The following is a 62,873-nucleotide window of genomic DNA, read 5'->3' on the forward strand; positions in this document are numbered from 1 at the left end:
TCATTTTATGCTACTTTACAGGCTACTTGTACTCCACAACATGTCTGAGGTCAATATTTTTTGCCAGACATTGTTTTCCAAGTTAAGGGTTGGGAATAAGTTGTGGTTTGGGTTCAAATATGAACCCCTCTTTGCAAACCTCTCCATGTGTATGGGAGCGGTGCACCTGTGCATTTCCTACAATGGCAAAATGTCTGCTGTTATAAAGGCCCTTTATTTTTTATTTATTTATAATTTATCTACAATCCTCTTGATTACTAAATATCAATAACCTTATTGACAATAAAACAAGGCTTCATTTGTTTTCACAGTTTATTATAAAACATAAAGTGCTCCAAAAAGCTGTTCTGCCAGGTACAATACACATTACAGCCAGAAACAGAGAGGATCATGGGTAAATGCTGGTACAGAGTAAGTGATGTAACTGCTGTGTGGGCTGGTGAAATAAGGAGCAGCACTGGCTCTTGTGCAGACAGGGAATGAAGACTGAGAGCACACATGCATCCTCTTGATGGGCTGAGCAGCTCCATTAGCAGTGAGTCCACGGTGTGTGCTGCCCCCTGCTGAGCAGATGGGGGAACTTCCAGCTGAAGCTTGAAGGAGGAGAGGCTCCTCAGAGTCCCAGCTGAAGCTCCTCTTTGTCCCATGTGGTCTGTGTGTGGAGCGAGGCTGCTGCTCCGCTCTGACCGGCACTCTGCACAGAGGAGAAGCTCTGGAGGCCCGAGCAGAGGGACTGTCTCTCTTCAGGAGGGATTCAATGGAGAAAGGACTGCTGAACTTCACCTCACATTTGACCTGAACAGCTCTGCAGGCTGCAGGTTCAGGAGAGTGGAGAGCTGAGCAGCGCTCTGATGGTCTGCTGGTGTTCTCCGTCTCCACTTTGGAGGCCAGCTCAGGGAAGAGATGCAGGATGCCTTTGAAGTGATGACGCACCATCTTTGCCGTGATCTGACTGTGGTCCAGTTTCCAGTAGTTTCTCTTACTGTCCAGAGAATCTGGGACCACTGGAATCTGAAAAACACAACACAGGGCTTTTAGAGACAGAGGTTAAGTTGTTCATTAAAATAATGTGTTGTGTTCATTTGAAATGTTAAAGATTGAGAATGTAAACTCACCTTGACAAAACATTTGTTGCTTGATAAACAGACTCTGATGTTGTTCTCAACAGATTTTCTGTCTTCAGAGATTAATGGTGCCAGTCTGTCCATCAACTGGAAAACATCAAATTGAGATTAGAGGTTTTAAAATGACAATTAGTTTGCCATATGACATACTTCTTAAACATGGTCATTAAAAACAACTTGACTCTTTCTTACCTGAGTGAAAGTGAGCATCTTGGCTGGAGCGTCTTGGAGGACGACAGCGATCTTAGCCAGGTAGGTGGCGCTCTTCCTGAGCAGACCTCGCTGAGAGCTGCTGGCTGGAGCAAAGAGAGGCAGCTGAGCTCCAAACTTCTCAGTCCTGTTCTGCATCTTGTTTGTTGGAGAATCACAGGAGTCAGGTCCCACACACACACAGAGTAGTGAGAGCAGATGTGGGCCTGAAGTGTTCAGCTCTGGGTATAAGTCCTGCTGGGACAATAGGACATTAGAGGGTGTGCACTGCAGGTTAATGAGGACCTATTGATGAGTGGATGAGCCATTACTGCTGGAGGAGGAGCCAGTGATCACAGTAATAGTCTGTTTCCAAAAGTTCATCAACATGTCTATGAGGATGTTCTGAGACTTTGTTCACACTGGGGGAGATACTTTTCCAACTACTCCCTAAAAATTAAATAAAGTTAAATAAATACAAAATCAAAAAGTTGTTGGAAATCACATTTCCTCTTCAGAAATGAATTGTCTTGCTGATTCTTACAGAGATGGAATGTAACCAAGTACATTTACTTTAATACTGTACTTAAATACATCTATAGGTACTTTCACTTGAGTATTATAATGTCACACCACTTCTTTCTACTCCGCTATACTTCAGAGTGATATATTGTACTTTTTACTCCACTACAATCATTCAATAACTTCAGTTACTAGTTACTTTACAAAGTAAGATTTTTGCGCTCAAATGATAAAAAATATACAAGTCTAAGTCATTTTTTAATGTAAAAACATTTATAAGGTTTTACATAGAATGTTTACATTAACAAGAGGGTTGTGACAAAGCAGACATATTGGCCACTGGACTAACAAAATGTTAGAGTGACAAAATGGGTTACCTTTCAGCCTAATCTATGAGGCTCGGGTAACCCATTCACAAAGGCTAATGCCAAATGGGGATCCTCACACCTGTGAGGCTGTCTGCTGGGGAGTGAGATGTGCAGCACAGCGGGGTAGAATAGCCGGAACATTTGGATGTGACAGAAGCACTCTCTTCACCTTGATGAAACTGGCCTGTCTTTTTTCAAGATGGCAGTACGGTGTCCATTTTAAGACATCCTCTGTTGTCAGAGTTAGGTGATTTTGCATGAACTGGGCCCTTCAGTATATAAAAAGTCTGTTAGGACAGTCCATAAAAAATGTTTTAAAAAGAGAGCAACAGCACTCAAAACTAATACTTCCAAAATTAAAACACTACCAAGTTCAACAAAAGTCTACACACATCAGACCTGGGGAAACTGCTGCAAGAAACAAACGCATAAAAGGACAAGTATTAACACAGAGATCTAGAAGTCCAACTATCCACTTTCTAATCTGCTTATTTTACTCATAGTTGATTCAGTTAAACAAACACAAACCCACCTGATCCGCCATTTGACACTGCTCTACAGAGGTCCAATCCCATAGAAAGCACAAGCCGACAAGTCTTCTCACACAAAAAATCATGAGCACCAGACAAGACAAATGTGAGGAACCTGTCAAGCCCCTCAGCAACGGTTTATCTGCTCACCTGTGGAGTTCATATGCAGCAGGCATTATCTGGAGTACCAAGACAAGGTCTGCACGTATCATCTTGGCAGGAAAGCGGTATTCTTGTGGTCTGTCATGGACCGCAGACTCTTCTCTGTGAACACCACTGACCTGGTGCTCTCTCTTAAGGACAATAGGGACATGGTGGACTTGTTCTTTACATGTGATAGTCAGAACTACTTCAGGTAACTGCATTAAACAAAGCTGTGATATTATATAGCCTATAAGTAAGACTGTGAAACTTCAAAGCTTATTAAACATAAGCTGCACTTGACACTCAACAGCATTATTCACACTCCATCAGGCACCTGGTCTGATTTGAGGTCCTCATCATGGTGTCATAGACCTCATCAATTTTAATAACATAGCTACATTTGGCTATTGCAGGAAATAACTGCGAAACAGAATGGCAGATGTTATACTGCTGTGAGCCTAAAATGTGACATTTGCCTGTTTTTGTTTTTTTGGTTGTAGCATGTCAGTGACGTTTCCATTTGATTCCTGGTGTCCAAATTATATGAAAAAGTGGGTTCCTGTGTCTTTGTATGTTGTCTGGTCCAGGAGTTATGAAAATTGCTGTTTTTCACCATTAGCATATAGGCTGACCAAACGTCCTCTTTTGCCCGGACATGTCCACTTTTCACGTCCTGTCCGAACCCGACAGTTATTCTGTTTTGTTATGTCCGAAACCGAATCGAGCCCGACATTATTTAATTACTAAAGCACTGAGTTTGTGTCACACAGTTGTTACGGTTACAGGCTATTTAACAGCAGGCATGCGCCATGGGTGCTGTGCGGAGAGGGAGACCTCTGTGTTTGAGACGGGAGCGGGCAGCGGGAGGTCCGAGGCTTCCAGCGAGAGGAGAGGGAGAAATATTACAAAATAAGATAAAATAGGAAAAACCTGTCTCCCTCTTTTATTTTACTTTCAGCATTTAATCAAGGTGGAGGCGGGTGGCGGAAGGTCCGAGGCTTCCAGGGAGGGTAGAGGTAGAAACAAACAGCCAATGTGTGCCTGTGTTATGTTCAGGTGTTCTCACATAGGCTAAATAACAGTCCCCAAGCAATAAACAGGACAGACAAAAGGATTTTATTTATTTTTACACTACATGTTCACTGTAAGCTGACCGAATCCGACCCGAGCCCGAATACAATTTATACATTTTTGACCGAACCTGGCCCGACCCGTCGGGTAGGCCTGCCGTCGGGACCCGTCGGGCTCGGATCAGGTAGCCACACTCTAGTGTGTGTATGTGTCCCCTATCTATAGGGGCCTATCTGAATTTCTGTCTTTGAGAGATATTATTTTGTAATATAACTGAATTTTCTATCCATACATATAAACTTTAAATATATAAAAATTATAAGGCATCTTTGAGTAAACTGCGAGTATCATTTAAGTAGGCTATCTCGTGGCTGGGCCGAGTGTCCTCTTTTTTGGAAATCAAAATATGGTCACCCTACATGAACATCAATTCAAGATGGCAGCCAAACCAACCTCATGGGCCATGAATTGACCTTGGCAACAAGAAAAATTCCTAACTAGACACCATTAGGGTCCTAAAAAAACAAGTTACAAAAATCCCTATCTCTCCTGCTTGACTAATATCCCGCAGTTATGGTCTCAACCGATCCAGAGTTGTCCTTGTCAGAGACTGAGACAAGACCAAGTAAAAATGCGGTTGAGTCCAAGACAGGAAGATGTTAAAGACCATTATCAAGTACAACAACACCACCAAGAATTAATGCTTTTTGTCGAACAATTTGTCTAGAAAATGTAGAATTATTCTTGTTTTCTTGAGTCAAGCTGAGGGTCAGATGAGATGTAGAAGTCAAATCAACACGCCTTCTTGGGAAAAGGTGATCCTTGTGTGATTAGTTTCAGACAGATAATTAGGGGGATACTGGCAAGATCTGGCAACCTACTTAGTCTAATATTTGCCCTTTTAATGAACTAAAAACCACTTAGATCAGTAAAAGCTGTTTTTCATGGACTGAGCTTTTAATTTCTCCAGCAATATGTTGACTCTCTCTAATATTGTGCACAGAGATGATTGAAAGAGTACATGACAAATATTTAGGGATTAAACTACAACAGTGTGCCCTTTCACAAACAGGTAAACCCCTGTGACAGACAAAGGCTGTAGTAAACGCTGGAATGTAACAGTTTAAATGGCTGAATACATCAAACACAATGGTTTTGAGTGGGATGTAAGTCTTTGGTCACATTCCAGTGATTTACACCTCGTCTGAGCTTCATTCACATTCAGCTCAACTCTGTGAAAAGACAGCCAGAATATTTCAATAACACACAGTAAACATGTTTTGCAGTACACTGTGTGAGGTTTTGGTTTCCAGATAAAAGTGCAATCTGCTCATCATTTTAACCACGTGAAATGTATGTAGTGCTTGCTGAGCTCTTGTTAGACATACACTCTATATGCTAACACGAGATGATGGTCAAAATGCCTTGCCTGAATTCAGAACCAGTCAACTGGCTGCTTTGGAAAGAAAAGGTCACGGTCTAGACTAGAGTATAGTTGTCAAATCACTTTGTCATTCTTGTCCAAAACAGAGTCCCAAAAGTCCTGCAAAAGAAAACTTGAAAGACCGGCATAAACAATCACCCTGAAGATGACACAAGAAAAAACTATCATGATATTATTTCAGTAAGTGTTTATCTATAAGACTGCGTTTAAGTCCAGGCCCAAGGGGCAATTGTCTCATAATCCCCCTATGATAATATTGATGCACTTGTGAAGTCTAACAGGATTCAGGAGCAAGTTAAACAGTGAGAATACAGCTCCATGAAAACACAGTGAATATTACTGTGGTCATATTTAAAAATATTGTGCAGCAGCTTCAGCACAAAAGACAAAAGAGTCTGTATCTTTAAACAATAATGGTGGAACCCCACTGGCAAAGCAAGGCAGGGGGTAACTTCACCTGCTTGCTCAACAGCTTTCACTTTAGTTTGGTGTGTCAATGTCAGCATTACTACAGAGGAGTGGAAATGTATGGAGAAATGCACGAGTAATGAAAGTGAAAAAACTGAGACTTTTTTCTTAAATTGTGTTTATTTTTCTGAACGCATCTCAGGCTGTTTGTCTGTTATGTAACCATAGGAATGTTTCAGAGTGTACTTTACACTTAAAGGAAGGGAACAATTAGAAGTTGTTGTTATTTATAGGTTATTATATAATGGTTTTACTGCTTTGGCTCTTGAGATCAAATTAGGGTGTATGTGACCAACGAACTTAAATGAACTCTGGTTTGAAGAACATACAATTAAAATGTCAACACATTTAATTATCAGCTTCTCTTCAATTAACATAAGGCATACGGTGATTCCTGAGGGACACAGCTATTATAATGGGTGAACATGACCACACCTCAAACACTCCTCATTCCAGTCATACGTCTGTAAACAGTTCTCTGTCCTGCACGCCCGTTTGTTATAGTATTCTGTGCCTCACCCTCCGTCCGTTTTTTCTGTCACATCCTCTGTCATGTCTCAAAGGGTCCCCTGGGGGCCTCACTGCAGTCACAATCCCGCTCCACTATTCCCATCTGCCACTCGCTACTCACCTGTTTCATGTTCAGTGAATGGTTTCTCTGCATCTCAGTTGAGGGTGTGGTAACTGCCTGTCAACACCCCTGGGTGGTCTCAGTCAGTCAGTTTTTTTTTATTATGATTAATGCAAAAGCAACGTTTTAATTCTAACTACCTTCAGATATCTTATAACTTGAAATCCACACACTTTACCCAACCTGCTTCTTGGAACTGACCCCAGAGCAGCTGGAGCAGCACAGCTTCAATCAAACCCAAGTGAAATCAGCTGCTCTGCAGACTCACAGCTCTCCATTGGAGTCATCTTCCAAACTTGTTTCAAAGCATTCAGCACAGGTAATGTGTTAATGCATCTAAATGAGGATCACTGATGTAAATGACCTTCGTCACTGTCTGGGACAAAGGGCAGTAATAGGTTTGACTAAAGGAGTGATTAGGGATGTGCAAACTGCTGGAATGTGATTAGATTGCTCATTGGAATGTCAGTGTCACTCAGCCGTGTGTTGTGTATTGTCAGACCAGCCTTTGAGAGGTTGAAATGCAACGTCAAGAAAAACAGTTGGAGACAGTGTAAGATGGAACCTGATTGTGTCAAGTTTATGTAATAATTACTGGAGTTAAAATTTCCACGTGTCACAGATTAAAGGAGGAACAACACACACCTGCAGATAGTTTGTCTGCTGCTCCGCTGTGAAAACAACTTCAATGTGAGTATTGCACATTTCACTTAAACACTTTCATTTGAGTTCACATTTATGAGTAGTTAACTCTATAACTACTACTCTATAAATGTGAGTTATTCACCATTTTTAAAGCTGGGTTTTTAGAATTTGTTGGCTTTATATAAACACTGTCACTAAAGCTTCAAAAGTTGACAATACTTTACGTATTTTTTGGTAAGTTTTGAAAGTAGTTTGATGATTTACCGTGGCTTGGACTGTACTTTATTTTTACATTGCTTTTGATAAAACCTTCCAATTTAATAATAGTAAATGTATTTTTTTGTACATGGTGTGTTACCTTGAGGCCTCAACAGAAGGTCTTCCATTAAATAAAAGTTTCTAATATTAAAGGAATACTATAGCCCCCAAAGATCATTTGTATATTAATTATAGCACCCCATGTTATGCTGAATTTTGGGAGGAATAGTGTTTTTCTCACATGTCTCCACAGTGAACAAAGATTCCGAAAAACAGAAAAAATTCTTAATGAATTGGAGTAAAAGGGGGCCAGGTTTTACAACAACAAAACTATATCAAATGATTTGTTTACTAACTCTCCCACAACTCGTGCAATTTAATCCAAGTCTTATTTATCCAGTTATAGGCTCATCACTGCCCAAACACATGTTTTTTTTCTAAAATCTTACTAATTAAGACATTTAAACAGGACAGGTGGGTTAAATGAGGTTTAGATCATACTACATGACTTGTGGGAGAGTTTGTAAATGGATGTTTCAAAAGAGTTTAGCTGCTGTGAAACACGCCCCCCTTTTACTCCAATTCATGAATTTTTTTTTCCAGTTTTTGGATTCTTCGTTCACCGGGAGCATGCTGGAAGCGGATGCAGGATTGATATACAAATGATGTTTTGGGTGTTCTGTATTCCTTTAATGTGTAAGCAGTGACAGACTTTACTTTTAGACATTACCTTATTTAAAGTTTGGATATACTTTAACTGCTAATGTGGACAAAGAGGCAGATCAGACTCACAGAACATCCTCAGACATGTTGATGAACTTTTGGAAACAGACTATTACTGTGATCACTGGCTCCTCCTCCAGCAGTAATGGCTCATCCACTCATCAATAGGTCCTCATTAACCTGCAGTGCACACCCTCTAATGTCCTATTGTCCCAGCAGGACTTATACCCAGAGCTGAACACTTCAGGTCCACATCTGCTCTCACTACTCTGTGTGTGTGTGTGTGTGTGGGACCTGACTCCTGTGATTCTCCAACAAACAAGATGCAGAACAGGACTGAGAAGTTTGGAGCTCAGCTGCCTCTCTTTGCTCCAGCCAGCAGCTCTCAGCGAGGTCTGCTCAGGAAGAGCACCACCTACCTGGCTAAGATCGCTGTCGTCCTCCAAGACGCTCCAGCCAAGATGCTCACTTTCACTCAGGTAAGAAAGAGTCAAGTTGTTTTTAATGACCATGTTTAAGAAGTATGTCATATGGCAAACTAATTGTCATTTTAAAACCTCTAATCTCAATTTGATGTTTTCCAGTTGATGGACAGACTGGCACCATTAATCTCTGAAGACAGAAAATCTGTTGAGAACAACATCAGAGTCTGTTTATCAAGCAACAAATGTTTTGTCAAGGTGAGTTTACATTCTCAATCTTTAACATTTCAAATGAACACAACACATTATTTTAATGAACAACTTAACCTCTGTCTCTAAAAGCCCTGTGTTGTGTTTTTCAGATTCCAGTGGTCCCAGATTCTCTGGACAGTAAGAGAAACTACTGGAAACTGGACCACAGTCAGATCACGGCAAAGATGGTGCGTCGTCACTTCAAAGGCATCCTGCACCTCTTCCCTGAGCTGGCCTCCAAAGTGGAGACGGAGAACACCAGCAGACCATCAGAGCGCTGCTCAGCTCTCCACTCTCCTGAACCTGCAGCCTGCAGAGCTGTTCAGGTCAAATGTGAGGTGAAGTTCAGCAGTCCTTTCTCCATTGAATCCCTCCTGAAGAGAGACAGTCCCTCTGCTCGGGCCTCCAGAGCTTCTCCTCTGTGCAGAGTGCCGGTCAGAGCGGAGCAGCAGCCTCGCTCCACACACAGACCACATGGGACAAAGAGGAGCTTCAGCTGGGACTCTGAGGAGCCTCTCCTCCTTCAAGCTTCAGCTGGAAGTTCCCCCATCTGCTCAGCAGGGGGCAGCACACACCGTGGACTCACTGCTAATGGAGCTGCTCAGCCCATCAAGAGGATGCATGTGTGCTCTCAGTCCTCATTCCCTGTCTGCACAAGAGCCAGTGCTGCTCCTTATTTCACCAGCCCACACAGCGGTTACATCACTTACTCTGTACCAGCATTTACCCATGATGCTCTCAGGTTTCGTTTGTGAAAGTATTTTTCCTACTTCCAAATTGCACTTTTATATTCTATATGTTTTTGACTGTACACTTCAGAGAGTTCCTTCTTTAAAATCAGACACGCTTTCAAATCACACAAGGCCCATACTTGGTCTCATGTGTGTCATATTATATATATGTGTGTATAGGCAGATAACTCGTGGTTAAAATCTCCTGAAGCTGTACCTTTTTATATGCAGTGTGTAATACACTCAATGGGACATTTTATATATTTTTTTTAGTGTCTTTTGTGTTTGAGATCAGTATCTGACCACAAGAGGGCAGCATAGTGTTTTAAAGTTCAGCTTGAAATATAACAACCCACATGTCAAACTCAGCATGATTAAAAGTGTTTCTTCTGTATCTTGGTGCTTAAATGTGACTTTTTAAAAAAAAAAAAAAATCATAATCATTATATTTGTCTATGAACTTACTTACTCCTCCTTAACTCACATGAAAGTCATGCCATGTTCAGGGTGTGATGAGTCTCCACCATCCAGAGGTGCACGCCATGATTAACCACAACAAAAACTACAAATCATATGATCCATACATGTCGATTTTGTTGTCAAATTTGAACTTTAACCCCTTCCCTGAGGCTGCAGTCCCTTTTTTTAGTGGCTGACATAATACTGAGTTGACTGACCGTGACAAGGTTATCGTGTGTAAACATCTAATGACTGACATCTGTTTGCTTTTCTATTTGCAGTACATCTGCACTGCAGTGTACATTGTCTTGACCTACTTAGTCTGAACATCTTTGGTAAGATCCACATTGAGGTTAACCACACTAACCAACAGGAGGCCAGTATTGCGTAGTCATTCATTAGAAATGTTTCCGTCCCTTTAGCAAGAGCATCAAATACCTCGATACTGAAATGCAGTTTGACTACGTGGGATGGAATCACATTAGCTGACCATTCAGCCATACAGTATAGGATTTAGTCAGGATACAAAGGCCCAGAGTCAGGGATTATGACGGCAAAAAAACTTCTGCCTGCACAGTAGCTCTTCACATAATGTACTGACACACTTTCACAGAGTACAAACACTCCTGGACAAGAGTGGGAGGTCAAGCAGTGCAGAGTGTCTCTCACTCTCCATCAACATGTCTCGCTGCCAGGTCACTAGGAAGTCATGAACGCTGGCGAGACAAGCTTAGTGGCAAGAGCTAAGGAAGACAATTAGTAGTGTGTAAGTGCCAGGGATTACCTGAGATGTTTAAAGCCAGGGACACTGGAAGAAAAACTCAGACTGAATGGATGCACCTCGTTTGGTGAAATGTTGTCCAGCAAGTCAAACGACGGAATAACATCAAAGTTTGTCCAGTTGTTCTGATTCAAAGTCAAACATTAGATAGAGTTTAAATGGGCTGACGCTCCACTTGGAGGTAATAGATTTAAATCATTAGCCACTCCTTACATACAGTGCCAGACCTAGCACACGTCTCACATTGGACGCCCTAGCCAGGCTTCCCCTGGCACTCCCAACCCCCAACCTGATTTTTAATCAAATTTATTTGACTGCATTTATTACAAACAAGAATGTGAGCTTGTGTAAACAACAAAAATAGAGATAAAAAAAAGTTCTTATTTCTTTTGTTTGTTTGTTTCCTTGAATAATTTTTTCTCTTATACTCCAGTGAGTGATTTGAAATGTCCCCTCCAGGGAGATCCGCCACTGCCCACACACCATAACATAATGTTAACAAGATGATACAGTGCCAATTCTCCACCATGTTGAATCTTGTTAACACAGCTCATTGGCAGTAAATAGGCTGCAATCATATGGTGTTTCCACACTTAAAATGCTGTGTGTCTCTGTGTCATGAAGCAAATGACTCAATAGGTTTAGTGATCTGAGGTCAAGTTTTGATGTTCACTCCTATTCATGTCATCCCCCTCCTTGACAGCCTTATCAAGGTCGGGAATTTCCTACAGATAAACATCAAAACATGTGAGTCTTGTGGTCAAAAGCAAACTGATAGAGGTCTGTCATGAGACAGGACCTTGGCTGGATGGAGGGCAAGGAAAGAGGAGTTGGGTGAGCTCAGCAATTGGCATTGTATGCCCACGGCATAGTTCCACCCTGTGGGATTACTGGTGGACGACCTAGATTGCGACGCAGCCCTCCATCTTTTTTTTCCCTCCCTCCCTGTGCTGACTGGTCAACAGAGATTACACTCAGAGAGCAGAGCCTGGCAGTCAGACAGAAGGGCTCAGCATGTGACTGACTGAGTGACACACAGAGGGATGGAAGAAAGAAAACACTTCTCTTTTCTTTTCTTAACTCATTTTTTCTCATCTGTACTCCGGTCTTTATGTTTTTGTGTAATGTACACAACACTATTCATCCCTCAGAGCAGCTTCTTTAGGGACATTATATAAAGTCATATCCTGGGATGAATGAGGCCTTCGCTAGACACAGAACTACTTTGTTTTGAATGTTTAAAAGCTCCAGATTTTACATAGAAGTGTTGATGAAAATGACACCAGATGTTTGAGCTGACGAGATTTCCTTTCATTTCACAATCAGAGTAAACTGGAGCTCGTCTCTCTGTCTTGTCTGTCCACAGTTACGGATTAACCTCAGTTGCTGGTTTGTGTTTACTGATTGAGTAAACTGGTTCAAGCATTAATCCCCCTGAATGCTGTATTGTATGGAGGATCCTCACTGTATTTGCTGTACAGGCTCTGGATGTCACAGATTTCCTGACCTCACCCTGTGTGAGTCTCTGTATGTATGTTGCTCTGTTCGTAAATTGGTCACAGAAATCCTCAACTTAAGTTAAACCTTAGCCCAGCTGTGTAGTTCTGATGTTAGTCCTCACCTCTGAACCAAAATATTTCTCTCCTCTCCATTCAAATAAGATTTGACCAAATTGTGTTCTGGTTCTTGCCTCTTTGCATGACCTACTGTATGCACATGTAAATATGCGTGCAGGTGTCAGGCTAATCCCTGGACAGTTCTTCTCCAGCTTGTTTACACGTAGGCCCGGAGACACCATGGAAACCTGCTGCACTGAGGACAAATGCACTAATATTAGTACTCAGACTTCCATTTCCTCCCATTTGTCTGTGGAGTCTCTCGAGTAATGAGCAAACTGTCATTACTGCCATTGTAACTGAATGTTGTGCTTTGTACTATTACAAGAAATACTAAAAGAAACAGTACAGTTGAATGTTTGGATCATATACCTTTGGGAATATGGGCGGAAGATTACAGAAATGCGTTGTGCAAGTATTTGGATCCTTTACTCAGCAAAACCCCATCATAAGGACCCTCAATTACAAGTAAACGTTTCGTAGTTAAATATGACTGAGGTAAAAGTATGGAAGTTTTGTCAGCAAAATAAATGTTAAGCATCAAAAGTAAAAGTACTCAATACGCAGCATCATGACCTCTGTCAATGTTATACTATTATGTTACAGATAAGATAAGATAAGATAAGATACACCTTTATTGATCCCATAATTGAGAAATTCCAGTGTTACAGCAGTCAAGGAAAAAGAGTCGGATTAAAGATTTCAAAATTNGGGTGGGAGTCATTAGTCCTCAGGAATGACAGCTTGGCTGTCATCCTCCTTTCTCCCACCACCTGCACAGAGTCCAGAGAGCATCCCACGACAGAGCTGGCCTTCTTGATCAGCTTGTCCAGTTTCTTCCTATCTGCAGCCGAGACACTGCTGCCCCAGCAGACTACTCCGTAAAAGATGGCTGATGCCACCACAGTGTCAAAGAAGGTCTTCAGGAGCGCCCCCTGCACTCCTTACGTAGTTATTTCTATTATATTTACTTTATATATTGTTGAGTGGTTTAACCTAACACTGCATCATGTATTTTAAATTGACTATATGCTCTGTGTGTGTAAAAAAATATTGCATCATATATTTCAAATTGATCATGTTTTGTGTAAAAAACAACAAAAAAAACAGAAAATTGCATCATATATTCTAAGTTGTCCATGTTTCCTGTAAAAAAACAAACAAAAAAACTGAATATTGCATCATATATTTTAAGCTGACCACGTTTCGTGTAAAAATAAACAAAACAACAAAAAAACAGAATATTGCATCATATATTTTAAGCTGATCATGTTTTGTGTCAAAAACAACAACAAAAAAAACAAAATATTGCATCATGTATTTTAAGTTGACCATGTTTTGTGTAAAAATAAACAAAACAACAAAAAAACAGAATATTGCATCATATATTTTAAGCTGATCATGTTTTGTGTCAAAAACAACAACAACAAAAAAAACAAAATATTGCATCATGTATTTTAAGTTGACCATGTTTTGTGTAAAAATAAACAAAACAACAACAAAAACAGAATACTGCATCATATATTTTAAGCTGATCATGTTTTGTGTCAAAAACAACAACAACAAAAAAAACAAAATATTGCATCATGTATTTTAAGTTGACCATGTTTTGTGTAAAAATAAACAAAACAACAACAAAAACAGAATATGATATCATATTTTTCAACTTGACCATGTTTTGTGTCAAAAAAACAGCAAAACAACAACAACAAAAAAACCCCCAGAATACTGCATCATATTTTAAGTCGACCATGTTTCGTGTAAAAATAAACAACGAACCAACAAAAGAAAAAAAAAAGCAGAATATTGCATCAGGTATTTTAAGTTGACTGTGTTTCATGTAAAAAAAACAACAACAAAAACAACAAAAAACAGAATATTACATCATATTTTTTAAGTTGACCATGTTTCGTGTAAAAAAACAAAAACAAAACAGAATAATACATCATATTTTTTAAGCTGACCGTGTTTTGTGTAAAAAAATAAATAAAATTAAAACCCCAAAAAACAGAATATTGCATCATATATTTTAAGTTGACCATGTTTCGTGTAAAACAACAACAAACAAAAAAACAGAATATTGCGTCATATAGGCTATCTTAAACTGACCATGTGTTTTGTGTGTAAAAAGATAAAATAATTTCCCTCTGAATTATGGAGTAGAGTAGAAGAGTAAAAGTAATAGCCTAAATAAGTAACTTGTGTTGCTTTACAACACGGAGGAATACAGATACCTTAAATTAAGTTTAATGTAAAATCCATTAAATAAATAATGTAAAATATATGACACATGATAGGCTACGTTGTGTTGATTTTTCTTGGAGGTACAGTAGATTATATAGTTTTAGCTGACTGTACAACTCATGCCGTTTTGTCCTGAGTAAGGAGTTGTCCCCAAGGTATGACTCCTTGTACGTCAGCGGATTAAGACGAGCACCATGTTGACATGCGTTTACAACAAACAGTCACGTCGCCCTCGTCTTCCTCGTCTCGGTCCCGCCTCGTCCCGCCCACAGCAGCTGCTGCTGTCGTCCTGGAAGTACTGTATCATCATTACAGCCTGTTCATTCAGGCTGTGGGGCTGTGCTGCGTTCAAGAACCGTGCGCAACAACGAGATGTCACACAACCTTGTTTGTGTTGTGGCGGTATTTTTAATGTGAAAACTGCACGAAGTCACTCTGTGCATTCTATGTGTAAAAATTATTTATAGCATAATACTCCCATGGATCATTTGCTACATGGAGCACTTTCACTTTTGATATATTGAGTCAACTTTCCTAATTATAATAATGGACTTCTAATCACTTTAAATGCACGCCTTTGACTTATGATTGAGCATTTTACGAGTGTGGTTTTGTTTCTTTTTCTTACTCCAACCCTACCCCTTTCTTACGTCATTGAATTTCATGTCTAATCACAGCCGCTGTATTTACAACAGCCCTTGAAGGCAGCATTGCCCATGTAGTGAAAAAGCCCTTGTAGGGTGTTTTTGGTCTTTTGAAAGTTATATTTTTAATCCAAACGCGGTTATACTGTAGGATATTTAGTCTTTTATGTGTCTTTATGTAACACATGCTTTTATTTTATTTTGATCAAAGTACAGCAGGCTTATCATAAAGGCCATCTCAGTAGAATAACATTGATAGCACCTTTAAATATGCCAGTCATGATTTACAGTAGTATTCATTTTATAGTACTTCTTATAACTTTCAACAGAGGAGTGTTTTATCCTCAGGCGATGTAGGGGTGACCTTTGTTTTACAGCAGTGATATTGTAGGATTGTATGATCTGTTTTCCGAGAGTGTGCTGTTTGTTTATCCTCACTTTATGGTTAATAAGGAATAATTAACAGCTGGGCTATCTGGGTCAGTAATTCTTCACTAACTATTAACAACATGTCCCACAGAGAAGCAGGCGACACAATATCACAGTGCTCCATCTTTTTCCCAAAACAAACTATCAATCATTAAAAGTACACTGCAGGGTTCAGACGTTCGGGCAGGTTTAGCCTGAGTTGATAAACTGTACGTTTCTCTTGGCTGTGAATGAGTCTGTAACTTTGAGGACACGTGGTCCGTCATAACATCCTTCAGCCACACACAGTCTCCTGCCCTCTGTGTGACCTCCAGATGTCTTTTAAAGCAATAGTTAAACATTTGGGGAATTTATCTGCTTTAATGCGTACACTTAGATTTACGTGTCTCTGTGTTTTGTGGTGTTCTTTCCCACTGTGTGTGACTCCTTGACCTTCTCTCCCTTTTACTTCTACTGATGACCCCTCTCCCCTCATCCACAACATAACACCATCCCTGATATCTGTTTCATCAGACACCCCCTCACCCCTATATCAAACAGCTGTGTCTACTGTTTATGTATATTTATGTCTTTATGGGACACAGCAGGGGCTCTGTATGTCACAGATCACAGACCGCCCCTTTAATACATCCAAGAAGAGGCCCATGACCAGGATTAGGAATTCAATTTCACTTCAGTAATTCCAGTCAACTTGATAGGAACTGAATCAAGCTGTTGATTGGATTATATTACACCGAGTTCATAGGTTTGACTCTAGCATGATGCAGTCTCACCCACGAGCTAACGTCCTGTCATCCTGACCTCACATATTTTCCTCAGGAACCAAAACAGGGGCTGGTTAGGTGCAGCTTCCACTTTAGCACCCGGTCCAACTTTATGTGCACAGGCTGACCTACTGCTGCTAGAATGTGTTGCTGCTGCCAAGTGTAAATGCAGAAAAATAACTCAGACCGTGGGTGGGATTTTCCACGTGTGTGGAAAAAGTAAACAATGTGTGAGGGGAGCTGCTTGTTACAGTGTTACAGGCACAATGAGACAACACCATCAGTGTGTTGCTAAGTGATTCCTGGGCAGCACCAATGTCAAAGCTGCACACAGCAGAGGTGGGAGTAAGTCACACAAGTCACAAGTCCTAACCTTAAGTCTCAAGAATGTTACTGTGGTGAGAATAAAGCAAGTCGAGTCCCTGCTTTAAGTCAAACAAGTCAAGTCACTGTTGTAAGTCAAATTGATTTCCTGGTATAGGTCAAACAAGTTGAGTTCCTGCTTTAAATCAAACAAGTCGAGTCGAGTCCCTGCTATAAGTCCAACAAGTTGAGTGGAGTCACTGCTATTAGTCCAACAAGTTGAGTCCCTGCTATAAGTCAAGGAAGTCGAGTCCCTGGTACAGGTCAAACAAGTTGAGTCCCTCCTGTAAGTCAAGGAAGTCGAGTCCCTGGTACAGGTCAAACAAGTTGAGTCCTTGCTGTAAGTCAAACAAGTTGAGTGGAGTCTTTGCTACAAGTCAAAAAAGTTGAGTCCCAGCTAGAAGTCAAGCCAGTCAAGTCGAGTGCCTGCTATAAATCAAGGAAAACGAGTCAAGTCCCTGCTACAAGTCATTAGTTGAATCCCTGCTATAAATCAAGCAAGTCGTGTCTCTGTTATAAGTCAGGTAGAGTCCCTGCTGCAAGTCAAACAAGTTAAGTCTCTGGTATAAATCAAGGAAGTTGAGTCACTGGTATAAGCCAAATAAGTTGAGTCCTTACTATAAATCAAGTAAGTCGAGACCCTGTTATAAGTCAAGCAAGTCGAGTCAAGTCCCCGCAATAAGTCAAGCAAGTTGAGTCCCTGCTATAAGTCAAGCAGGTCAAGTTGAGTCTGTAGGAACAAAATGTGTAAGTTTTAATCTGACCTGAACTGAACTGTGTCCTTGAACACATTTCACCTGTGTATGAGAAACTTACTTCGTGACTGTTCCCATGACACTTATCACTAAACTGGAGGCCTCCCTTTTGCTCTTGCAAAAGTCGAGTAGAGTCCCTGCTATTTGTCAAGCAAGTCAGGTTGAGTCCCTGCTATATGTTAAGCTTTCCAGCCTACGCTAATAATTAGCTTATTGGCTAGATATAGTCATGTACCTTTCTTAATGGTTTGTGTAGTGATGGATAAAGTTGGATGTAGTAGGGCTCAGTCCACTGATGTTTAAGCTGCAGATCGTTCATACTGCAGTTCCCTTCTTGCTAAAATCATCATCATTTGCCTTGAATTGGGCTTGGACCCCTCCATGTTAGCAGCCTCATGAGTTGGCCTCTGCTGCCACGTCCTAATAGGCTGCAAGGTTTGCGCGCATCGCACAAGAAATCGCCCAATCATGTTTATAAAACAAAATGCAACTTCTCAATATCTAGAAAAATGCAAACATTTGATTAAAGAAAAGTATTTTTGAGTCAATTCTGAGTCAAGTCTCAAGTTATGAATACCAAGTCGAAGTCGAGTCTTTTAGCAATGTTAGTCAAGCAAGTCCTCAAACTTGCAACTTAAACCTGACTTGAGTCAAATCATGTGACTGGAGTCCCCCCACCTCTGGCACACAGCTACAGTAGAGTAGTATAGATTTACACTTGGCTTCCATTGAGAGTGCTACTTCAGCTTTGTTTGAGTGTGTCATCAGTACCCACTGCTGTGCCTTGGCATGTTTACTGTGTCTAAAAGCGGCGCTGGTGATAAAGATATTACTGCTATGAGCACTGACTGTAGCTCTGGGAGGATTAGGTTAGCTCACTGTTTGTTTATCTTCTTCTCTTATGCAACACAGAATGCACTCAGTGAGATGCATGCATGGTCATTCATACGACCTCTTGTACTGCATAGTTAGATGGAGATAATCATTTGTACCAACTCAGTTAGACAGCGTGAATACATGAGTGAGCACACTTTAATGTGTTACTAGTTTTGCGCCTTTGCTTTTTGTTTCAGAACAGGCACAGGGTTGTTTGTGCCTTTTGTAAGATGCGGTAATAATTACACAGAGTTGTTTGTGTCACTGCTTTGAGAATGTGTCAGCTGACTGGCCCCGTGGTTATGTGACTCTAGACTGCCTTATCAAACTAAGTCAGATTTATTTTCTTTATCATAGTTTATAGCTTTTCCAAGATGGGTGTGTTCGCATTTGTAGGTGTCAGGTTAGTCTAACCTTTGCTCCCAGGAGCTCACAGACCAAACAAACAATGTTATTGAGGCTTTACTGTTTAATAATGACCCATGTACATCAGTAACATTTACCCAGCCTGGTTAGTCACTCAGTAACAGCCTTATCAACATCAAGAGAAAACAGGACAGTCTTATCATAGCAGTAACCGCACCTTATACAGATAATCAATATTGAATATAGGCCAGCCAGGCCTGTGCAGTCTGAGCTGACACCACCACCAAACTCACTTTACAGCCAAATAAAAACCCACAAGGTTGTTTGTCTGTTAAGCCATAATAAGGTGCAGAAATCACATGCTACATAAATTCATAAAACACCTAGGTGCTGGCTGTTAGGGAGGTTTTTAACCACAATCTATGGTAACATGCCAACGTGGTTTACAATAATCTTTGTCTGTAAAAGGACTAAGATTTGTTAGGTTGTGATAGAGAATGTGATTTATATTGGACACATTTTCTTTAGCTTTTGAAGGCATAGTGTTGCATTTTGGGACATACGCTGTTTTTCTTTCTTACTGAAGGTTAGATGAGAAGATTAATACGACACTTGTGTTTGTACAGTAACTATAAAGCTCTCTGCAGTAGATAGTTAGCGTAGGTTAGCTTAGCATAAATTGTAAATTGGGAAACAGCTAGCCTGGCTATGTTTGACGCTAATAAAATCTGTCTGATTGATACTGTCTGTTAAATGTGAGGCTTGAGACTTTGGTTTTTATACATGTTAAACAATAGGCTATAACATGAGCTTTACAGGTGCTGGTTGGTGGATTTTGTTACGGTCAGACAGACCGAGAGCTAAGCTAGCGGTTTCCCCCTGTTTGTTGTATTTATGTTAAGCTAAGCTAATTGGCTGCTTGCTGTCAAATTAAACAGAAAGTAGGCTATAAAAGTGGTAACTAGGTCCCCTGACACATCAAGTCGTCAGTGAGTTTTTGCAGTGTGTCTTGCACGGCTAGCACAAGTCGGCCCTTGTCGGCTTTTTTCAGCCAATTCAGCATGTTGAATTGGCGTTGGAGATGGCGGAGCCTGTCATTGAATGGAACCATTCTGATTGTCAGTTTAGCTTAGCACACCAAAGGAGACACGGCTAAAGTCAAGAGCGCGTGAGGTCAAAACAAACTTGTTTTTATTTTAGCCATTGAGCTCTTTAGCAGAAACAGTTTCCTGGTGTTTGTGTTGGGGTCATCCCTATGTTTCCAGGGTTCTATGTTTCCCAGGTTCTATGTTCCCCACTTAACCCTGCAAAAAAGCTTCTATGTTCCCCGCTTACACAAAAAGGGTTCTATGTTTCCCGCTTGGCTGAGCGGGCAACATAGAACCCGGGAAACATAGAACCTTTTTGTGTAAGCGGGGAACATAGAACCTTTTTTGCAGGGTTAAGTGGGGAACACAGAACCCGGGAAACATAGAACCCTCGAAACATAGATATGCTCCCTTTGCGTTATTGTGCACTGTCACACAGTAAATACCCTTTGGTCTGTCAACATCCAGTTGTGCTCTTTAATATCTATCTGGCTACCAGAGTCATGAATCCGTCCCATCATTCTTCCAGTTCCCTTTTTAAGTGGACAGTTATTTCCTCTCGCGCAGGCACAGAGCGACATGCTAGTTGTCTGTAGTCTTTGTGTGTGCTCATGTGCAACTTTTTGGCTAAGACACAGGTGACGTTAGGCGACACAACAGTTGGCCTCTGTTGACACTTGTTCTTTGATGTCAGTTTGGTGTGTCTGGGCCTTCACAAACTGCAAGTAATGATTCATCTGGACCCCACAGATAACTTTGGAAAGTAACTTTTCAACTTCTGTGTTAATTAAAAAAACCCGTTTGTAAATATTTACCACTGAGGTCAGCAGACACTGTCGGTACACCATTAATGATGTCCTGCTTTTCACTCATGCATACCTTTCTGCATTGGTCACAAATTTACATCACTTTCAAGACCATTTACTACGTGACTGAAAGGCACATTTCATGTCATGTGTGTCTGAATCACACATTTCTGTTACAAGCCTATTGCATCACTGTGGCTGTCACGACTGGCTGAATCAAAAGGAGGGCCACACAAAGACTCTGGGATGGGCGTGTGTGTTGAAATATGTGAGGAACAAGCAGGAGTCAGGAAACAGCCTGTAATGATGTTAAATTTCATGTAAATACTTCTGCTGCCACAGAATTCAGCAGTAGTCAGTAGAATGAATGAGCTTTGGCCTTCAGCGCTGCATGTCTGTCTTTTATTATCTGCTCTGTTTGCAGGGAACATTGTGGTCATGAACTCAGAGATCAAACACACATTAACTGGGTGACCCATGACTGGCAGAGAGCAGAAACAGAGAGCATGAGACAGTTTCAGCTAATGCTATGTCTGGATGTACAGTTTAGACCTACTGTATTAGAGAAAGAGAGGAAGAAAAGAGGACCAAGGCATGTGACAGACACAACTATCAGGCTCTAATTTGCTCTAATGTTCTTGAAGGTTTTAGTTGTACAGTATATTTCTGTTTTAGTCTTTCTGTTTATAGAACGCAACTGTTTACTCCACCTCATCCAATGATTTATTTATCTTTACATACAATCTAGATAACACAGTATGACTAGATATGAAGTTACAGTAACACAGAGGTCGGATCAAGTTAAGTCACAAGTAAGCCTCAAGCTTTTGCATTGAAGTCCCAGGTCAAGACAGGCAAGTTCCAAAACAAGTCCAGACTGACAAGTTCCAAGTTCTGAACTTAAAGTTTAAATTCCTGAAGAAGTCATGATACGCCTCTTTGCTGAAATGCCATTTTTAATAAACAAAAATCAGGAGCTTTTTTAAGTTTGTATTTATTTGTTTAAATAAGTGTGACTGAACATCATAAAAAAGTAGTGCTGACATTGCACTATTAACTTGTACCACAATTAGCTCATAGCACTCACATTAGCTCGCTAACCATGCTAATATGAGCCTCAAGGTATCAAGTATCCAGAGGCCCCAAGTCCAAGTATAGTCATGAGTCACTGGTCATAAAGTCCAAGTCGAGTTGCTTTTTTTATTTTTTTATTTTGTGAAGTCGAGTCTTAAGTCATCATATTTGTGGCTCGAGTCTGACTCAGGTCCAAGTCATGTGACTCAAGTCCACACCTCTGATATAACGATAATGGCATACTATCAATACAGAAACAAAGCAGGATCGAAATGGCAAAGAAACGTAATAAGTAAGAATATGGTAACGTACATAAAAATGTACTGAATACACAAACTTTGTTTGAAAGGGCCCTGACACACCAAGCCAATGGTCAGCTATTGTTCAATGTCAGGCCGTCGGTGAGCATGTGTCCCACTCTGCTGGCCCTCATTGGCTTTGTTTAATCCAATGCAGCATGGTGAAAGGATGTCAGTGACGGCAAAGCCAGATGATGAATGAAATCACTCGCAGCAAAGTGCACGAGAAGAGAAATGGAAGTGAGGAAAGTAACAAAGAGCTAAAGTCAAGTGGGTCTGAGGTTGAAATTAAGTTGTTCTATGAGGTAAGATGATGTTTCTAGCCATTAAGCTCATCAGCAAAAATGGTCGTAACTGTTTGAGTTATTGTTTGCTAGCACACGGTAAATATCCTTCGCTCTTTCAGTGTCTGGTTGTGTCTTTAATGTACTAACGGATAACTAGCATCTTGAATCCAACCTGTCAGCCTTCTGGTTTCCCGTTTGAATGACGAATACAGACTACCGCTGCCTGCTAGTATGGAGAGTTATTTCCTCTCATGCAGGCACAGAACTTACTTGCTGGTTGGCTGTTGCCTGTAGTCTTTGCGGTGTGTTCAGGTACAACTTTTTGACCAACAAAGGCAATGTGAGGCAACGCAGCAGTCCTCCAGTTCTTTTATCTCACTTTGGCTTGACTGGGCTTTAGCAGGACAGGAGCTGATGTGTGTGTGTGAAGAACATACATACCATACACACGTACACACCCATGCAGTACCTTAAACTGAGGTTTTGGAAACAACCTTTTCTACAAAAGGATTTATTGACCAGAATCATTTCCATAGAGAATCAACCCAGAGGTTCCTCACAGTATCAGTTGCTTTGTGTGAAGAGGGGAAGTCCATCCTTGTGGACCTGAGGAGCTCTGGCCTCATTTGATATGCCTTGTAGAGGCTGCCAGCAAACACTGCAATCAGCCCGGTGAAAGTCCGCTGGTTTTATCAAGTATTGAGACACTCTGCGACCCACGTATGCTGCACTAAATCTCTCAAAGTTGGCAGGCCCGCAAACGCTATCTTAGTTTCACAATGACAGCTGGACAGTAGCTGTAGGGTTAGGAACTCATTCACACACATGCATACATGTCATTACGTAGTGTTTTTATTAATGCAGATGTATAAGAAAATTTTTGTTTTGACATCCGTCCATCAGTGTTGCTCCCCATGTTTTGTACTAAGTGACTGACCGTGTCATTAGCATAGTGGTTATATTTTCCCCCTCAAACGCGCCTATTGTCCGACGTGTTCCTATCGTGGGCCTCACATTACAAGCCCACAGTGCGCCTATTGTGTCCTGACAAGGACCTTTCACAGACTCATTGCCAATACTAGCACTTATTGGCAGATTCGCAGTACAGTCAGTCTCTTGCAGGTGTGGAAATTTCCACAGCACTTTAGTAGATGCTTAGTAAGTGAAATAGATCTGTAACCACAAACAACATGCATAGAAGATGCTGAGGCTTGCATTTATCCACACACCTCAGGTTACATGTGTGCGTGTGCTATGAAATGGTGTCAAACAAAAAAATGGTTACGCAGCCTTTATTTTAGATATGATATCTGTTTGAGGTTACTTGTAGAGGGGATTGTTGCAGATAACATGTATCTCGTGCTTGTAACATCTGTATCACAGCTCACAAAGGAGCAAACTGTGGTATCGATTATCGCTTCTGTAAGACAAGCTAACTTTGATCAGACAAAGTGTGCTATCAAGAAAAAGCGGTTGGATTCAAGGAGAGGGAAGGGCTTCCCTTTGTACAGACTGATCTCCTCTTGGCCTCAAATCAAGGTTGCATGCCTGGCTGCATTCCTAACCCCTTCAGACAATCACAGCCAACAATGCTTCAAACCCATCTTTAAAAAAAAAAGCCATTGCTTGGATTGCAAAAGTGTAAAAATACCAGTGTGCCTTCTAGTCCTCAGTTGGAGTGGGGAGAATTATAGTGTTCAGTACACTGATGTAAAAAAGACAAACTGTCTTGCCAAGATTCCTGTCCACACCCTGTCGGCTCATCGAGGAGAGAAGGAGCTCCAGACTGTTATACCCAACTAATTACCACCTAACCATGACAATAAACTGTCACATCAGGAGGTGTAAAGATGACACAGTCACAAAGCACACAGCAGGGTGACAATAATGAAACCCCACACTTCTCACTCCCAGTTTAACTGTTCTGTCTGCACCAGTGTGAAGCAACATCTCCCTATCTCCATATGGGAAATGCTTTAGAAGAGAAAAGTGAGCGCTTAAAGGAGCATTAGAAGTCACTATGAATCCACAGGCAGTTGGGCAACACTGTGACAGTATTGGAAATGTGTCATGCAGCAGGGAATCGACTCTTCCTGAGTATTTTTCACCCACGAGTCGCTGTCATCAGCTTCCTCATCATGCCACCGCTGGAAAGAGTCGTGCAGCGTTATCGGCCCCACAGCTGCCGTCGCCCAATAGAGAGAGGAGCGGGGGAAAGTGGGCCGGGCTGCACACCCCCAAGGCTTTATAAAAAATTCCCTCAGACATCCGCCTTGTGCTGCACGTTATAAACAAAGCAACGCCTCTGCTCGACATTGCTACAATCTGCGCTCTTTGAAAAGACAGAAAAAGTTTTCTTTTTGGACTTTTTTTTTCATCTCGGGAGTGTTCATCTCAGGACAATCACAAGTTTAAACCACAGGTAGGTTTCTGCTCCAAATGATACAGCTGTTTTGAGTTATTCTACAAGGGGAACTGGGCACTCACTTCCCAGTTGCGTGGTAGTTTTGGAGCATGTCTGAGCACGTTGTTTTTCTTGCGTTGGCAGTGTAACTCCACTGAAACACAGTTTTTAAGTTTCAGTTGAGATATGCCAACTTTATTCGAGCATAATCAATAGAAAAGGCCAACACATAGAGTAAAGCAACTCATATTTTCAGAATGTGTTTTGTTGCATATGAGGAAATGCAAAACAAGAGTTACTACATGTGCATAAACTTTTTGGGTGCGCATTTGTTTGTGTTTTTGTATTTAAAATTATGCAGTCAAGGGCGTAGTTTTTTTTTTTCAACATTGAGGGGGACACATATCAAAAGGGGGGCACCAGAAAATTTTGAGTGTCAAACATTTCATTTCCTGCTCTCGGGTGATTTTTATGCACCAATTTGTGCCTTTTCTGCACCAGTTCATGGTGTAACAGTCTTTATGAAGTCCTCCTCTACTTCCATGTTTTTATCACAGGGGAGGTTTTAAATATTGAGGGAGATGTGTCCCTCGTCCCTCTAAACCTATGCATGCATGTTTTTTTTTAGCAAGGCAAGGCACATCCTGTGTGTCAGTACAGGAACCTGATCATAAATAAACACTGCTTTTCACACATGACACTGGAGGCATGCTCACACAAAGGCAGCGAGCTTTTTTTGGGGGGGGCAAAGTTGCAAATATTATGAGAGCCATAATTGCATAACAAATCCTCTTTGCTTTCTAGCCTTGATATAAAGAAAACAAACAACAACATGCAGGAGGGTGGGCGGGGAAGAGGGGCAAGGGAGGGAGGGAGGGGACAGTGCAACTGGCTAAGTCGAAATATGAAAAAATGTTTATTAATTTAGCCTGTCTTCTGCTGGCTGCTACCAAAACAACTCCGCATCCTGACCTGCTTTCAGCGTGTGTGTATTTTTTTCCAGCTAATTCAAATTTTGAGTCAAATCCAAACGTCAATCCCATCTGAAAGATTATGAACCTGATCTGAGGAGGTCTGCTGACTGCCGTCTGCAGTGCTGATACAGAAGAATGCATCCCATGATAAACAACACCAGCTGCTTGAACTAGTAATGGTGTGATCCTCTCAAATCACCCTGACCCCCCCTAACTCTCCAACTCACTGTAGCAGTGGAGACACCCACATTTTCGATATCTTTTTACGATCTGAAAATGTAGGTCTGTGACAGCTTAGTCCAGCGGGCCTGCTGCCGCTGTGCTGATATTTCAGAACCAGGGATTTGACAGATTAAGCGAGTTCCCAAAGATTAGGGAAGCAATCATTGTTTCTGCAGATGGAAGCTGCGGACTCGTGGATTTAAAACTATATGGAGGCAATGGAGGAAGGATGGCCTGGCCTTGATTTTGGCTCCCTAAAATTGAGACTCGTTGTCCAAATCTAATCAGTGCATATGTTTCTCTCTCTCTCAGTGAACAGAGAAAGAGTTTGGGCTCATGCTGTTTTGTAACTTGGATGTTCTGGCTTAAATTGTGTGTCACATCTTTGGATTTGCAGTGGCGGTACACGCACTAATGTGTTATGTAGGCCCGCAACAGTGTTGTTGTTTTTCTCTAGAGCTTAAGCCACTTTATCACGCTGTCAAGTGAAAACATTGGATTTTCCAAAAGTCAGATTTTCAGGAATCAACATGTAAAACCTAATCATAGGAGTTATTGTTAGTCAAAAGCGCAGTGGATCATCAATTAGATGGTACGAGCATGGAGAGCCCAGTGTATGTTGTCAGCCATCAAATGTTTACCTCCAAATCTTGTTTCAGAAATAGTGAAACCAGAAAGTATAGAGTGTGTACTATTCATGCAGCTGATTTTGGACCACACATTTCGGATCATCCGAGCCTATATCCTCCCACTGTTTCCTGTTCGTGATTGCATAACAGAGTCTCACTTCTGCCAGACCAGAGCTGTCTCAGTGAATAGTTTGCTTTCTTCCCCACAGCCTGACATTTTCTAAAAAGAAAAAAAAACCACACACACTACTTTCAATAGAGAATATGCATGTAGAAACTGGTTTGACTTGGTCGAGGACAATTTGTGACTGTTGCCATGCCATGACACCAAGCCAGATTTGGAGCGGAGCCAGTTAAACGAGAGCTCCCGCTGAGGCAGCAGCACACAACACTTCCGTTTTTATATTTTGTTTTTAGGCATATCTGATAAACGAAACTAATTTACTTTGAATGTTCTTCCATGGCAGTCATTTGACATAACTCCACGTCTATGAAATTACTTTGACTAATCATTACATAAGACGTGTCGAGACAGGAGTACTCATATCTCATTGCTTGGGATTAGGTTCCTGTGAGGTTGAACTAAAACAACGCCCTCCCTGTGCTCCTCTTGACCAGGTGAAACATTAGCTCAGCGAGGCGAGCAGTTTGAGGCATACCCCTGGTGTAAACAGCAGGTGACCTAGTTGCCTCAGCCTGCTCCCCAGCCAGGCTCTCCCTGTGCTGCCAACCTGTGAACATGTGGCGAAGGTGGCCAAGTTCAGAGGAAGTCTGCTCTCTGCTTTCAATGTTAATGAGCTCTCCAGTCAGGTTTTACGTAGCAGTGTTTGCAAATAGACTTGAAAATAGGCTTAGAGGATTCCCCCCACGTTGAAGCATGAGCTGATTTCTTTCACCCCATTTTCCCGATCTGAAACGGCCTTTCATTTTTCAACATCATGGACATGACTTCTCTCACATGGCTGTGGAATCTCAACGGGGGCTGACCTCTTGTCCCCCTCAACAAAGCTCCTGCAGTGCGATGGCGGCCATGTTTTTGAAGGCCTCGGCAGAAAAATGAACCTGTTGTTTGATACTCCTCTTCCTCAGAGCTATTGTGAGATCCGGTTGGCTCCGGTCTGTTTTCTCCCAGTCAAAGGAGCATGTGTGTGCTTGTGCGTGTGTGTGTCCAAGGCGTGTTCTGCCGGACATCTCCACATTTGAAGTGCGATTAATCATTTCCTCTGAAAGACCTCTCACTGCGACGGCCACACTGCAGTCCTGTAGGTCGATGTTGATTAGTTGTCTCTTGTGGCTGTGCACAAAGACAAACGGAGAGACAGAGAGCACAAAACACATGGACTGAGTCTGGAAAGAGCAAACATAGCAACTGAAACCAAGCAGAAACCAAGACAAACAGAGAAAAGGGGCAGAATGAGAGAAAGCCAGCAGAGGGATGAAAAGAGGCTGGGGTGTATTGATGGAAACCAGAGAGTCCGTTGCTTCCTGTGTGTGTGGGTCAGTGAAGGAGGGCAGGCCCCTGGTTCTCAGGAGTCACCGGTGCCAGTGGACAAAGAGCCCTCTTGACTGGCTAATTTGATTTGCATGCAGGGCCGCAGCCTGCCTGCTCTCCTCCAGCATGACCCACAGCACAGTCTGAGCGCCTGGCTTCTCTTCACCCCCCCCCCCCTTTTCTTTCTTTAGGTTTCTCTGTTTGTCTCTCCCTCTCTTCTTCCTGGACAGAACATTCTTGTTCTTTTTTTTTCCAGTCTTGAAACTATTACCAGGGAGGGACGGATTCAGTTTTTAGCACTGGGAGTTCTCTGCCTTCAGAAAGCATGTGTAGATGATTTTGGCCATAATGCAGTATTTTAGGCATGTTTCAGTAGAGAGGTGTGTATCAGCAAGAATCTGGCAATACGACATGAATCACAACACAGGCATTATGAGTCAGTGTATTGCGATACTGTTAGCAAGTAGGGGTGTAAATCACCAGTGACGTCATGATAAAATATCATATTGATTCATTGCCGATTTTACAAAGTCTACGATTTTGATTCGATGTGATTTAGGGGCCTGTGATCGATATTATCTGCCCATTTAACACAGTCAGTTACAAAAGTAGCTGCCACCCCTTTCTCTTTTGCTTTTGACCATAAAAGACACATAAAAAAGTAACTGCAACTGCTGAAGTGCAGCAAAGTTTACTTTAGACTAACTCCACTAACACATGTAAAACAGCACATGGGATAAGTTAACCCTCAGGGCTTTCTGCCAGACAGTCCCTTTTCATTTTAACCCAAACCATCATCTGTTTCTGAAAACGTCAGGTCTGTCTGGCTGAAAGCCCTCAAGGCAAACTTCTCCAAAACAGCCATAAAACATGAATCAACAACATTATTTAACACAAGTATAAAATTCAGCTCAGTAATAACTGTCAAGGTTTAGAGACTAAAAACAGTTGTTTTTTGCTAGTCACCCATTATCATCTTTAGCATGTTTACATTGCATAAATTAGCCCAGCGGCTAGCAAACTTTTTTCCTCCACTCATAGCTTAACAAATGACCTGTGGCGTTATTATTATTCTCACCCACTGTTTGTTTAAGTGACTGTATCTACCGACAGAACAGCTCGGTTGAATTTCAGTCTGCATGCATGTTTTTTTTTTCAGCCGAACACTGCTGGAACAGAGCAGCTAATGTTGCTGTAGTGAGAGGTTACCCAGACGGGTAATGTTATGTCATGTTTTGTTGTGTTTTGTCTTAACGGCATTGTTTAGGTACGGCATGTGCTCTGTACATAACGAGTACATAACATTATCCTCTTCATCTTTCTCTTGGCTGCTTGCTTTCTGCCTGTCGCTGTTTGACAGTGACACAGACTTTCAAAATAAAAGCCTATGCTAAAGATTTGGTCGACATGGATCGATGATATTGCATCGCTTATCGTTGAATCGATATATCGATCCTAATCGATGGATTGTTACACCCCTATTAGCAAGGTGATGTATTGCGATTTTCTAAATCTCAATCTTAAGAAAGCTGTCATAGTATAAAGAACACACACCTTATAGTCCGAATCATGTAGATATCGCACTAATAACATCACTTGCTGGTTGACAACTGGCAATTTATTTGAGTTGAAGAGATATGTGAACTCTACGAACTTGTTTATTTCTGCAGCCATAATGATTAATGACCTTTGTGTCTGTTAAGAAGGACACAAAGGTCTGATCTATTTGACATTTCTAATGCTTGTTGTTTATATACTGTGTTGCGTCTTTGATAAACCAAATCTACAAAGAACAAGGCTAAACAATACACTGCTGTGGCCACAGTAAAAGTCTGGGAGCAAAACGTATTTTAGCCACCTAAAAAGACCCACGTATAAAATCAATATGAGTGTAAGTGTACACTAAATTTAGAATATTATCTCTGTTTTGCCTAAGACACTAACCAACCGAGGCAGCGGTAGATCAGCAACTACAATGTTTTGCAAAGTAGAAGTAAAAGAAATATTCTAATATAATTCTGGTCATCCGACATCATAACCTAAATTCAAACAAATATCAACGTCAAACTCAAATGTTTCGACACTTCCCCCTATTCAGTAGGGTGGGTGCGGCATTACATTTCTTCTATTCTCCCTCCTCAACTCGACCTTCTTTTTATCTGTTGGTGAGACACGCAAGTCTGCCTGCCTGTGTACCCTGTCTTCCAGGTTGTCTGTGAGACTTTCTCTATGTGTGTGTGTGTGTGTCTCTGTTGTGAGCGGTTTACAGGTGTGGCCCTTTACGTGGTCCACATGTCAGTGCAGGTCAGAACACCAGTCTCTGCCTGCTCATGTGTCTCTACTCCTTTGTGGTAGTGTGTGTGTGTACGTGAGTGTGATCATGGCTGTCGTCTCATTTTATGAGCTTTGTGTAAATAAGAAACACACCCACCCCAAAGTTCAAGCAATCTTTCATTTTATTGTCTGCAAGTCAACCTTTGCCACACCTTTTCAAAAGGGGCTTGTGTAAAATGCTAAGATATTAGTTTATTTAAAAGAACACACCTGTGTGTTTTCTGAAGTCTGGGAACGTCAAATATTGTACGAGCCCTTTTTTTCCCCACACTTTATCCAATATAACCTGAAGCATCTTCCATTTGGAAAAGTCTGAAACACAGGTTAAACCGATCACGCACTAATCGTTCTGATCTCTCTGATACCCAGGCTCTGCTACTCTTTGAAATGGATGACATCCAGGTTGAGTCCAAACCCCTGCTGGTCGACAAGGAGCTGCCGGTATGTATTCTGAACAGAGCCAAGACAAATAGTGTCTGGAAAGAATTCTCAGAAACTTGCTTGAGTGCTATATTGCTCAGCTTTGCATGATTTATATATAGGTTGTTTGTGGGGTTCATCAGTACATCTGTGGTTCAATCAGATTGCTGCGTGAAAGAATTTGTGCACATTTTAAACGAATAACACAGGTGCTGTGCACAAATAAACATGATTATAAATACTTCATTCTTCACCTGGATTTGCGTTAAGATACATACAGTGATATGCAATCATGGGATATATGTATTGGGTTTGTTTTATTTAAGTAAATGTAGCAATTCACAAAAAACCTGGATTTGGATCTACAACATAATATTGATAATAGGGTTGCAGCGATGTATTGGTTTCAAGGTATACGCTGATATAAAACATCTATGATGTTGTAAAAAGTGACACTGGATGAAGAAACTCAACTTTATTTTAGTTATTTTCAAAGGGGAGATTTTTTTTACACATACTCTCATTAACAAGATTTTTTTTAGGTTTTAGTTATAGTAATAAAACATTTGTTCAACCAACAATAAGCCTTCATTCCCTTAAGGGTCATTCTGACTGATAATACTGTAAATTCTGTGATACCATGCTATAGTGAAACTGCAATATTTGTTTTGTTTTGTTTTGTTTATTTGCACAAAATATAGATTCAGTACAAATCACTCCATATAGAGAGTAGTTTAGAGAATGTGCAGGTGACGTTGGAAACCAGAGGATCTTATGGGGTAAAGAGTAAATAAATGATTGATAAGATAAGGTTAAATAAGAGAAACAAAAATGGAATAGGAAAGAAGAAATACAAATTTTCTGAGACGGTTATGGTACCGTGAAAATCTCATACTGTTGCAACCCTAATTGATAACAATAAATAAAACACTAACTAATAGAAAGACAGATAAATGGAAGTTAAACGAGGGCAGGGTGATATGGAGAAAATCAAATATCACAATATTTTTTACCAAATATATTACAAAGATTTTGTAGGATTGATTGTTGGTGATTGGTGAGATTTTTGATAAATAATTATCAGTAATGTGGATATAATGACAGAATGGGTAAAAACAAATAATAGAACAGCTAGAACAGTCTGGTAACTTCAGAAAATGACATCACTTGCAGACTTTAAAACCAGGAAAATACAACACTTACGACATAATGATATCCAAAATCTAAGCCAATATCTCGTCTCATATCACAATATCACTATAATGTTGATATCTTGCCTCGCCCAAAGTTAAAACATAATCTTCCTTTTAAAAGTGAAAAAAAGAAAGAGTTTTCTAATCATGAGTGAGTGACCTCAGTGAGTGAACTCGAGTTGGTTTGTGTGAAAGTATCTGCGCAGCACAACTTCTGAAGGTTTCCTGACCTTTTGTCCACAACTACAAAGTTGTACAGTTGAAATGAAACTCGGTGCCTCACACGACACAGGACACACTGTATGGACGTGAAAATACATTCAGTGACAGGATGGCGCCCTCAGGATATTAGATTATAGCATGTTACAATGTAATTGCATTAGTTTTGTATTTTCATTACTCTGTTCTTTCCTCGCAGGGCCTGAGAGAGGCTGTGCTGCAGCTCGTCGTCAAGGTATGTTTGCAGACACACAAAATAACATCCAGCATTCATCATTCCCGCCAGCTGTAAAGCCTGCTTTATTATTTAAAGCTGTGTCGACAGATGATTTTGATTATTGACTGTGTATGCAGATGGTTTTATTCTATATCTTAGTATTTGAGCTTGTTTGGTACCATCTAGTGGTGGATAATAAGAAATACTAAATAACATAGTTGCTGCAGCGGCTCATCTGTCTTGGTGATGACCATTCATCCGCTGTGATTTTATTAACACTGAAATCCAATTGGGCGTCTACTAATTCAGTCGGCTACTGTAAGTGATCAAACACACTTTGGACAGATGACACAGCTACAGTACATCAACCCTTTCACTTCACACACACACACACATTATGGATGGTATATGGGTGCTGCTGAGTCTGGGGGCCTCTCAGCACCTTGGACAGCGCTCACACCCTCACAGTCAGTAAAACAACCTGCTGATCTTAAAGGTACAGTGTTGGCATGAGTAACATGTTCTCCCACCTTTGCCTCAGACGCAGTGGCTCCAGTCTGAGAGATCAGAGTGTGTGAGGTTGGGGGTTTTCTAGTGGGTGGATATATTTCACGAAGCTCTCTCAAAAGCTAATTTGCCCTTCTGGTGTCACACTGACAGCTTAGATGACCTGACGTATCCAGGGCAAGTGTCTGATATCGCTGCTGTGGCTAAGCTTCCAACTATTAGTGACGTAGGATGAGTTGGGGGTGGCAATATCAGTGCTTTACGCTTGACATTCATAGTAAATACATATGCACTTACACGTGTCGCCTTGCAGGATTATCTCGCCTGTGTAGCCTATGTGCGGGAGTGTGTCCAGTAGAGGCGGAGGGTGAGTGGAGTGAGGCGTGGTGAATCCTTAGATGTTTACTCGGTGCCCAGTAAATAGGTTATACGTCTGCTTGGATTTTCCTCCAGGGCAGATCCCATGCAGTCAAAACTGGTTTGAAAACCATCCAATAGGTCATCTTGTACAGAGTGCTAAAGCTACAGGTCAGGTTACTATAGGGCAGGCGTTTTTGTTTTTGTGGGATTCAATCTGCGCACAAACAGTTTGATTTTTGTGGTGATAATACAGAAATGTATCGCAAGCATTTTTCTTCTATAACAACAGTGTTTGGTTTGGGTTCCTCTATGAGGACATTTTGAGTTTCAGACACTTAATTTCCTGCATTCTGGTGATTTTTTTGTTTATGGTGGAAATGTCCTAAATTTCGTCAAAAGTCCTCTGCTACTATCATGTTTTTATTGATTAGGCAAATGCATATGTTCAAAATACTAAGGCGGGCGTGTCCCTCTCGAAATCTACACCTATGGAAAATACACACATGTAGAATTTAAGCTTTTATATTGAAATACATATTGGTCTGTCTGTATTCCTTATTACATCAGTCAGAGTGTTTTTTGGAGTTGTTGATGACTGTCATTAAAAGTTTAAGCTCTTTCTAGCTTTTGCTGCTGTGTCAAATTTGAGGATTTAGTCAAAGGATCCTCAGTCCAGCTGTTATTTTGGAAGTGTTTCCCCACATGTCACCGAATAATGGCTGCTGTTTTCCCCTCTCATCCATCCAGCATGTTTTCCCACTGATCACGCACCCATACGTACTCATCACGTCAACGCAGTAGCCAATGCCCTCTCTGTCTGACATTGCTTGATCCAATTTAGGGATCTCTCCATCTAGAGTTAGCTTGTTTTGACCAGCCTGCAAGGCACCATGGGAGGCTGGGGGCTTAGGCCAGCTGGTAAGCAGCGGGGGTATAAAACGCAGCTCTCAGAGCGGGGCTAAACAACTTTAGAGGCTTACCAGCATTGGGATCTATAGCTCAGGGAGCCACTACAGCGTCTATACTTGTTTCACTAGCACGCAGAGTTGGACTCTCCTGCAAACATGGTTCTGGAGGATTCTGACGTGGAAATGATTGTTGCTGAGATTGAAGTCAGCGTGAGTAGACGAAAGGATTTAATGAAATGTTTGAGTAGTTTCCAGTGAATTGTGGGATTATGCTCGCTGCTGGAGTTGTGGAACAGGTGTCAGCTCTGGATAGATAATAGTTTTAGATGTCTGTGTTGTGGCTCAGAGGAAGGAAGGGACTGGATGTCAACAAGTGGATAGATAATAAATGGTTTGGCTGTTTTGTAGTTTGGTTGGAGGGAAAGAAAGCATTTTAATGGCTTTAAGAAAATTAATACATTTCTCCAGCTACACGAGGCAGTGATTAAAAGTCAAAGTCAACTTTATTGCCAATTCTGCCATACATACAAGACAGAGGATTGAAATGCTGTTTCTATCAGACCACTGTGCTGGTATGTACAAGTATTAAAACAAAACAACACAACAACGTAACAAGGGTTTAAAAATACTCAAGAAAAAAAACAAATATTAACAAAATTAAATGTTTACCAGTTAATAATAAAGACAATAATATAGTACATATCATTTGCAAACTGAAATGCAAAAATGGAAAATCCTGTAAGGTTAATTTGTTTATTTCGTGTTTACAGATGAATTTTAATTACATTTATAATGGTGCAGATGCATTCAGGTTATAGATATCAACCTGTTGCTGGATATATTGTGATGTGCAACATGTTTTTTTAACTTTAAGATAAATTCTTGATATGTTTGCTTGGAATTTTGTCCGAATTTTATCTAAGCTTGGTCATATTTTGCATTTTTAGGAGCATGACGTGGAGACTCCTTATGGAAGAATCCACTGCACAATGAAGGGGGTTCCCAAGACTGACAGACCCGTCATCCTCACCTTCCATGACATTGGACTGAACCGTAAGCTCGGCTCCTTATTCAGCTCAGTCTAGGTGAAACATCTGTTGTTGTGCCTAAAGCCTGGGGTGTTTTGAATTACTGTACCACGTGGGACCAGATTAGTTTCACGAGGCTAACTTTATATCATTAAGTCTATTACATTACCCTATCTAAACTCTTCTGAGCGTACTGACTGATTTTTTTTTGTGTGTGTGTGTGTGTGTGTGTGTGTGTGTGTGTGTGTGTGTGTGTGTGTGTGTGTGATGGTGTCAAATATTGTGAGCCGTTGAAACATGACACCTGCACATTTTGCTAAACAAAAGTATTCTCCGGTTACGTGAGGTCATTTCTGCTTATCCGCCAAGTATCACTCACTCCTTGTATTTGGATTTTTTTCCCTCCAGACAAAACCTGCTGGGACCCGCTCTTCAACCACGAAGACATGTCAGAGATCATGCAACACTTTGCTGTGTGTCACGTAGACGCCCCCGGGCAGCATGAGGGAGCTAACACTTTTTCCACTGGGTGAGCCATTCACAAGCGCTTAATGTATACCAAACAGTCTGTGACCTTTGACTCGGCAGGTGCATCGCTGCGGATGTACTTAAGACGACCTAATTTGACAAGTGTGTTTCAGGGACAGGTGTTTATCTCGTTCAGACTAATCGCGGCTTTGATGGTGGGACTTTGCCTCATGTTAACCTGAGATAACCTGATAGTGAGACACAGATGTCTATTCCAGGCAAAAACACAGAGCAATATAGGCCAGTGATTAGATGGAGGTTATTATTAAATTGTCAATTATTAATTGGAACAATACGCTTTTTGTTTTCTAGATATGAGTACCCATCTATGGACCAAGTCTCTGAGACCCTCCCTCTGGTGTTGAAGCACTTTGGGTATGTTCAGCTGCAGTTTTCAGCCCAACGCTTCACACTCACATTTAAGATTTTTTCTAACCTGTTGTTCTAACAGTATCCGCGTATGTTTGACTGCAGGCTGAAGAGTGTTGTCGGAATGGGCATTGGAGCCGGGGCCTACATTCTGACCAGATTCGCTGTAAGTCCTAACCCCCGCCCCGCCCCCCCCCTTCAATCAGGCTTAATAATTATGAGTTTTAATCATTTTAGGATTAGCAGAGCCAGCTAATGTGTTTGGTCTTTTTGCTGATTTTGGCAATATAGCGCTGCTTATTGCTTGAGCCTGCTGAGCCATAAAAGCCTCAGGAATGTTCCAGATCAGCTCAACACTAACACTGTGCTCAGTAGGAAGTCTCACTCTGCTGACACATGGCTGACAGAGATACAGCTTTTAACTCCTTGCTGCAGCCTTTTCTGCAGCTGAAGTGTACATTATTGCATTTTTTTATGATGAAGGAAATTTTCTTTGTAACACAGAATATCTCACCAAATGAAACAGAAATTTAATTATAAAAGAAAAACATGTATGTTAATAATGTAAACGACATCCTAAAAATAACCCGCATGGCAACAGAGAACAACCCAAGAGCTGTCCAAAAGGATAAAAATAACTAAACCTAATCCAGAATATGCCTTAATGAGATTAAAGACATTAAGATTTTAAAATACTCCAAAACATTGGCAGCCTGAAGAGAGAGCACACAGTTTTTGCACGTATATTCAGCTAAACATGGCATTGTGTGTTACAGTAACAAATCACTAATTTTGTGTTGTGTGTTTTCAGCTGGACTACCCGACCATGGTGGAGGGGCTGATGCTCATCAACATCAACCCATGTGCTGAGGGATGGATGGACTGGGCTGCACACAAGGTAACAAACTTAAAAAAAAAAAAACTTAAAATAATTAGTTTAAGGGATAGTTAATCCCCAAATAAAGAGTTGTAGTGCTATTTATCAATCTTGATTGTTTCGGTGTGAGTTGCTGAGTGTTAGAGGTATGAGCTGTGGAGATGTCTGCCCTCTCTCGAATGTAATGGAACTAGATGACACTCAGCTTGTGGTGCTCAAAGCACCAAAAAAACACCTGAAAAACTCAACTTTCCAGAAATCATGACCCGGTTACTCAAGATAGTCCACAGACCCTGTTGAGAGCAGTTTCATGGAGGAACTATTTTCTATCTACTTAGCTACACCCAACCATATCATTGCGCAGAAGTGTGCATCTACTCGTGGACGAGAGGCTCGTGACAGTGTGAGATTTAAATATTAAAGGGGTCCTCCTGGGCTGAGCTGTAACATTAGGTAGCTCAGTGGGGCTAAGTGAGCTAGCAGTAGATGCACACTTCCTTCTGCGTGGTGATACGGTGATGGGTGTTGTTTGGTAGAAAGAAAATAGTTCCTGCATGAAACTGCTATTATCTAGATTGATAATTGGCACTACAGGTAGGTGGGGAAAAAATATTTTAGATTTTGGGTGAACTGTCCTTTTAAACATCACAAGAAGTTACTAAGAGCTAAGAATTTTGGACTGGCAGAGCTCACAAAACCATAAACGCTGCATTAAAGCTAAATGTAGTTTTTATGTCTGATTTCAGATCAGCGGCTGGACCCATGCTGAGCCTGACATGATCATCACCCACCTCTTTGGAAAGGTACACCTTCGAACTCTCTTTGAGTCACAGCTTTTCAAGGTCTTTGGGTCCCAGCGACCTCATCAGATTTTGTGTTTGGTCATCACAGGAGGAGATCCACCACAACCAGGACCTGATCGGAACATACCGCCACCACATCTTAAACACCATGAACCAGTTTAACCTGCATCTCTTTGTCAAGTCCTACGAAAGGTAAAGAAAACACAGTTGTCTGGAAATACACTTAGTTAAGTACAACATGAGATGCTAAAGGTTGCAGAATCTTAACATTTGATTAAGTAAAATAAGAAGATTTTCTGTAACGTATGGTTTTCTTTACAGTCGGAGGGATCTGGAAATTGAGAGGCCGGTCCCTGGCAGCAACGTCAGAACCCTCAAGTAAGTTGTCATCAAGCAACAGTCATCAGCATCACTTGCCATGTATTTAGTTTGAATCACAATATCATATTAAATACGTTATTGTGTGTGTCTCCTTTATCCAGGTGCCCTTCTCTGCTGGTGGTTGGCGACAGCTCTCCTGCTGTGGAGGCTGTGGTGAGTTGATACGCAATCTCAGTCTTTCACACAGCCATTAAAAACAAGGATCTAATGCAAATGATTAGACGTCCCACCCCCGTTAACCGTTAGCTAACTTGTGCTGGACGTGTTTTCCGTTCACTCCAGTCACCCATTTAAGCCCAAGAGATATGCAAGGTTCAATCAGTGAGGACATGATTTAAGCGAGAACAAAGTTGGGAACAGAATTAAAGTGACATGGCGTAGTTTTAATCTGTTAAAGGTTAAAAGATTTATGCGCCAAATCCCCCAAACAGCATTACCAATTTGTTAGCACCTATTAGCCATTGCAAGCGATTTACATGCGTACATACAGTACTTTTTTATTTCCAGATTCACAATTTAACATTTTAAATACTTTGTATTTTGTTTTCTTGGATTTTTAATTACATTTGTTTTACATTATAATGCAGTGTTTACGTGTGTGGACCCCAGAGAGAGTAGTTGCTACCTCAGTAGTGGCTAACGGGGATCCAACTGAATAAATTATTTTAGCCAACAATTTATATATTCAACCTGCAAAATACGACTGATCATGCAAGATAATTTACTGAATATATGTGTTTTGTTTGTACCCACAGGTTGAGTGCAACACCAAGCTGGACCCAACAAAGACTACCCTGCTTAAGGTAAGATGGCCTCCGATCTGCCGCCCTCATGTCCCGTACCCTCATTCAGATTATAATAGCCTTGATGGACATGCATCAGCTGATAAGATTCCAGTGGCTCAGCATTTACTCAGTGACATATTAACCAGGGGTAGAAAAGCTGTATGCGTCCTCAGAGGCGACGTGCGTATGCGTATCACCTCTGAGCACGCAATCTGCTGCGGCTGACCTACTTGTGTTGGCCTGTGGCAACCTTTTATGACCCGCCGCTGAAACCAAATGGCTGTTAGGGCTAAAATGGATGCCATTTATCGGGGTTAACTGTTCAGGGTCTAGAGGAACACCGATTTGAGGTGGCAGGGACAAGGTGTTCGGCGTGTTCAAATGGGACTGTGTAAATGGGGGGTAATGGGGCGTGTGTCGACCCACTGCTGTGCGAATGTACAAGCGCCAGCATGCTAAATGCTAATAACCTTTTCTGTGTTTCTCCTCCTCTCTCCAGATGGCAGACTGCGGAGGCATGCCCCAGGTGGACCAGGTGTGTATGTCTGTGTTTGTGCGACAGAAACGGAGACACTGGTAGTGTTGTAGAGCAGGCGGGGCAGGGCTGGATAATCGGCACAGAGGGTCAGGTGGACGGGATGGATGGCATAAGAAGGATGCACTTAAGAGCATTAGCAAGTGGCAGACATGAACCACAGTTGTCAGGTTGTAATCCTCCACCCTGTGCAGCACCTGCTCACAGCAGCTGTCATATCTCAGACCCTGAGCAGTAAGCTGCTGGATGAGAGATAGAGTATGTAAACAAGTGTGATAATTAATGACAAGAGGACTAATTATCTCCATTTTTTTTTCCTTCTCTGCAGCCTGCCAAACTGACAGAAGCTTTCAAGTACTTCATTCAAGGCATGGGATACAGTAAGTATTTAAAACATGCAGTATTTTTACCTTGGTCACTTCTCAGGAATGTTGAGGTTAGATTTGCATAAACTTATTTTTTTAAACATTGTACTTAAATTCTTTTGGAGTGTTAGCAGAGTTCACCCACACTCTCCTCTTCACCTCTGTGTTGGTTAATAAATGACTTGTGCTCACTGGGGCCTAACTTGAACTCAGCGTAAGGTCAACTTCAGATGTTTTTTTTTGCACTACAGTGTGCAGCATATCATCATGCTCAGCAGTAGATGAAGATTTCAAGTAGTATCACTCGAGTAAAAATATTTAATTCAAAGCATTTTAATGTAGTTGGTTGAGGTTGAATTGATTCTACATATTTTATATACTTTTGAGTGGTTTGATTTATTGTATTACATTAAATTGTACTTTTTAGGCTCATTATAGGTCTTTAAAACTAGTAACTATAGCTTTCAGATGTACGCAGTAGTGGAGTAAAAAGTACATTTCCCTCTTAAAAGCCCAGTGTGAAGGATTTAGTGGCATCTTGCGTTTAGGTTGCAGATTGCAACCATCTGAATACCCCTCCACTCACCGCTCCCTATCCAAGCATGTTGCGCATGATTGCGCTAAAAGAGCATGTCCATTTAATGTGCTCGTGTTTTAGTGAACGGTAAACTGAACGCATCACTTTGCAACTCATGAACTTGAAAGTGAGAGTTAACAAGGCTGGTTTTGAGGCACCCATGCTGACACAGTGCAACACTGTTGTTTTACATGTTTCCCTCCTCTTGGCAAGTGCTAATGGCACTTTAGGCAACGCAGCTACCAGCACTGCTGAAGCCACTTCATAAGTTCATATTCGAAGGACTATTATGCGCAAATCAGTCCAGTCCTTTTTTTCTATGCAAATTGTGCCAGCCGGGTCCAAACCAGGGAAGCTTCCAACAAGTCTTGATAGATATCTGCGTGTGAATGGTGATTTCAAGATAATTTTTTCTTTAAAAAAACATGACATGAACGTAAAATGGTTAATTTTTTGGGACTATGAACGTGAAATAGTTTATTTTAAACTGTGTGAACTGAACTGTAAGCTAGTGTTTGTGAGGTGTGAACGTGCACAAGACTGCCTACAGTGGCCTTCACTCCACCATAAAAACACAAAAGGCCTTCTCTAGTGTCAGTGTTTGGTTTGTCCCTTCTGGGCTACTGTAGAAACATGATGACCCTGCTAATGGTCCCTGTGTGGATATGAAGGGCTCACTCTAAGGTTAAGAAAACACAATTTGTAGATCCAGGTGATTATACACTACTGAAAATATAACTCTAAATATAATATTCCATTTCTGCCAATAGATCCATGTTAATCCTACACACTGCAAGAAATTAAAACACTCAAGTAAAGTAAAAGTGCCTCAGAAATGTACTTGAGTAACTTAGTTTCTTCCTGGCAGCATTGCAGTAATCTTCAGTCAACAGTGCATTTACTAAATCCTTCCTCCCTCCTCCCTCAGTGCCCGCTGCCAGCATGACCCGCCTGGTTCGCTCCCGCACCGCCTCTGGCTCCAGCGTCACCTCCTTCGATGGCAACCGCTCCCGCTCCCACACCGCCGATGGCAACCGCTCCCGCTCACACACCAACGAGGGCGCTCGCAGCCGCAGCCAAACGGCCGAGAACCGCGGTCGCTCCCACACGGACGGCTCCATGGACGGCACGGGCAACAGCAGCGTGGACCAAGCCGTGCCCAAGTCCACCGAAGTGTCCTGCTAAGTTGATCTTAACTCTCCAGGCACCCAAACCTCTCAAGGTCCCTTCGGTTTGTGCTGCGCTGCCTCTAACTGACACACAGACACACACATTCCTACGCACATACACACAGATGTGAAGAGGGACATTAAGATAGTTAACCTGGAATTGTAAAAACGCACAATGCAGATGATTCAGTGCAGCTGAGATGCAACAATTTAAAAATATGATGTCTTACGAGTGTGACGTCAGGGTCAACTGTATGTCTGTTATTGTCCGAGGGACTCAAACACATCTGAACAGAGCGTGCTCCTGAGCTCCTCGGTCAGGTGCGTGTGTAGTTAGGGGCAACGCAGCATTTTGGGACACCGAAGCAGAGAATGTCGGAGAAAGCTGTGGCTACACCAGCTTGTACATGTATCTCTCATAATCTCTCATACATATAAAAACATGTTTTAATTTCAATCTCTGTTCCCTCATCCCATTTGTATCCATTTTTACCATATTGACACAGCTTTCTCAAATATACCTGACTGTAAATGACTGTTTTCTTTTCTCACTGTAATTGTTTGATCATTTATTTCTTTATTTTCCATGTCTGAAGTGTTGTCGTATGTGTGTAGGAGCAGATTTGTAGATGTGGAGAGAGAATGGGGAGGCACTTGGATCAATGAAAAGGGCAGTTTGCCTCACAAATTGCAATGTAACTTTAAACATTTAAGGGACAGACTTCAAGTGTATCATGTATATACAGCAAATAATATTGTTTCACCATGCCAATATCCATTACCCTTGAGGTTTTTTTTTTCCCAAACCAGCTGTTATTTTAATGATTATTCATCTTTTCACTGGCAAACTTGTAAATCTTTTTCAGGAATCAAACGATCATGGCTGTATGCTTTGTCATTAATCAAAACACTCTGAAATACAAAATTCAAAAAGCTTTTACATTGTATGCTTTATTAATGGATCATGGCTTCAGACAAAATGTTTTTTTTCCTTTTTTTTCAATGATGATTTCTATGCAATCAAGCACAATGGAACAAAGATGTGCCATGGAATTTTTTTTTAGACGTGATGCTCCTATGTGGTTGTGGTTTTTTGGGGTGTGTGAAGTGATCGGTCCACATGTTAACACGAGGATAGCCATAGAACTTACCCGACTCCTTCTACTCCCGTATTTTACTTGCACTACAGCAACATTCTGCTTTGTAGAACACATACACAGCTTTGTAAAGATGTGATGCACAACTGTCTAATGCTGTAGAAAAGCATTAAAATGACATAACAGTTTGTATTTATTAAAAAAATGACAATAAAAAAACTTGTAACTGATCTTCCCTGATCCTGTCATTATTGCATATAGGTGGACACGTGGTCCTGAAGTGAGGCTCTGTCTTTGGCATCTCAGTCTTTTTCTGCTTTTTTTTTAATGTTTACTATAAAGTTAATTTCATGAAATATAAAGAAAATATCTACATTAAAGCCTTATTATGTAAGTTGGCTTGTGAGTTTAAAGACAGACAATGTTGACCGCTCTTGAAAGCGTCTCAAGAACATTACATATGTTATGACATATGCAAAGAGCTACAAATAAATTAAGCCTTCAATGTTTCACACACTCACTGGCTGAATATTGTTTTTCTTTCATTTGCAAAGCAGTTCTTCAAATATTCTTCAAAAGCACACCATGCTTTATGAATCCAATCTGGAGACACATATATATTTCATATTTACAGATTTTTCCAATAGGAAAAAAGACCATAAGAAAATCCCTTGTACACACACATCACACAAATACAAAACATTCCTTAATAAAAAGAAGCCAGAAGAAAGTCGGGATCCTCCACAGGGCAGAGAGCTCGATTGCCGCCTGTCAGTTCACGACTTCTGGGTAACCATAGTAACTCTCCAGCTCAGCGAAGATGTCATTGGGGTTCTTGCAGCTGAGGTTGCAGAAGCAGGCCTGGATCCACAGCATCTTCCAGGTGAATCCCATCCCGTTAGGACACTCGAACTCCACGTCAATGGTTTTGGACTTGTAGGGGATGCAGCAGCGCTCGTCTGTGCAGACGCCGCAGTATTTGGGCCTGTACGGCTTCCTGCTGGTGCAGCCAGAGATGGTGAGGTTTGAGGGCAGCTCCTCCCTGTAGATGTTCAGGCATTTCTTCCCCGGCTGATAAAGGAAGGAGCAGAAAGGCGTAAAGTCTGGGAACCTTTATAACATCCAGTTTTTATTTTATTTTAAATCATCGTTTGACTGCTTAAGAGTTACTACCTTGATGTGTTTGGTGATGTCGACTTCACAGGGCCGCAGGTTGCAAAGGCGAGACTCTTTGACCAGCTCACACTGCTCGTTGGCGTTAGAGATCCTCAGGGACAGGCCGCGGCCACAGGTCTTTGAGCAAGGGCTCCATGAGGTAGTCTGGGTAATGCAGTTCTTGTGCCAGCTCCTGGTCTCAGCTGCGAGGGCTGGATCAGCATAGAGACGTAAGGTAAATAGAGTGTGTTTACAACCGGTTACAATTCATTGTTGATACACACTGATGCATCTTGGTTTAATGCCAAAGTCTGTGTCGTGTCAGCTTAAAGCTACAGTTGTTTTTTTTTTATAGAAATAACCTTTTGTCATATTTGCTGAAATGGTTACTTTATCCTGAAAGAAGCACATGAGAAAGATCGTCTGAATAAAATCATGTCTCTACTCTTTCTACTGCTTCCAGTGGCATCGCTAGAATCTACAGTGGTGCACCAAAAACAACCAATCAGAGCTGTCAATCATGTCAATGACTCTGTGAACTTTGGTCAAACTGTCAAACTAGGCAGCACTGATCAAGTATGAATCAAGATTCTGTTACTGCACTGCCTGTTTCTCACCTCAAATGTTTCCAGAAACACATTTAATGTACTGTTTAGCTGTAAAATGAGACCCGGCCACCATTTGGAAACTAAAGAACCAAGCACTACCCACCAGCTCGACCAGCTTCCTCATTTAACAGCTAAACAGATTTTGATTGATGTTTGATCAGCGCTGCCTAGTTTGACAGTTTGACCACAGTTCATGGAGTCATTGACATGATTGACAGCTGCATTGGAGACTCCTCCGCTTTGATTTGTTGATTTAATCTCCATGCAGTAAGGCCATTAGAGGCGGTACAAAGCAACAGAGTAGGCAGATAAGTTTGATTGTTTTCACAGATTGCCTGTCTGAATGTGACAAAAACTTATATTTTTGCAAAGTTACATTCAAACAACAAAATAAAACCCGTAAAATGATGTTAAATGATAAAGATATCAACACAATGATTCAAACTGACAACAGAGAAAAGCCCCAAAAGAAAAGCATTTACCAAAAGAAGCATAGGAACCCTGCACCGCCTCTACTGTCTCTGTTTTTACTCTTAATCTTTAAATTGTGCTCGCCTCGTAATCTGGATCTGATTTGTATCCTTATGCAACACAAAGAGATCTTCGTTCACACTGATCCCTCTGCAGCACTGCTGCAATAAAGGTCTGGAAACTGGACATGACCCAAAAACATTGTGAGGGCTTCCACAGGAAAGGATTGGTCTGTCCCTGCACACACACACACACACACACACACACACACACACACACATACACACACACACACACCCAAACCTCATGATCCTTCTGGACTACACGCTGTACTCACATAACTGCAGATGTTTGTACTGGCAATCTTAAACACAGCTGCTGCTACTTATCAAATCCAAGCTATCTATCCACTAGAAACAAACAATATGAATTCTTTCTTCCAGCAAATATTCACAGTACTTGTAAATTAACAGTAATCCTTTATCAGAAATATTCAAAGAGTTGAAAATATATGTAAATAAAAGGCCATGAAGGAGTTTTTTGGAAATAATTTGCATTTCCTGGCCTCTGACAAACTTTTTTTCAGAGAACCGCATCTACTCATAAACAAAGTTAACTATATCCTTCGGATCACAGTGCTTTAAAAAGCTTCCTGAACCTAAGAATAAGTTCACATAACCATGCTTTTAGAGCGATGACAATGATTCTTTTAAAACAATTGGCTTGTTCCCTCGCATTACCTAGTTTGTGTGTTCTCTTACAATACTTGAAGCATCCCTTTGATTTCGCTCGCCTTGATGTTTTCAGACTGTGAACTGTGATGCATTTCAGTGGGCTGGAAGGAAATTAGGGGAGTTGGCAGTGCTATGGGGAATTGTGTAAAAGAAAAAGATCAAGAGGAGTTTGCAAGATAAAGCCCAACTTCACTGAGCAACAGAATACATTACCCCCCACCCCACCCTAGTGTATATATAACCAAGGCGTCCTACCCTCTACTGCGTGACGTGGTGCCGTCTTGCGCCCTCTTTTGGGTTCATCACAGATCCATTGCTCACAGCATTGTCCCTTGACTTTGACCCGCCGTGGGGTTTGGCACCACACCCGCGGAGGCTGGGACTCGGTGCACAGCGCCACACAGCCGATGGCACCGTTCACACACACGCACTGGTATTTACAGCTGGGCTTGAAGCTCTGCCCGTTGCGGTAGATCACGCCATCATGCTCGCAGCCCGTTCCCACCATATCTGGTGGACAAATGACAAGCGGTCACATATTGTAGAGACATGCAAGGCACACTGCAAACACTTGAGAGCTACATTACAGTCAAACATTTATGAGTGAAAATATTCTTGGAGGTAATATCTGTGACATTGTAGGATGAATGTGTTTCTGGTTTGACACTTATTGTTTCAGGCTGATATCACACAATAACAATGCTGTGAATGATAACACAATAAAATATAAAATACATTACAAGTGACCATTTCAGTGTGAAAAGTGGATAGTCTAAATTAGATTTAGGCATAATTTTGGGCGTCGGATATTGAGTTGGATATTATTTCCCATGTGTAAACAGCCCCAATGACAAGTGAAAGTCAGAGTTTTGATGTCAGCAAGTCACCCCAATATGTGGTTTATTATATGACCCACATCACATTTATGGACATGCAACTGTCATTGCATTTGAAGTGACTTAATTCAGCAGGATATCCAACACATCCCTATGCCTAAGTGACAGAACAGATTGTTTGCAATGACTCCAAAAATGACATATATGACCAATAACAGCTGCCATTTTAAACACGTGGTTTGAAACCATAAGTAATTCATAAGGTCTAGGAAAAGATCATGGTTTGGGTTAAAGTATGTTTGTTAAATAACTTTTAAGTTTGTAAATACATATGTACCTCACCAATGTTCAGTAAGTTAATGTTGACTTTTCGTTTCACGCTGGACACAGACAGTGCTCTCCTGGGTGAAAGTCCTGTGTTTGTTTGACTCTGTTGCTAGTTGATCTGTACTGGAAACCTGATCTTATCTATGCATGTGCAAAGATAGTTAGGTTAATGGTTGCAATTTGTTTTTCCTATGATGGCATAGGCATGACCTGTCCTACTCTACCTCTGACTGGTTAGTACTTGTTGCTTTCATTGGCTGGATTACTTAGGTTTAGGCATGAGGGGTTAGATCTGTTAAGGTTAGGGTAAGAGGGTAGGGTGGGTTATGCCTTCGCCATCCCAGAAAAAAAAGCTTGCCTTAGGGTTACACATTGACCTAGAATGGTTATGGTTAGGACAGCCCGTGGTCAGAGGAAAGGACCTGAACAAATCGGGTTTATAGTACGGATTGGTAGTGACAGAGCCATCCATCCACCCTGAACTCCTGCCTCCTGCCTGGACTTTCTTGCTCTTTATACTACGTCACCCAACTTCCTCCTTGGCTCCTGTCATAATCACAATGGCCACTTGACGTTCCCATCGAACAATAAGACGTAAATATGGGTTGTACTAAGCTGCTTGTACAGATGACCTAGATGGCCCTTTATGATAGCAGCTAACAGAGCTCTGCACATGAATATCTGCTGTCAAAATGCAACAACAAAATACTGAAATATCAAACAAAAATCAGAGAAAATGAAGGAATGGCTTACTGCTGCCTGTGCTGCCAAGCAGACAGCATTAAAATGCATCAGTATTCTGGATGAGTGACATCTGTATTGTTGCTAGGACAACCAGTATTGATATGGCAGCAAACACCTGCTCTACTCAAATACAGAATATAAGCTAGAACCTGCAGTGTAAAATCTGTTGTTTGTTTTGTCGGCTTTGGTGAGTGACACTTACATGCACACAATCCTTTTTCGTACCTAGGCTTGTCCGAGCTGTAGTCACAGTACAGTCCCTTGTGGTAGTCGCACGTGTCTGCCTCGTTGCACACCTCGCCCACCTGCCGGGCACAGGTCTTGCAGCAGTCGCAGCCATCCATAAGGAGGCTCACGCCCGGCGGACAAGTAGGGGTGACCTTGGGGCAATCGCAGGGCCACTTGCAGTACTGCGTGCGGTTGTAAAGGTCCGCAGCTGGGGATGTGAAGGCTGTGGCAGGCGGCATGGCAGTGGAATTCTGGGAGTAGGCCTGGAGAGAGAAAAGTGGACAAATTAGACCTGAAATACAGTCTCAACAACAAAAATAACACTGACATATAATGTTTGTGTTCACAGTATGACCAACTGCCTTCTCAATATGCAATTATTAACTGAATGCACCTTAATGAACCTTGCTTTGATCACACAAAGTTATAGGCTTCAGGAGCTACTCTCTCAGCAAAATCAAAATGCCATCTTTTATTACATGAAAGGTATTTGACCCATGTGGCGAGGCAATATTCTTAATATCCGTAATCCTGAATTCTTTCATATCCTGCCCTCTGTGGTAACCACAAAGTTGCTGATCCTACCGGTCTCAAACACCTCTGTTTCACTTCCAACACGGTGAAACACAGCCTGCTAACATCTGCTCACATGCTGTGACATAAATCAATTAAGCCTCTGAAAATGAATGGAACACCCAGTGGAGATAATCTTATCAAATCAATGACATGCATGTACTTAACACTCTGGAAGTGTTCCATCATCATATTTAAAATCTGCAACTGTGCTGAACAGTTACAAAATCCTGCCAGTGAAACTTAATCAACAAGCCCATCCTCACTGTCTTTTGACTCTTACAAGCTGTTCTGTGAAGACAAGATGACACAATCAACAGCTCCACGGCTCTTTAAAGCAGATGTTCTCGCTGAAACGGGCCACATGAGCCGCATTAACAGCCTAGCACCTGGAGGTTAGTTTTGGGCAGTGGATGCTGCGAGTCTCCGCAGAGGGAGCCTGTCTTATTTTGATTTAGTATGTGTTTTTATGATGACAGATATCACATTTGGAAGCCAAATTTAATCTTGCTTGTAATGAGAACATGTTGTTCTTGAGAAAATGCCAGAGGATGATCTCTGGGTCATTGCTGAGTGAGTGAGACATCGAGATTAGCTTCTCAGGCAAATAAAAGCTGACAAATGAATTCATCCTTAAAACTAACATGGAATATTTATGGCAAAAATGCAAAGTCAGTTTTCATGACATAATAATAAATCACAGTGGGAATGAGTTAGACACACTAAAGCTGCAGCAGACACCATGTCCATCATCATTGCCACATTGTCTAAACAGGGAGGTCCAATATTGTCTATATACTCATAAATCATAATATCATCCAAATGCTCAGAGCACTGCACTTTAGTAAAGAGCCTCTGACCCATGAAAGACAAATGCATACACACACACACACACACACACACACACACACACACACACACACACACACATGTATGCCCACTTAATCCGCAATTAATTGTGAGGACACAATGCTTAATCATCTTATGCAAGCCGTATATGCTGCATCACATCCCTGAGCTTGTTCTTGGCACTTCAGTGGAATTATGGTCATAATAATAACTGCTGTGCACAGTGTTGAAAGTTAACGCAGATGAATGAGTTTTAATCACAGCCGTGCCACAATGCAATTCATCAAAAGAGTTAATTTAGCCTGCTGTTATCAGGCTAATTTACAGGGAATTAGAGGAGAAATACAAACACAGCTGAAGAGAGGAGAGAGAGAGAGGGGGGAGTTTCATAAGTTGATTATGAAAACATGGGCTACGCCTAATGCAGTCATCAGCCTGAAATCATTCGTCTTTGCTGACTAAATTCATGATTTTGTTTTAAAAGTATTTAATTGCTGTCGGGAAAGGGCTGAGTAGCAGAGCACTAAATGAATTACAGAAACAGATACTGACAAAAACTTAAACGAGACACTCAAATTATGTGGTGATCCCAAAACATTTGTATTTCTACGTTAAGACAATTGTGGCACCACCCTCCAACATTGTCATCTCTTTGAATGTTTTCCAGTGTGACCTTGAATTGCTGTCATGTTTTGGTGATGGCAAGGACTGATGATCTTCCTTCCCCTGCTGGTTTGATCTTTTATCTCCCGCCAGATCGGATGACCTCTAATCTGTGCACAGGCATGGACAAACCCTTCCTCAGGGAAGTGGGAAATCATTAAAAAAGAAACATCTTTTCCAAAAACAAAAAAGGCCAGGGGGGGAAATAGGCAAACTGTCACTTTTTTCTTAAATTTAGAGCGGAAACATGGCTGAAAACAGTTCGAAACCCATTCTCGGGCTACTGTAAAAGATGCTATCAAAGTAAGAGGAGTGTGAAAAACATTGATTTATCAATACTGAATATTTGAAACTGTTTCAATACTTATTTTCTGCAGTATTAATACACCGGTACCAGCTGACTTTCCTCGCTCTCTCTTAATGTTTACTACAGTTATTCTGCTGCTCTCTGCTGCTTACCAAGAATAGAAAAGTTGTCATTGTCATGTTATATCCTTGTTATTATTACCTTTAAATTAAGATTTTTTGGGGTTTTTTTTGCCCTGTTGTATCGAATATTGGTATTTTCAAGGTACTGTATAAAAGTTAGAAATTCCAGTTTTGCGACAACAGCATCCTGCATGAGATGATGTATTATCATGACCTAAGTTTTACACAATGTCACCATTTGAAAGGGAAATCTTCAGTATATTTTGCCAAGTATTAAATTAATCATTTTCCCAGTTGCTAAATGGCTGTTTAACTGGGAGAATACTGCAATTTCCTTATAATAATAACTGCTTATTTTCCTCAAGCATCCAATTTCCAAAAGCTGACTGACAGATGTGGATCTGTGGAAAGAGGATGTGCATTAATAAGGCCATTTATAAAATGCTGTTTCCTACATAACCACGAGGTGGCACTAAAACATAACAAACGATGGGAATGTGAAGCTGCAGTGTGGCAGCTGCCAACATCTCCCACTGTAAAGTTAACCCCGGGATGATTGATGACAAAACCACTTTCCCTCAGAAACATTTAGAGGGAATAATGGGGCTCATTTAATCGAGCCTACCCTGTGACAAGTCATGACAACTTGGCACAGGCAGCACTGGGGCCACATCTACAGATCTGCAGCCAACTCATTTTTCATGTCATTGGATTAATTTAAGATACCTTGAAGAAGTTTAAGCACCCCAAAAGTCCCTACATGTAAGATGTAAGATATACAAATACTCATATAGTCCATATAGCAAGTTTTGAGGAAACACAGTGTAAAATAAAAACTCTAAGAAGAAGAAAACTTGCTGTGAAGTCCCTGCTGGAAGTTTACAGTATTGTGTAAATAGGAATACTGACTCTTTTAGATGGGCAGCAGATGCATAGTGTCCTCTGCACCCTGACAGTAAGTTAGATATGCAAACTGCTCATTTAAAGGCTATTTTTGATCTATCCTCCATCCCACCTGTTGAATCCCGGCTGCAGTTAGAATCCACAACAGGAGCCAACTCATCACTGATGAGGAACTGCAAATACATTGAATCCAGAATTAGTCCCGTTATTAAACGCGCGACACGCCGCTCCCCGCAGGTGTGCTACATCCTCGTCCAGTCGCTGTCATCTCCGCGCACCTCTTGTCTGCGTCCGGACCGGGGCTGACAGCCTGATAAAGAGTCCGGGCTGACGTAAGCCCCGCATACTTCTGACAGGGGACGGTTTCTTTCTCTTTCCCTCCAGCTCCACTTTCACCCGATCCTCCTCCTCCTCCTCCTCCTCCTCAGCAGCGGCACTGGCAGCCCCGGTGGTTACAGGGCGTGTCTGGAAACCCAACGACACCCAGGGCCAGGCAGAGGTCCCTTTGACGCACGTGTTACTCACATGCCCAGATGTGGATTAAAAGAGTTATTGGTTGCATTAATGATGTCTCATCTCCATGCTGGCCGTGAGGCATCCTTTCCTCTCAGGATTTCACTGTTGAGTGATGAGCTGGGAAAACCACAGTGCTCATTGTGTGCAAGAATACACTTCAAAAAATGTCTCTGCAATAACTCTTTGCATGTGCAATTGCCATATGTGCATCTGCAGATCTTACACCAGCATTGTTGCCCACAGTGTCACAGTAGGTTTGATTGTGGACTGATGGTCTGCTTTATACCTCTTTCTGCTGCTTCAGGACTTCTTTGCATTCTCATCTCAAAACAACTCATGTTTTCAAGTTGTCATTCTGAAAAGTGCTGTGAAACCATCCAAGGTCACGGTATCCAATTCCAGTGTTTCTTGTACAGCAGCTGAGGGCAGAGGGGGTGGGTGGGAGATGGTGAGCAAGATGTTTGCTATGTCATGCAGTTTTGTTTGTGTGTTTTGGTTTTGTATTTGTGTCAAGAGGACCCCTTTGAAAATAAGATGCTACATCTTAAAGGGGTATCTTTTCAATAAATTCAAATATAATCCATCCTGAATGTATCCCAAGTGACTAACGAATGTGTCAAGTTTGTAAAAAACACACTTCATTTTAGAGTGCAGTAATTTCTGGCACATAGTTTTTATTTTGAAGCGCCCTTTCCTTTCCTGCTGTAGAGTGAGTAAATAGCAGACTGCTACTAGACGAGACGGAAAACTAGCTCAGTGACATGACCAAACACAAGTATGACGCTGAATGTATTAAACTGTGGGACCTTGAACTAATGACTAAGGAGGAATCTGGACCCTGTGGCTGGACGAGTTGGGAACCACTGGTCTAGATTGTCTTGGTGTAGGACACTAAATGTTGGAGATATATTGCTATAGGGATGTCTGCCCTCTCAGATATAATGGAACTAAATGAAACTCTAGTGAAAGGTCAGTCAGGAAGACAATACTTTCAAAGCTCAGGCTGTAAGTTTTCTTTGTCACTCTGTCAATTAATCCTTGCAAGCATGCTCACTACTATCTCAAGGTGTCATTGTCCGGGCTGTCAATTGAGTCACCTGCTGTTCTCTGTCAACCTATCATCTTACTGCTCCTCATTTTAAATATGGTTCATTCTCTGCTGCAGTTCTTTCTTGCTGCCATTGTGTGCGCCTTCCACCTCCCCATCACCACCTAGTCTTTACAGATTCATCAGCCTCATACGTCTCAGCAGTCAGCAGCCTCAGGCCTAGTCCACACGAGCACAGGTATTTTTAAAGCCGAACTTTTTTGGCCTCCAGTTTTGAAAAAATCTGCGTCCATACGAGCGGTGTAATAAAAATACCACATGACACCGCAAATTCCACTATCAAGCAATGTAATACACATGTCAAAGTAGTGGGTGGCGATATAACTCCTAACTGTAAGGCCATTGTAGCCAATCAGAAGGCGGTAAAACGTCATTACCGGAAAAACATCAACAAGCGAACTATAATGCAGCAGGAGCAGTCTCCATAATAGCACACTCTTGCGCCTCTGTTGCTGGATGTGGTTGAGTAGCATTAGTTGTATGATACAGCCACAAAGTGCTGATATGCTGCTAAATAGCAGAAGTATTTTGTTTAGGTCCATCCTCAAATCATCTCTCGCACACACTGGATCGGATTAATAACACAGCTGTTTTCTGTTTACGTCGCACACTGTGATGTCATACAATGGAGACGAGACAAAATAACTGCGGTTATCCTGTCCACACATGACTGCTGACACCGGACTTTTCCAAAAAGTTCACCCTGGACTCCGGTTACAAATAACTCCGGTTACAGGGGCCCAAAACTGCGGTTACGTGTGGATGAAAGGCCAAACCGTGAGCAAAGAGTCACGGTTTTATAAATACTCGCGTTGGTGTGGACAGCCCCTCAGAGTCATCAGCCACCACCACCACCACCACTAGTGTCTGGACTCCATGGGGGGATTTATCCTGCTGCCACTCAGATGTCCCTCAATCACAAAATATCTCCCTCTGGTGTCCAAGTGCGAAAGACTTCTGTTAAATCTTAATCAGCACAAATCGTCTGTTAATCTGTACACTCGCGTCAACTCCATCGGACACTTCCTTCTGCGCAGTAATACAGTTGGCAGGTAGTTCAGTAGAAAGAAAATAGTTCCTACATCTACATGAAACTGCTCACAACAAGGTCTGTGGATTATCTTGAGTAACCAGGTAATAATTTTTGAAAAGATACATTGCATTTAAGTTTTTTAAATGCAATTTTTTGGCACTTTGAGCACCACAAGCCGAGTGCCATCTTGTTTCATTATATTTGAGAGAAGGCAGACATCTCCACAGCCGATATCTCCAGCACTCGGCAGCTCACGCCAAAACAATCTAACCTGATAAATAGCACTGCAGGTAAGAGGAAAAATGTGTATTTTTTAATTTTGGGGTGAACTGTCTCTTTAAGACCACCTTTAAGACTTTAAGTCAAACATGATCTGAATTGAAATTGTTGAAATGAACATTTGCTTTAGAAGGTGTGAACAAATACACCCCTGCAGGTTGCCTACCTCATACCTACAGATGCTATTTTAAGGCCGGGGCTGTGTCTGGCCCACAGATGTTGAGTTCGAATCAATGATGTCATCTATCTCAAAGTCTGCTACTTTGCTCTCTTTTCATTTTCCTGGAATTTCGAATGTTTCTTTTTGAGATGGTGCAAATGATCGCCAAAAGAATTCCACTTTACGCTGCTGTTCAACCATATGGAAACGGTCTCCTACTTCAGCTACCTCTCATGTCACTGCTCTGGTGAAAATATCACTGAGAATAATCTAAACTCTGGAAGAATTATAGGCACCGTAGGCAACAGAGCGAGAGAGGGAGAGGGAAAGAGTGACAGATGAGAAATGAGCACTTTGTCAAGGAGCAAGGTGCCCCAGGTCTGAACCCCTATTATTTACAGGCAGTCCTCTAATCCCTGTCAGAGAGCTGTCAGCCTCTGAGCTGATCTGAGCGGCGCTTCTCTCTCTGCTCTGACCGGGACGACCCGATCTGACTCCACAGCACAATGTGCCCACTTTGTCTGTCTCTGCTGCTCTCTTTCTCTCACGCTCAATTTCTCTCCATCTTTACTTTTCCATTTCTGTCACTTTCTGTTGCTCTCTTTCTTTCCCCACTTTAGTCCCTTTCCGTCAACCTCACGTCAGCTCAGTTCAGTTCATTGGTATATCTGTTACATTTTTATGCCATGTAACCTTTCCTGTGCCATCAAGCTTTACATATTCATCTTTTGGTTCCTTAGTGATATTGGGTTTTGTATTTTTTCTTGAGTAAATGTTCTTAATGTAACGGTGTTGATGTCTTCCAATGTAAATTAGGAACCATCTGGGACCAGAAGTAAAACTCTCATTTAAACATCAGTTTCATAATTGCATCCTATTTTGTGGCAACACGTCTGTGCTGTCAAAGGATTTCATCAACCCTATTGGATTTCCTTTTCCATAAACATTAAAAAACAAGCTAACATTTGGGGGAAAAATAAAATAAACTAAGACATGCAGGCAGATATATAACTAACAGCTTAAAGGTCAGTTTGAGTTCATTGATGGAGATTTCTTCTCTATAAATCATCATTGAAAGATTTTCTGTGCATTACTCGCTTTCTCATTCTGCCTTTTTTCCTTCTCCCTTTAATCCTCTAACCGCTCTCTGCTCGTCCGTCACAAACTACCTAGACCAAACTGGTTCCCTCACACACCAAAGGCCTTCCGCCTCCACTTAAATCATACGGAGACAGGAAAGAAAAGTTTCAAACCACAGGTGGTATCATTCATGCTCATGTCAGCATCTGTCCTCCATTTTCTGGTCTGTTACGATAGTAGTTAGTGTTAACTGCGGGGCTTCACGTGGACCTTTATGCATCATTAGGTGACGTCAATCAAGCTGTGCTGCGTGCCAACTCCTCGGTGCGTTTCATGTATCTGTTGTGGTGCATTTGGCAAAAAAATATCCTATGATGAAAGCTAGGTCTGAAGCAACTAGTGCTTTGCTCTCACATGAAGAGGATATAGGGCTGAGTTTGTCAGCTGACTTGAGTGGTTAATGATTCAGTCAAAGTTTAAGGGTGAAGATTTTTTAAGGGAAAAGCTTAACAGGGAGTGACAGCAGAAACAAAGAGCTCTAGTGTATCAAATCATGAATTAATTTATTGTCTCAAGGCAATAGTTGTTTTTTGCCAAAAGCTAGATGAGCAATACCACTCTCATGGACATTGCTCCGAAGTCCTGTTTTATCAAAGATTTGCACTGCTTCCTGCAGTTAGACAACTTAATCACAAGAAGAAATGTCATCATTGTACGTTTCTATAAACCACGGATATGTTACATTTGTACATTATTTTGTGGCAGATAAACTGACCCTGAAATTGTCTCAACAATGCTGAGTTGAGTGTGGTTAGGTTTAGGAACAAAAGCCACTTGGTTATGGTTAGGAAGAGATCATGTTTTGGCTTAAAACACCCACATTTTGTGGCACAAAAGTCACTGGAAAAGAAGGACACGGGTTGGTGAGAAACACCCAGGTTTGGTGGCTCAAACGCTGCTGGGAAACGCCATGATGGGTCAGTAAAAACACCCAGGATTGGTTGCTCAAACATTGCTGAGAAACTGAAACTAACTGCAGGGAGTGTGTATTTTTTGGAGACGGGACTTTGGAGCAGTGGTTGTTTGTTTTTGGAATAACAGGCTGTTGGGCAAATGGGCTTTTGGTCTAGTGGGACATTTTCAGACTAATGGGACTTCGGAATTATGACATTGTACCAAAATATGAAGTTATAGTAAGCAGGTGATTTGCCAAGCTTAAAATAAAGACTTGAAACCACAGAATAATAATGAAAATAAGAATAAAGAAAAATAATGGATGAAGCTACTCTGACATCACCCATTGGTTTGTTGACTCCCATTCTGAAGCCTTGAGTTCGGCATTTCAGCTGTCGCCATCTTGGGTTTTTGGAGCCAGAAGTGATCATATTAGGCGAGAGGCTGGCGCGAGGGGTTGATCTGACTGAGAAGCTGACAACACTATTGGCAGACAGCCTGTCACTCAAAGCAGCCCGCCCTTAAATTTGTGTAACTTTAAGCCTTAATAAAATGCAAACAAGTAAGAAAGACTTTCAGCAATATTTTGTTTTAACATTTCGATTAATATGTTTAAAATTTAGAGGTTTTGGTGGCCGGATTCTTACATTCTGGAAAGAGCCATGCTAGCTGTTTTCCACTGTTTCCAATCTTTAAGCTGAGCTAAGCTAACAGTCTACTGGTTGTAGCTTCCCACTGTACAGACATGGAGTGATATTGATCTCTGAAACTCTCAACAAGAAATCAAATAACACATGCTTCATTCATTCATGTCATACACTTGATGTGCATAAACCAAAAGTCTGCACTGTTCTAACTACTGACAGACTGTGTCACCCACTACACTCTTTGGGTGCATCATAGTCCTGTAAGCCTATATGAAGCAGAATAAAACACAGTACACCCCGAGCACTGTGCAGTATCTGTCCCATGAGAATGAAGGAGCCAGTAAAGCACTCCAGGTATAAAAGTGTGATGGATGGCCTGATTACGGGAGCCGACCATCTATGACTCCAGTCAAAATCCCCTCATTAAAATCCCCTCAACTCGCAGAGAAGCCTTGAAGTCAAACAGTGTTTTGGAAATCTTCAAGCTTCAAAGTCAAGTGGAGTCGGTAATCCTCCTTAGAATGGGAGACTGACTTTACAACACCTTGAGGCGACCAAAAACTGCTGAGGTGATACATTAAAAAAAAAAAGGTCCCTCACAGCACACCACCAGTGTGGGAAGAATGTCTGATTTTCTTTCTTCTCTGCAGCCAGCTTCATAACAGACTGCATACCTCTTAAAACAGCAGAATGTATCTTCTCTGCAGCTGGAAATAGCTCAACTTCAGAACAATCAGTCTTCCTGCAAAAAGTGAAGTTTCAAAGTTAATTTAAGTGCAGTGGGTTAACATGATGAGAATGTCTCCTGAATTCACCAGGAAGTGACTGTGCCCTGCCAAAAAATAGTCCCTGTAAAACCACAACGTGTAGGTGCTGCTTGGCAAACAGATCCTTTTGTTAGCTTGAGCGCAGCCAGGCTAGCGGTTTCCACTGTGTCCGGTATGCATGTTAAGCTATATTTACAGGACAGTCATGAGCATTGTAATCTTCACGTCTAACTCGCAGCAAGACTCCGCATTTGCGTGTTTCCCGAAATCTCAAACTGTACCTTTGAACCCGACTGAACTTTGTGAGCCATATGTAGTAGGCCTTCAGGCTTATATGAGAGGCTTGTTTGTTTGTGTGTATGTGTGTGTGCGACGGAGAAAGGGCACGGCAAGCTATGCTCAGACCAGTCCAGTAATTATACTGTCTTTATATAGCTGTGGTCACATGGACTGAGGAAAACATCTGCTGGGCTCTGTAGATATGAGAATCCTACATGAAGTTGAAGCGGTTTAATGGCGAGCGATTCCTCATGCAGCCTGTAGGTATTTGTTAACACTATTTACCATCTAATACTGTACTATTGATAGATTATATAGCTATAACATTGTTAGCTTAGTCCAGCCAACAGCACACAGGTACAGTTTAAACAAAGCTAAGCTCACAATGCCACTCAGTCAGCTATTTAACCACTGATTTATTACATGAAATGCTCTCTGCATCTTTTGTAAGGGAATGGGTTGGGTGAAAATATACATTAATATTTGACAGACTGCACAGTTAACTTGTAAAAGCACCTTTAGTACCCTGCAGTTGTTGAGGAGAGACGTGTATATAAAAATCAAGTTTCCATGCCTGTGTTTGTTGTTAAGTGAAAAATGGTCCTGCAAACATTTAGCAAGTCACCACCCTGCCAAAAACAACTTTTATTTTCGTTTCTGTTCCAACGCTGTCGGCTCTGCATAATAGGCTTTGTATAAAAAGTGGTGTGTTGTGCAAATGCGCGCAGACATTTCAACACACAAGAGCACACACCAGGGGCCATGCTCGCTTGCTTGTGATTAATATGATTTATACCAAAGGCCTTTAATGTCTATCATTATTCTCATCTAGCTGTTGATTTCCACTGGCGAGGCTAGATTTATAACTCTGGCAAAACATTTTTGTCTGACATTTCCATTTCCTATCAAAGGCCTGCTTTAATATCTCCTCTTTAACGGTCTGCGGCTACGCACCTAGACAATAACAGATCACTCAGGACGGTCAGACTAGATGGACATATAAGTAGCCTACGGATGCAATCTTTAATCTAAGCCATATTTGAAAAACTAATTTTGTTGTAGTTTTGTCTCTGGTTTGTGTGTGCACAAATGTGCCTTCAATGTGATTTAATCAGCTTTTGCAAACCTAAAGTTGATTATATCACAGTTTACAGCACATTCGTCCAAATGTTCTCACCACAGAAGAAGTTATCAAGAAATTCTCAGTCCTGACTTTATTTTTCATCAAGATGGGATGGTTTATAAACCATGACCTGCTGCTGTGGACGTCCAGTGTTCAGCTGGATATCTGCTATAACTGCCTGTAATTCTATGTAAATGCCATTCATTTTACATTCTGCACAAAAAGTGAAAAATCAAAATTTGTGTTACATTTTGGTCATACTGAGACCAAGCTCTCTATCTAATTTGTACTGAAAAAGAAAGAAGCTTGAGTGATTGTGGGTTTATTTCAATTATTTTATACTGGGGTCAAAATGCTGGTTGGTTTTACCGTGTAAATATATCAATGAGTATTTGAATAATGTTTACTCAAAATTACTAAAACTAAAAGATACCAGAAGCAAGGGATTTTAATTAAGATTTTAAGTTCGAATTTTACGCTGCAATTTGTATTAAAGAAAACTGTATATTTTAGTCTGCCCCGGGGCCTCCTACCAGTGGGACGTGGCTGGGACACCTCCAGCGGGAGGCACCCAGGAGGCATCCCCGTCAGATGCCCGAACCACCTCAACTGACCCCTTTCAACGCGTAGGAGCAGCGGCTCTAATCCGAGCTCCCTCCGGATGTCCAAGCTCCCCACCTCTCAGGCTGAGCCCAGACACCCCACGGAGGAAACTCATTTCCACCGCTTGTATCCTCAATCTCATCCTTTTAGGTGAGGGTTTGAACGTAGATGGACCAGTAAATCAAAAGCTTTGCTTTCCGGCTCAGCTCTAGTAAGAGGCCCTGGGGCAGATCCAGAACATGTTGGAGGGATTACATATCTCGTCTGGCCTGGGAACGCCTTGGGGTCCCCCAGGAGGAGCTGGAAAGTGTTGCTGGGGAGAGGGACGTCTGGGGTGCTCTGCTCGGCCTGCTGCCCCTGCGACCTGGCCCCGGATAAGCAGATGAAAATGGATGGATGGATGAATATTTTTGTTTTACACAGTATGCAAATTAACTAGCTATAATTTTCCTAAACTAATATATTTTTTTCTCAGATGACATTCATTACATAACCTTTAATGCTTTAAGACGAACTAAGTTAACACTTTGCCATGATGGTTGTCTCTTACAGTTGTTTATTCATGGGGTCTCCAGGGACAACAGTCGGCAGTCCTTGTATGTTAAATAAGTAGGTAGGATGAAGATTAAATCACAAACCTTTGGTCATTCTTGATCATGATCAGGTAAAACCTAAGAAAGAAAGCAAAGATATCAGATACTAACACTGGTGACAAAGGACTATAACTGCATTACAGAAAAAAACACAAACATCTGTGCGAATATGGATTTGGTTTCCAGGTAACCTGAGCTGAAATTCCTCATCTCACATGAGCCTTGTCCTCTGATTTTAAGTCCAGGCTCAGACATGTCTCATGTGAATGTATTGCACATGCTGGTACAGTGCCAGCCAATAAGCATTATACAGTAATATAGTGTGTGTGTGATAAAATCAGAAGGGACGTCAGTGCTTATGCGTATGAATGAACGTGTATGTGCCTTGATCACAGGCAAAGGTTGTGGTTCACGTCTTACAAACTGAGGCCCAACTTTTGTGCTGCTTTGTTCATTTGCTTAGCTTTTGGCAGGGCGAGAGGTGATGTGTAGACAAAGCGAGGGACTTAAGATGCTTCGAGATCCCAACTGCTCTCATGACCGTGACTTTTAACAAAAGCTGTCTTTTACAGCATCTGTGTGTGGGTCAACAACGAGCAGCCCAGTGAGGCGTATACGTTTCAGCTCAGTATGGCTTTGGCTGTAATTCAAATCAAACACTGACTCGAGCTCCTTTTAACTTTGCGTAGACATTGACTGTAAAAAAACCCCCACAAACATATGACTGCTTTTGCATATGTATTGGTTATGAATGTCTGATTCGTAAAGGTCCTGGCATTTCTTGATTGCGTGAGCCCAGCCCACTGTAGGAATGCTTTGTCTTTAAGTGTTTACCCTGGCTGACCTTCTATCTCTAAAGCCCTAGCCTCAGGATATGTGATTATGAAAAGCTGCCATTTGCATCCAAGAATTAGCACAAGGTGCTATCTGACATACAGATGGGTACACAGCAAAGAAATCAGGTCTGTGCTGAGGCTTTGCAGCAGCTGTTTATCACAGTCCCTCTGGATCCTGTGCATATCCAAGTGACTGACAGGGCTAAATGACTTTGAGGCATTCTCAGGCTTTAATGCCAGATCTCTTACATCGGCAGCTAATCTCCTCAGCATTCATGGAATCAGTCATTGGCACTTTTGCAGGTATTTACCTTCATTCCGATACAAGCCGGTGGTTAGAATTAGCAGCAGCACAAGGAAAAGTAGAAGAGGAAAAATATAATCACTGTGAGAGTCCTTATCTGCTCCATCTTTTGAGAAATTCAGATGGTTACGGGGAATCTTGGAGTCATCGTGGCTGAATGGATTTTCTCAAAGTGAAGTGAAGCCATAAACAAGATTTAGAGCTGAGCACATCCCTGGTGAACCCGCCACAGCAGAAACCGCACTTTAAACGTCTGTCTGGTTTACGCAATCACAGCTCCAAACCTGCAGGGACCAGTTGAAAGTGAGACGGGATGTATGACAGGGCTTCCTTTAATGTCTTGCTCCATCTTCATAAACTTGTACATATAAGAGCACTGAAATCATTCCAGATAGCTCCAGAATTTTTCCTTGACCTTTACAACTTTGTGAAGTTGGTAATGGGAGTGAATCAGGGCCAGTTATACACTGGGATGAAAAACAATCTGCACACAGTGGAAGTCTCGAAGTTAGCGTCTGCACTTGACAATGAAATATGTTAGTCAGACACCAAGTCAGTATATTGTTGTGACTTGGGATCTTATTCTCTTCAAGTCATGCAGCTATTGACAGGTGAAGTAAGGCTTCGAGTGTTTTATCAGTACGTATAAAAAGTGCCAGACCAAGCACATTTGGCGCCCCACGCAAACTTTGTTGCCTAGAGATAGATCTGCCTCTGCTTAATTCTTGATGTTTTATTTTTGAAATTAAATTAACCACGAGTGAAGAAGATGAGAGTAAAGTTAAGGGACAATACAACAAATAAAAAAATAACCACTTTCCAATTACAGAAATAGCAATGTTCTCACCTCATCCTGGACCTTGAACTCAGTTGACAAGGTGAATTCCAAAGTTAAAAAACATCAGGCAGGAATGCCAGGAACGAGGGAAATGACAGGAATCACGTTACGCGTATTCAGTGGTGGTTACACTGGTGGAATGAACACCACAAGCATTTGCTCCCTCACAGCAGGACAGAAATGGAATACTGTTTTTGCCTTATTATCATTCGTTAGATCAATTGTAAAACCTATCAAGCTTCAGTGAGTAGGTGAATAGATGGATCCAGTTTTTTGTCATCTGAAGCTTCTAAAATGTTAGTGTCAGCTGAGGAAGTTCATGCAGAGAGAAACATCGGTGCACTTCCATGAGGCTGCTCCTCGCTTGAACTTAAAACTTAAAGGGAAATTTTGGTTTATTTCAACCTGTCTCCTATCGTCCTAAATTTGTTTCAAGTGACTAGTGACATAAAAATAATAGTTAGCAT

General features: G+C 41.5%; 4 protein-coding genes across 9 annotated transcripts; 2 read left to right on the forward strand and 2 right to left on the reverse strand.

Annotated features, from left to right (window-relative positions):
- Nucleotides 1-366: 366 nt before the first annotated feature.
- LOC126384234 (forkhead box protein H1-like) lies at nucleotides 367-1,472 on the reverse strand. The gene is made up of 3 exons (XM_050035196.1): nucleotides 1,317-1,472; nucleotides 1,116-1,211; nucleotides 367-1,011 (listed from the first exon to the last, which is right to left on the reverse strand). Exons 1-3 carry the CDS (start codon nucleotides 1,470-1,472, stop codon nucleotides 367-369), a joined length of 897 nt encoding a protein of 298 aa, XP_049891153.1.
- A 5,278-nt stretch (nucleotides 1,473-6,750) lies between these two features.
- Nucleotides 6,751-9,903, forward strand: si:rp71-45k5.2 (uncharacterized protein LOC560783 homolog). 4 transcript variants are annotated; one of them, XM_050034679.1, is made up of 5 exons: nucleotides 6,751-6,810; nucleotides 7,114-7,181; nucleotides 8,441-8,596; nucleotides 8,702-8,797; nucleotides 8,902-9,903. In XM_050034679.1, the coding sequence occupies exons 3-5, from the start codon at nucleotides 8,441-8,443 to the stop codon at nucleotides 9,544-9,546; spliced, it is 897 nt and encodes a 298-aa protein (XP_049890636.1). In that variant the 5' UTR covers nucleotides 6,751-6,810; nucleotides 7,114-7,181; the 3' UTR covers nucleotides 9,547-9,903. The 4 variants fall into 4 exon arrangements, with proteins under 4 accessions (XP_049890636.1, XP_049890639.1, XP_049890637.1 ...); XM_050034682.1 differs by having other exon boundaries at nucleotides 6,783-6,810; nucleotides 8,337-8,596; XM_050034680.1 differs by lacking the exon at nucleotides 6,751-6,810 and having other exon boundaries at nucleotides 6,913-7,181; nucleotides 8,337-8,596.
- Nucleotides 9,904-24,632: 14,729 nt separating this feature from the next.
- ndrg1a (N-myc downstream regulated 1a) lies at nucleotides 24,633-42,996 on the forward strand. 2 transcript variants are annotated; one of them, XM_050035655.1, is made up of 16 exons: nucleotides 24,633-24,795; nucleotides 30,798-30,869; nucleotides 32,460-32,495; nucleotides 35,200-35,305; nucleotides 35,689-35,809; nucleotides 36,121-36,183; nucleotides 36,283-36,343; nucleotides 36,989-37,075; nucleotides 37,801-37,857; nucleotides 37,946-38,049; nucleotides 38,179-38,235; nucleotides 38,340-38,391; nucleotides 38,994-39,041; nucleotides 39,523-39,558; nucleotides 39,887-39,938; nucleotides 41,429-42,996. In XM_050035655.1, exons 2-16 carry the CDS (start codon nucleotides 30,816-30,818, stop codon nucleotides 41,683-41,685), a joined length of 1,191 nt encoding a protein of 396 aa, XP_049891612.1. In that variant the 5' UTR covers nucleotides 24,633-24,795; nucleotides 30,798-30,815; the 3' UTR covers nucleotides 41,686-42,996. The 2 variants fall into 2 exon arrangements, with proteins under 2 accessions (XP_049891612.1, XP_049891613.1); XM_050035656.1 differs by lacking the exons at nucleotides 24,633-24,795; nucleotides 30,798-30,869; nucleotides 32,460-32,495 and adding an exon at nucleotides 34,283-34,462.
- On the reverse strand, nucleotides 42,460-59,888 carry ccn4a (cellular communication network factor 4a). 2 transcript variants are annotated; one of them, XM_050035659.1, is made up of 5 exons: nucleotides 59,766-59,888; nucleotides 47,844-48,132; nucleotides 45,990-46,244; nucleotides 43,940-44,133; nucleotides 42,460-43,837 (listed from the first exon to the last, which is right to left on the reverse strand). In XM_050035659.1, exons 2-5 carry the CDS (start codon nucleotides 48,106-48,108, stop codon nucleotides 43,538-43,540), a joined length of 1,014 nt encoding a protein of 337 aa, XP_049891616.1. In that variant the 5' UTR covers nucleotides 48,109-48,132; nucleotides 59,766-59,888; the 3' UTR covers nucleotides 42,460-43,537. The 2 variants fall into 2 exon arrangements, with proteins under 2 accessions (XP_049891616.1, XP_049891615.1); XM_050035658.1 differs by lacking the exon at nucleotides 59,766-59,888 and adding an exon at nucleotides 51,399-51,669.
- Between the last annotated feature and the right edge of the window lie 2,985 nt (nucleotides 59,889-62,873).

This window comes from Epinephelus moara, chromosome 22 (assembly GCF_006386435.1).
Source record: "Epinephelus moara isolate mb chromosome 22, YSFRI_EMoa_1.0, whole genome shotgun sequence".
Classification (NCBI taxonomy): Eukaryota; Metazoa; Chordata; class Actinopteri; order Perciformes; family Serranidae; genus Epinephelus; species Epinephelus moara.

Bases quoted from the DNA above. Each gene is read 5' to 3' on its own strand.
- LOC126384234 (XM_050035196.1), bottom strand. From the start codon at position 1,472: ATGCAGAACAGGACTGAGAAGTTTGGAGCTCAGCTGCCTCTCTTTGCT. The intron at 1,212-1,316 runs GTAAGAAAGAGT...GATGTTTTCCAG, and splicing joins AGATGCTCACTTTCACTCAG to TTGATGGACAGACTGGCACC. The intron at 1,012-1,115 runs GTGAGTTTACAT...TGTGTTTTTCAG, and splicing joins GCAACAAATGTTTTGTCAAG to ATTCCAGTGGTCCCAGATTC.
- ccn4a (XM_050035658.1), bottom strand. From the start codon at position 51,446: ATGAGTTGGCTCCTGTTGTGGATTCTAACTGCAGCCGGGATTCAACAG. The intron at 46,245-47,843 runs GTAAGTGTCACT...TTTGTCCACCAG, and splicing joins CGAAAAAGGATTGTGTGCAT to ATATGGTGGGAACGGGCTGC. The intron at 44,134-45,989 runs GTAGGACGCCTT...ATGCTGATCCAG, and splicing joins ACCACGTCACGCAGTAGAGG to CCCTCGCAGCTGAGACCAGG.
- si:rp71-45k5.2 (XM_050034679.1), top strand. From the start codon at position 8,441: ATGCAGAACAGGACTGAGAAGTTTGGAGCTCAGCTGCCTCTCTTTGCT. The intron at 8,597-8,701 runs GTAAGAAAGAGT...GATGTTTTCCAG, and splicing joins AGATGCTCACTTTCACTCAG to TTGATGGACAGACTGGCACC. The intron at 8,798-8,901 runs GTGAGTTTACAT...TGTGTTTTTCAG, and splicing joins GCAACAAATGTTTTGTCAAG to ATTCCAGTGGTCCCAGATTC.
- ndrg1a (XM_050035655.1), top strand. From the start codon at position 30,816: ATGGATGACATCCAGGTTGAGTCCAAACCCCTGCTGGTCGACAAGGAG. The intron at 32,496-35,199 runs GTATGTTTGCAG...TTGCATTTTTAG, and splicing joins TGCTGCAGCTCGTCGTCAAG to GAGCATGACGTGGAGACTCC. The intron at 38,236-38,339 runs GTAAGTTGTCAT...TCCTTTATCCAG, and splicing joins AGCAACGTCAGAACCCTCAA to GTGCCCTTCTCTGCTGGTGG.